Here is a 54,265-nt window from a genome sequence, read left to right on the forward strand (position 1 = left end):
AGCTGTGTATCTAATCCTCTCCTGTGTGATACTGACTGCTGAGCCGTGTATCTAATCCTCTCCTGTGTGATACTGACTGCTGAGCTGTGTATCTAATCCTCTCCTGTGTAATACTGTCTGCTGAGCCGTGTATCTAATCCTATCCTGTGTGATACTGACTGCTGAGCTGTGTATCTAATCCTCTCCTGTGTGATACTGACTGCTGAGCTGTGTATCTAATCCTCTCCTGTGTGATACTGACTGCTGAGCTGTGTATCTAATCCTATCCTGTGTGATACTGACTGCTGAGCCGTGTATCTAATCCTATCCTGTGTGATACTGACTGCTGAGCCGTGTATCTAATCCTATCCTGTGTGATACTGACTGCTGAGCCGTGTATCTAATCCTCTCCTGTGTGATACTGACTGCTGAGCCGTGTATCTAATCCTCTCCTGTGTGATACTGACTGCTGAGCAATGTATCTAATCCTCTCCTGTGTGATACTGACTGCTGAGCTGTGTATCTAATCCTCTCCTGTGTGATACTGACTGCTGAGCCGTTTATCTAATCCTATCCTGTGTGATACTGACTGCTGAGCCGTGTATCTAATCCTCTCCTGTGTGATACTGACTGCTGAGCCGTGTATCTAATCCTCTCCTGTGTGATACTGACTGCTGAGCCGTGTATCTAATCATATCCTGTGTGATACTGACTGCTGAGCTGTGTATCTAATCCTCTCCTGTGTGATACTGACTGCTGAGCAGTGTATCTAATCCTCTCCTGTGTGATACTGACTGCTGAGCTGTGTATCTAATCCTCTCCTGTGTGATACTGACTGCTGAGCCGTTTATCTAATCCTATCCTGTGTGATACTGACTGCTGAGCCGTGTATCTAATCCTCTCCTGTGTGATACTGACTGCTGAGCCGTGTATCTAATCATATCCTGTGTGATACTGACTGCTGAGCCGTGTATCTAATCCTATCCTGTGTGATACTGTCTGCTGAGCCGTGTATCTAATCCTCTCCTGTGTGATACTGACTGCTGAGCTGTGTATCTAATCCTCTCCTGTGTGATACTGTCTGCTGAGCCGTGTATCTAATCCTATCCTGTGTGATACTGACTGCTGAGCCGTGTATCTAATCCTCTCCTGTGTGATACCGTCTGCGGGGCCGTGTATCTGATCCTGTGTGATACTGTCTGTGGGGCCGTGTATCTGATCCTGTGATACCATCTGCGGGGCCGTGTATCTGATCCTGTGTGATACCGTCTGTGGGGCCCTGTATCTGATCCTGTGATACCGTCTGCGGGGCCGTGTATCTGATCCTGTGTGATACCGTCTGCGGGCCGTGTATCTGATCCTGTGTGATACCGTCTGCGGGCCGTGTATCTGATCCTGTGTGATACCGTCTGCGGGCCGTGTATCTGGTCCTGTGTGATACCGTCTGTGGGGCCGTGTATCTGATCCTGTCTGCGGGCCGTGTATCTGATCCTGTGTGATACCGTCTGCGGGCCGTGTATATGATCCTGTGTGATACCGTCTGCAGGGCCGTGTATCTGATCCTGTGTGATACCGTCTGTGGGGCCGTGTATCTGATCCTGTCTGCGGGGCCGTGTATCTGATCCTGTCTGCGGGCCGTGTATCTGATCCTGTGTGATACCGTCTGCAGGCCGTGTATCTGATCCTGTGTGATACCGTCTGCGGGCCGTGTATCTGATCCTGTGTGATACCGTCTGCGGGCCGTGTATCTGACCCTGTGTGATACCGTCTGCGGGCCGTGTATCTGATCCTGTGTGATACCGTCTGTGGGGCCGTGTATCTGATCCTGTCTGCGGGCCGTGTATCTGATCCTGTGTGATACCGTCTGCGGGCCGTGTATCTGATCCTGTGTGATACTGTCTGCGGGCCGTGTATCTGATCCTGTCTGTGGGCCGTGTATCTGATCCTGTGTGATACCGTCTGTGGGGCCGTGTATCTGATCCTGTCTGTGGGCCGTGTATCTGATCCTGTCTGCGGGCCGTGTATCTGATCCTGTGTGATACCGTCTGCGGGCCGTGTATCTGATGCTGTGTGATACCGTCTGCGGGCCGTGTATCTGACCCTGTGTGATACCGTCTGCGGGCCGTGTATCTGATCCTGTGTGATACCGTCTGCGGGCCGTGTATCTGATCCTGTGTGATACCGTCTGCGGGCCGTGTATCTGATCCTGTGTGATACCGTCTGCGGGGCCGTGTATCTGATCCTGTGTGATACCGTCTGCGGGCCGTGTATCTGATCCTGTGTGATACCGTCTGCGGGCCGTGTATCTGATCCTGTCTGTGGGCCGTGTATCTGATCCTGTGTGATACCGTCTGTGGGGCCGTGTATCTGATCCTGTCTGTGGGCCGTGTATCTGATCCTGTCTGCGGGCCGTGTATCTGATCCTGTCTGCGGGCCGTGTATCTGATCCTGTGTGATACCGTCTGCGGGCCGTGTATCTGATCCTGTGTGATACCGTCTGCGGGCCGTGTATCTGATCCTGTGTGACACCGTCTGCGGGCCGTGTATCTGATCCTGTGTGATACCGTCTGCGGGCCGTGTATCTGATCCTGTGTGATACCGTCTGCGGGGCCGTGTATCTGATCCTGTCTGTGGGCCGTGTATCTGATCCTGTGTGATACCGTCTGTGGGGCCGTGTATCTGATCCTGTCTGTGGGCCGTGTATCTGGTCCTGTGTGATACCGTCTGCGGGCCGTGTATCTGATCCTGTGTGATACCGTCTGCGGGCCGTGTATCTGATCCTGTGTGATACCGTCTGCGGGGCCGTGTATCTGATCCTGTGTGATAGTCTGTGGGCCGTGTATCTGATCCTGTGTGATACCGTCTGCGGGCCGTGTATCTGATCCTGTGTGATACCGTCTGCGGGCCGTGTATCTGGTCCTGTGTGATACCGTCTGCGGGCCGTGTATCTGATCCTGTGTGATACCGTCTGCGGGCCGTGTATCTGATCCTGTGTGATACCGTCTGCGGGCCGTGTATCTGGTCCTGTGTGATACCGTCTGCGGGCCGTGTATCTGATCCTGTGTGATACCGTCTGCGGGCAGTGTATCTGATCCTGTGTGATACCGTCTGTGGGCCGTGTATCTGATCCTGTGTGATACCGTCTGCGGGCCGTGTATCTGATCCTGTGTGATACCGTCTGCGGGCCGTGTATCTGATCCTGTGTGATACCGTCTGCGGGCCGTGTATCTGATCCTGTCTGTGGGCCGTGTATCTGATCCTGTGTGATACCGTCTGCGGGCCGTGTATCTGATCCTGTGTGATACCGTCTGCGGGCCGTGTATCTGATCCTGTGTGATACCGTCTGTGGGCCGTGTATCTGATCCTGTGTGATACCGTCTGCGGGCCGTGTATCTGATCCTGTGTGATACCGTCTGCGGGCCGTGTATCTGATCCTGTGTGATACCGTCTGCGGGCCGTGTATCTGATCCTGTGTGATACCGTCTGCGGGCCGTGTATCTGATCCTGTCTGTGGGCCGTGTATCTGATACTGTGTGATACCGTCTGCGGGCCGTGTATCTGATCCTGTGTGATACCGTCTGTGGGGCCGTGTATCTGATCCTGTCTGCGGGCCGTGTATCTGATCCTGTGTGATACCGTCTGCTGGGCCGTGTATCTGGTCCTGTGTGATACCGTCTGCGGGCCGTGTATCTGACCCTGTGTGATACCGTCTGCGGGCCGTGTATCTGATCCTGTGTGATACCGTCTGCGGGCCGTGTATCTGATCCTGTGTGATACCGTCTGCGGGCCGTGTATCTGATCCTGTCTGTGGGCCGTGTATCTGATCCTGTGTTATACTGTCTGCGGGCCGTGTATCTGATCCTGTGTGATACCGTCTGCGGGCCGTGTATCTGATCCTGTGTGATACCGTCTGTGGGGCCGTGTATCTGATCCTGTCTGTGGGCCGTGTATCTGGTCCTGTGTGATACCGTCTGCGGGCCGTGTATCTGATCCTGTGTGATACCGTCTGTGGGGCCGTGTATCTGATCCTGTCTGTGGGCCGTGTATCTGGTCCTGTGTGATACCATCTGCGGGCCGTGTATCTGATCCTGTGTGATACCGTCTGTGGGGCCGTGTATCTGATCCTGTCTGTGGGCCGTGTATCTGGTCCTGTGTGATACCGTCTGCGGGCCGTGTATCTGATCCTGTGTGATACCGTCTGCGGGCCGTGTATCTGATCCTGTCTGTGGGCCGTGTATCTGATACTGTGTGATACCGTCTGCGGGCCGTGTATCTGATCCTGTGTGATACCGTCTGTGGGGCCGTGTATCTGATCCTGTCTGCGGGCCGTGTATCTGATCCTGTGTGATACCGTCTGTGGGGCTGTGTATCTGATCCTGTCTGTGGGCCGTGTATCTGATCCTGTGTGATACCGTCTGCGGGCCGTGTATCTGATCCTGTGTGATACCGTCTGCGGGCCGTGTATCTGATCCTGTCTGTGGGCCGTGTATCTGATCCTGTGTGATACCGTCTGCGGGCCGTGTATCTGATCCTGTGTGATACCGTCTGTGGGGCCGTGTATCTGATCCTGTCTGTGGGCCGTGTACCTGGTCCTGTGTGATACCGTCTGTGGGGCCGTGTATCTGATCCTGTCTGTGGGCCGTGTATCTGATCCTGTCTGCGGGCCGTGTATCTGATCCTGTGTGATACCGTCTGCGGGCCGTGTATCTGATGCTGTGTGATACCGTCTGCGGGCCGTGTATCTGATCCTGTGTGATACCGTCTGTGGGGCCGTGTATCTGATCCTGTCTGTGGGCCGTGTACCTGGTCCTGTGTGATACCGTCTGCGGGCCGTGTATCTGATCCTGTGTGATACCGTCTGCGGGCCGTGTATCTGATCCTGTGTGATACCGTCTGTGGGGCCGTGTATCTGATCCTGTCTGTGGGCCGTGTATCTGATCCTGTCTGCGGGCCGTGTATCTGATCCTGTGTGATACCGTCTGCGGGCCGTGTATCTGATCCTGTGTGATACCGTCTGCGGGCCGTGTATCTGACCCTGTGTGATACCGTCTGTGGGGCCGTGTATCTGATCCTGTCTGTGGGCCGTGTACCTGGTCCTGTGTGATACCGTCTGCGGGCCGTGTATCTGATCCTGTGTGATACCGTCTGCGGGCCGTGTATCTGATCCTGTGTGATACCGTCTGCGGGCCGTGTATCTGATCCTGTGTGATACCGTCTGTGGGGCCGTGTATCTGATCCTGTGTGATACCGTCTGCGGGCCGTGTATCTGATCCTGTGTGATACCGTCTGTGGGGCCGTGTATCTGATCCTGTCTGTGGGCCGTGTATCTGACCCTGTGTGATACCGTCTGTGGGCCGTGTATCTGGTCCTGTGTGATACCGTCTGTGGGCCGTGTATCTGATCCTGTCTGTGGGCCGTGTATCTGATCCTGTGTATCTGACCCTGTGTGATACCGTCTGTGGGCCGTGTATCTGGTCCTGTGTGATACCGTCTGTGGGCCGTGTATCTGATCCTGTCTGTGGGCCGTGTATCTGATCCTGTGTGATACCGTCTGCGGGGCCGTGTATCTGATACCGTCTGCGGGCCGTGTATCTGACCGTGTGATACCGTCTGCGGGCCGTGTATCTGATCCTGTGTGATACCGTCTGCGGGCCGTGTATCTGATCCTGTGTGATACCGTCTGTGGGGCCGTGTATCTGATACCGTCTGCGGGCCGTGTATCTGACCGTGTGATACCGTCTGCGGGCCGTGTATCTGATCCTGTGTGATACCGTCTGTGGGCCGTGTATCTGGTCCTGTGTGATACCGTCTGCGGGCCGTGTATCTGACCGTGTGATACCGTCTGCGGGCCGTGTATCTGATCCTGTGTGATACCGTCTGCGGGCCGTGTATCTGATCCTGTGTGATACCGTCTGTGGGCCGTGTATCTGGTCCTGTGTGATACCGTCTGCGGGCCGTGTATCTGGTCCTGTGTGATACCGTCTGCGGGCCGTGTATCTGATCCTGTCTGTGGGCCGTGTACCTGGTCCTGTGTGATACCGTCTGCGGGCCGTGTATCTGATCCTGTGTGTGGGCCGTGTATCTGATCCTGTGTATGTAATCCTGTGTGATACCGTCTGCGGGCCGTGTATCTGATCCTGTCTGTGGGCCGTGTATCTGGTCCTGTGTGATACCGTCTGTGGGCCGTGTATCTGATCCTGTCTGTGGGCCGTGTATCTGATCCTGTGTGATACCGTCTGTGGGGCCGTGTATCTGATACCGTCTGCGGGCCGTGTATCTGACCGTGTGATACCGTCTGCGGGCCGTGTATCTGATCCTGTGTGATACCGTCTGCGGGCCGTGTATCTGATCCTGTGTGATACCGTCTGTGGGGCCGTGTATCTGATACCGTCTGCGGGCCGTGTATCTGACCGTGTGATACCGTCTGCGGGCCGTGTATCTGATCCTGTGTGATACCGTCTGTGGGCCGTGTATCTGGTCCTGTGTGATACCGTCTGCGGGCCGTGTATCTGGTCCTGTGTGATACCGTCTGCGGGCCGTGTATCTGATCCTGTCTGTGGGCCGTGTATCTGATCCTGTGTATCTAATCCTGTGTGATACCGTGCACCTAGTGGCGGATACTTCGGGCCGTACAGAATACTCGCGGCTCCTCAGTCTCCAGGACGGTTACGAGCCGCCGTGAGGCCTCACAGATGTCTGCGTCGTCCATAGCAACCAGTGCTTCACTCTGTATGCAGAGATCTGATTGGCTGCACATAACAACCAACCAAAGTCAGGCTTCCTTCCTCTAGTGCAGCGGAGATGTCTGCTGATTGGCTGCCGTGGTCACATATAATGTGCGGTGTGAGGCGGCCTCCTCAGTAGTGCGGACGCTGCTCTCGAGGTCGGAGCCGCTCCTCAGCTCATGAATACAATGAGGAAAGTGCAGTAGAGACTGACGACGGCGTGTCCAGCTCACGGGGAGCGATCCCCCGGGGAGAGGCTGTTACACCATGGCGACAGCCACCACACACACGGCACTGTGGGCCAGAAATGTCGGCTCTGCGGCTCATACCATGGCCTGAGGGCAGAAGGCGCCGTGACTGACGGTAACCCTCATCCTCAACATAGCCGATCACAGTTACCGCCTTCACTGTGCTCCAGAGCTGCACTCGCTGTACCTCTGTAGTGGAAACAGTCAGCAGGCATGTCGTCAGAGAGCCATTCATCTTCTACCCAGTTTTAATCCTGACTGGTGTGATCACCGGGGCAAGCAGGGAATGCCGGGCGCTCGGAAGTGGCAGAATCATGATTGCAGCTCTGGGGTATGTCTAATATCACATTATGAGGGGTGGAAGGTACACGTGACTCCGGGGGGCAGCACGGGCAGTGTTCTTGGGTGGGGTCGCCCCTCCCGGGCAGCGGTTGCACAATATTTATTTTTCGCAGAGAATGAACACGACGCCAATCAGGAAACTTCTTTTATTACAATCCAAAGGTTGGCGATGACGGATGTCTGCTCCGAGGGCGGATGGTGAACCCACTGCCGAGGTGACGGAGTGCTGGAGACGCTGGTAACACCCACAGGATGGGCAGAACGTGGCTTTCACCAGGTGCCAGATGGGCAAGCAGTCCTGCCGGCTACCAGTGGGCGCCCCTCTTCTCTGCCACTAGCTGAAGGAACTGGGCATGGTTGGCGTAGAGGCTGCAGCTGCCGCTGACGTCCACCCACCGCACCTTGCCAGCGTCGTCCCCAGCCTGTAAGGCCAACTGGTCCAGGATGTGCCCTGATGGGAGAGGGCAAACACGGGCATCAGAGGATGCAGCTCCGGGGCAGGTAACGAGACCGCCCCGGACACCCACCTGTCTCATCGTGGTAATTCACAGCCTGCGTCTCCATCCAGGCGTTGTCCGTGTTACGAGGGTCGTCCACGTACCCCCTGTACACCTGCAATGGACGGTCACACACGAAATTCAGCTCATCCTGAACATCAGACGATGACAGTAAAGACTGACACGAAGGCAAAAAGAGAAAGGCGGCGTTCACCAGTCGCAGGCAAAGAGCCTGAAGAGTGCAAGAGAACGAGCGCCCCCCGAGAACAATGCCAGGGACCACCAGGGGAACATTACCGGCAAGTGCTCCTGAGAGAAGAGGCTCTGGATCCTCTGCTCTGTGTCCGGCTCTTCTCCACAGCTCTCCAGAGAGTTCAGCGCTTCCTCACAGAACTCCCTGCGCAGCGTCGCCGTCACCAGCTCCCCCGGATCCACCATCCCCTGCAACATACAGACAGTGGGAGATACACACAGAGGGGCAGTATTATAGTAGTTATATATTGTACAGAGGGGCAGTATTATAGCAGTTATATTCCTGTACATAGGGGCAGTATTATAGTAGTTATATTCTTGTACATAGGAGCAGTATTATAGTAGTTATATATTGTACAGAGGGGCAGTATTATAGCAGTTATATTCTTGTACGTAGGGGCAGTATTATAGTAGTTATATACTTGTACATAGGAGCAGTATTATAGTAGTTATATTCTTGTACATAGGGGCAGTATTATAGTAGTTATATTCTTGTACATAGGGGCAGTATTATAGTAGTTATATTCTTGTACATAGGGGCAGTATTATAGTAGTTATATTCTTGTACATAGGGGCAGTATTATAGTAGTTTTATTCTTGTACAAATGGGCAGTATTATAGTAGTTATATTCTTGTACATAGGGAGCAGTATTATAGTAGTTATATTCTTGTACATAGGAGCAGTATTATAGTAGTTATATTCTTGTACATAGGGGCAGTATTATAGTAGTTATATTCTTGTACATAGGGGCAGTATTATAGGAGTTATATTCTTGTACATAGGGGCAGTATTATAGTAGTTATATTCTTGTACATAGGGGCAGCATTATAGGAGTTATATTCTTGTACATAGGAGCAGTATTATAGTAGTTATATTCTTGTACATAGGGGCAGCATTATAGGAGTTATATTCCTGTACATAGGGGCAGCATTATAGGAGTTATGATACTGATCCTTGTTGCACCGTGATCTCGGGATACATTAGAGGATGTACATCTCCAGTTTCTGTCAGTGACATTTCCTATGAACGCCCTGGTGCTCAGGTTCTGTCTTGTCTGTGAAGCAGAAGCACGCGGTGTAGTTCTGTCTATATCTGCTGGTGACTGTCAGCGCTCCCTGTGAGAGGGGTCACATTGTGTAATCCTACCTGCGGTGAGCTGTGTGTCTGATCGGTACCATATTCACACATCCCTCACTCAGGGCCTGTAATGTGCTCTGCACTCACCCCCGGGATCGCCCACTGGCCGCAGTCCTTCCTCTGTATTGATACAAATTGTAATACAGGTTTCCCTGTCTCGGAATGCTGCACCTTCTCCCCTGCAGTCGCTCGTTTCCACCTGGAGGGGGAGCAAAATGTAAAACACATTGTGGCATAATACCTGTGGAGAGTAGTAGCAGTGGTGGTAACATAGTAACATAGGTATTAAGGTTGAAGGAAGACTTTAAAGGGAACCTGTCACCCCCCCAGGCGTTTATGACTAAAGGCCCCGTCTCACATAGCGAGATCGCTAGCGAGATCGCTGCTGAGTCACTAGTTTTGTGACGCAACAGCGACCTCAGTAGCGATCTCGCTATGTGTGACACGTAGCAGCGATCAGGCCCCTGCTGTGAGATCGCTGGTCGTGTCGGAATGGCCTGGACCGTTTTTTGGTCGTTGAGGTCCCGCTGACATCGCTGAATCGGTGTGTGTGACACCGATCCAGCGATGTCTTCACTGGTAACCAGGGTAAACATCGGGTTACTAAGCGCAGGGCCGCACTTAGTAACCTGATGTTTACCCTGGTTACCAAAAAAAAAAAAACCAGTACATACTCACCATCTGATGTCCGTCAGGTCCCTTGCTGTCTGCTTCCCACACTGACTGAGCGCCGCAAAGTGAAAGTGAAAGTACAGCACAGCGGTGACGTCACCGCTGCGCTCTGCTCTCACTGTACGGCGGCACTCAGTCAGAGCAGGAAGCAGACGGCAAGGGACCTGACGGACATCAGATGGTGAGTATGTAGTGTTTGTTTTTTTTGGTAACCAGGGTAAACATCGGGTTACTAAGCGCGGCCCTGCGCTTAGTAACCCGATGTTTACCCTGGTTACCCGGGTGCTGCAGGGGGACTTCGGCATCGTTGAAGACAGTTTCAACGATGCCGAAGTCGTTCCCCTGATCGTTGGTCGCTGGAGAGAGCGGTCTGTGTGACAGCTCCCCAGCGACCACACAGTGACTTACCAACGATCACAGCCAGGTCGTATCGCTGGTCGTGATCGTTGGTAAATCGCTATGTGTGCCGGGGCCTTAAGAGCCACCTTGTGCTGCACTAATGCTGCATTCTGACAAGGCGGCTCTTTTACTTCTTGTTCCTGGCACTGCTGCAGTAATTGCTTTTGAAATTTCTCCCTCATACCTGTGAAATCGCCAGGGGGGCAGATCTTTCCCCCCTAATCCAGACGCCTCCCAGCCGTCACTCATGGCCTCTGCGCGCCGCCTCCTCTTCCTTCATTAGCATCCCCTGCACCTGCGCTGTTATTTATTTATTTTTTCGGGCATGCGCACTTTCGCTGCCCTTCGAACTTACAGTTGCGACTGTTTTGAACAGCTGACATGTGCCCGCAATAGCTGCAGGTGGAATCGCGATCCACCCGCCGCTATTAACTAGTTAAATGCCACTGTCAAACGCTGTCTGATGATCGCTCCTATGTAGCAGAGCCGATCCATTGGTGCCAGGTTCTAGCCTCCCATGAAGGCTATTGAAGCACAGCAAAAGTAAAAAAAAAAATGTTTTAAAAAAATATGAATAAAATAAAAAAAATATAAAATTTTAAATCACCCCCCTTTCGCCCCATTCAAAATAAAACAATAATTAAAAAAAATCAAACCTACTCATATTTGGTATCGCTGCGTTCAAAATCGCCCAATCTATCAATTAAAAAAGGATTAAAATGATCGCTAAAAAAATTCAAAACGCCAGAATAACATTTTTTTGGTCGCCGCGACATTGCATTAAAATGCAATAATGGGCGATCAAAAGAATGTATCTGCACCAAAATGGTATCACTAAAAACGTCAGCTCGGTGCGCAAAAAACAACCCCTCAACCGACCCCAGATCGCGAAAAATGGAGACGCTACGGGTATCGGAAGATGGAGCATTTTTTTTTTTTTTTTTTAGCAAAGTTTGGAATTTTTTTCACTACTTAGATAAAAAAGAACCTAGACATGTTTGGTGTCTATGAACTCGTAATGACCTGGAGAATCATGATGGCAGGTCAGTTTTAGCATTTAGTGAACCTAGCAAATAAGCCAAACAAAAAACAAGTGTGGGATTGCACTTTTTTGCAATTTCACCACACTTGCAATTTTTTTCCCGTTTTCTAGTACATGCCATAGTAAAACCAATGATGTCATTCAAAAGTACAACTCGTCCCGCGAAAAATAAGCCCTCACACGGCCATATTGACGGAAAAATAAAAAAGTTATGGCTCTGGGAAGGAGGGGAGCGAAAAACGAAAACACAAAAAGGCTGCGTCTTGAAGGGGTTAAGGACCTTCCACCTACCTCTAGCTTTGTCATTTGTGCCAATGTGCACCATGACCACTGGGTCCTCACCAGTCCCTCCCAGTAATCTGTCACCCCGATCAGCGATGTGTCGGACTCGAGCGCCAGGTAGGCAGCAGCAGCGGTATCAGCAGCAGCACTCACCTGGTTATGATGGGGTCCGCTGCATGGTTAGGTCCCCATCGCCCCAAAAGTCCTCTCCCTATAATCCCTGTGCGCCCCGTGGGGTTCCTGTGAAAGGAAGCAAATGCTTGAAGTCAGATCTTGCTGTAGAGGCGGTAGGACACCCCACTATATGTCGCCCGCACTCACCCCGGTAGAATGCCCCATTGTATGTCGCCCGCACTCACCTCGGTAGGACGCTCCATTGTATGTCGCCCGCACACACCCCAGTAGGACGCCCTATTGTATGTCGCCCGCACTCACCTCGGTAGGACGCTCCATTGTATGTCGCCCGCACTCACCTCAGTAGGACGCCCTATTGTATGTCGCCCGCACTCACCTCAGTAGGACGCCCCATTGTATGTCGCCCGCACTCACCTCAGTAGGACGCCCTATTGTATGTCGTCCGCACACACCTCAGTAGGACGCTCCATTGTATGTTGCCCGCACTCACCTCAGTAGGACGCCCTATTGTATGTCGCCCGCACTCACCTCAGTAGGACGCCCCATTGTATGTCGCCCGCACTCACCTCAGTAGGACGCCCCATTGTATGTCGCCCGCACTCACCTCAGTAGGACGCCCTATTGTATGTCGTCCGCACACACCTCAGTAGGACGCTCCATTGTATGTTGCCCGCACTCACCTCAGTAGGACGCCCTATTGTATGTCGCCCGCACTCACCTCAGTAGGACGCCCCATTGTATGTCGCCCGCACTCACCTCAGTAGGACGCCCTATTGTATGTCGTCCGCACACACCTCAGTAGGACGCTCCATTGTATGTCGTCCGCACTCACCTCAGTAGGACGCCCCATTGTATGTCGCCCGCAGTCACCTCAGTAGGACGCCCCATTGTATGTCGCCCGCACTCACCTCAGTAGGACGCTCCATTGTATGTCGCCCGCACTCTCCTCGGTAGGACGCCCCATTGTATGTCGCCCGCACTCACCTCGGTAGGACGCCCCAGCGTATGTCGCCCGCACTCTCCTCGGTAGGACGCCCCATTGTATGTCGCCCGCACTCACCTCGGTAGGACGCCCCACTGTATGTCGCCCGCACTCTCCTCGGTAGGACGCCCCATTGTATGTCGCCCGCACTCACCTCGGTAGGACGCCCCACTGTATGTCGCCCGCACTCACCTCGGTAGGACGCCCCATTGTATGTCGCCCGCACTCACCTCGGTAGGACGCCCCACTGTATGTCGCCCGCACTCTCCTCGGTAGGACGCCCCATTGTATGTCGCCCGCACTCACCTCGGTAGGACGCCCCACTGTATGTCGCCCGCACTCACCTCGGTAGGACGCCCCATTGTATGTCGCCCGCACTCTCCTCGGTAGGACGCCCCACTGTATGTCGCCCGCACTCTCCTCGGTAGGACGCCCCAGCGTATGTCGCCCGCACTCTCCTCGGTAGGACGCCCCATTGTATGTCGCCCGCACTCACCTCGGTAGGACGCCCCATTGTATGTCGCCCGCACTCACCTCGGTAGGACGCCCCAGCGTATGTCGCCCGCACTCACCTCGGCCATCCGTCTATTACTTCGTACGTCCCTTCAAAACTGGTTCTCTCTACTTGTCCGTCGAGAGCGTTGTACTTGGGGCAGAAGTCTTCATTGCTGCAAAACACATGAAGATCCATCTTTTACTGTACTCCAGTCACAGCCAAATCTGCAGGCACATTTCTGCTGCATTTCTGTTGGCTCTCAGGACACATGTGGTCTTGTTTAGTGTTAGTACAGAGCATTCAGCAATGGAGACTTGGTCCAAGGGAGCAAGTACAGCAGCCGGAGGAATTGTGATTGCAGCTCTGGGTGTAACTCAGTATTAATAAAAAAAAAAGACTAATTCTGTAAAGTCACATTCATGGTTTAGTCTTTTTCAGCCACCCACAGGATCGGTAATACACTGCTGATAACTGGGACCCCCACCCACCCTGAGGATGGTCCATGGCGTTCCCCAACTGAATAGACGCATGGTCCCACATGCCCCCCACCCTTGCTCCATGTATTAAAGGGGCTGGTTAATTTTGTTAAATGGGTAAAATTGCAATATGCTGGTGAAGAATAAGCAACTTTACAATTTAGCTCTTACTAAAAATCCTCTCCGTTCTCAAAAATCAAGGGGAATTTTTAATTGGAGAGCGTAATGATTAGGAGGCCAACCACCACTGGTAGACTGCAGAGGTGGCCGGTAACCTTGGCAATGAGCAGTTCCTGCCAGTGGTGGTTGGTCCCCTAAGCAAGGAGCCAGCTTCATGCCTTCGAGACCCGTCTGATGCTGCCGAGGCAAAGCGCTCTCTGCATGCGGGATGGGTGAGGGCACAGTACGGTGCAGCGTGGGACGATGCCGCAGGTCTGAACTGTCAATCATCAGGAACACCCCACCCCCAGGCAAGCAGGAAGGAGGTAGAGCAGCACCTGGACTCCGACATTCACATATTTAAAGGGGTTGTCTCATGTTCTTTGTTCAGGAACGCACAGCTCCTCTGCCTTCCAGCTTCTTATCTGCTGGGGGACAAAAAAAACATGAGCCAACCCCCTTAAGTATGAGCGTACTGGAGATAGCCTGACACTGCTCTGTGCCATAGAGAACGAATGGACAGCTGACCTGCATGTGTGACCACCGCACCATTCAAAAAGTCAACACCAAGCCTCATTCTCAGGATCTGTGGGTGGAGAATAATTTGTAATCTTGGTGTGACCCCTTTAAATATTACAGGGGACCCTGCTCCAGTTTTGGATCATTTTTGGTCAGCCTGCTGCAGGAGACGGCCGGCTCGGTGGTGGCAGTTCCACAGTTCTACACTAGAGGTCCCCGTCGCCCAGAACACGGTAGCGGCTTTATACATAAGGGACGCTGTGCTGTATAGTTGGGCGTCATAAGGAGGAATCTACGATGAACGCTCCTGATGAAGACCCCCGACCCGGGTGTGAACACTGAGAACCCAGAGCCAAAATCCCCGCCCAGCCTGGGGGTTACCAGAAAGCGCTACACGAGACTAGCCGGACTGGTCTGGCGGCTTCTATGCACCTCTCACCTTTGTGGAGGGTCGGCCCAGGGAGGTTGGGCGAGAACGGAGGGGGCAGTGTATTCTACGGGCTGATACTCCGGCCACTCTACAGACCAGCTGACCTTCTCCTGGGGAACCGGTCTCCTCTGCACCTTGGAGCCTTGGTACGGGGAGGTCAACGCCTTGACGTGAGTCGCCATCGCTGGCGGGCGGCTGCTGTACCAGTATGACAACAGGACACTGCGGGAAAAAGAACCAACCGAGTCAGGACAAGGACCTGCAGCTGCTCAGCCAGGGCCTCCTGGTGCATGAACACAATCCCAGAAATCCGGGGCAGCCTGACACACAGAGAACACATGGCGGCACTACAACAGTACAGATGAGCGCACCTGACGAGCGCAGCGGTGACGGAGGCCGCGGTCAGGGCGCCACCCGGCATCCACACGTCCGGTCACACACCTCACCCCTAGACGCAGGCGGGAAGATGCGACAGGATCAGTACAGCATCATAAAACATGGCCCCAACACTCTGCTGAAACACTCTGTGCTGCTGTACAACCTCCGATACAAGCGGTCTGTCTCCTGTCTGTGGTTATTTCCCCATAGCGATGACATCACAGATACCCATGTGACTGCTGCAGCCAATCACAAGCCTCTGGTAGAGGCAGAAGACCACGGATTGGCTGATGTGGTCACATGATCTCTGTAAACAATAACTGGAAGGGACCATTCCAGCGGTGGGCGGGGGAGGTTTAAACAGGTGAAAATGATGATATTACCCCATGGCTGTCAGATGTTACCTCCCCAAGGCCTAGGAGTGCAGTGAGTAGTCACCATGGTGACTGGATGACGCCGGCAGGCTGAGGGGCGCGGATGTATACTATGGGGGTGATAGCAGCAGTTCCCAGGGTGATTGGTCGAAATAAACGTCAATCAAGCGGAGCGCGATTTTGATAGGACGCAGGGGCAGCTCAGGAACCACTTACCTGCCAGGAGCGCCGGGATTGGTCGGAAGCAGCAGGCGCTGAGCGCGGAGCCCGAACACAACGCACCCGGCCTGGAGCAGATGACTGGCGCAAGCAGGTAGTTGGGGCGACATACTGCGCAGGCGCAAACCAGACGGCTACGTCTGCTAGCTCCATGGTAACGGCCAGTTGGCGCCGTGGGCGGGGCGTCGTGGCTTCGGACTGAGCGGGCTGTGTGCGGAGGCGTCGTGTTCTTCTGACAGGAACTTGTTGTTCTGAGGTAAATGTGAGAGGAGGCGGCTGCTGAGGAGGCGGGGAGCGGACGTGCCGGCACCGGGAGGCAGAGCTGTAGGGAGGTAACTTATGGAAACCTCACCTTACTAGTTCTACTACTAGTTCTACTACTAGTTCTACTACTAGTTCTACTACTAGTTCTACTACTAGTTCTACTACTAGTTCTACTACTAGTTCTACTACTAGTTCTACTACTAGTTATCAGTCACCTCCTGGCTAAACTACAGTGTGTGGTGGGAAAATGGAGGGAAAATTACTATTCAGTCATTTTACATGTGTGGCAGAAGCGCACATAACAACTAGCGGCTTTGTGTAATGTATGTCAGCTCTGTCATGATGGCGACAGGTGGCGGACAGGTCGGTCACGTGATACACGCAGCAGATACGACGGGGAGGTCACATGACACGCAGCAGATACGGCGGGGCGGTCACATGACACGCAGCAGATACGGTGGGGAGGTCACATGACACGCAGATATGCGTGGAGGTCACATGACACACGCATCAGATACGGCGGGGAGGTCACATGATACACGCAGCAGATACGGCGGGGAGGTCACATGACACGCAGCAGATACGGCGGAGGTCACATGATATACGCAGCAGATACGGTGGGGAGGTCACATGATACACGCAGCAGATACGGTGGGGAGGTCACATGATACACACAGCAGATACGGCGGGGAGGTCACATGACACGCAGCAGATACGGCGGGGAGGTCACATGACACGCAGCAGATACGGTGGGGAGGTCACATGACACGCAGCCGATACAGCGGGGAGGTCACGATACACGCAGCAGATACTTCGGGGAGGTCACATGACATGCAGCAGATACGGCAGGGAGGTCACGATACACGCAGCAGATACAGCGGGGAGGTCACATGATACACGCAGCAGATACGGCGGGGAGGTCACATAATACACGCAGCAGATACGGCAGGGAGGTCACATGATACACGCAGCAGACACGGCGGGGAGGTCACGTGATACACGCAGCAGATACGGCGGGGAGGTCACACGATACATGCAGCAGATACGGCGCGGAGGTGACATGATACACGCAGCAGATACGCGGGGAGGTCACATGATACACGCAGCAGATACGGCGGAGAGGTCACATGATACACGCAGCAAATACGACGGGGAGGCCACACGATACACGCAGCAGATACGGCGGGGAGGTCACATAATACACGCAGCAGATACGGCGGGGAGGTCACATAATACACGCAGCAGATACGGCGGGGAGGTCACATGATACACGCAGCAGATACGGCGGGGAGGTCACATGATACACGCAGCAGATTCGGCGGGGAGGTCACACGATACACGCAGCAGATTCGGCGGGGAGGTCACACGACGTCCTGAAGATGTCCCTGAGGAAAACAAGAACCCTCGAGATCGCTAATGAGCTGGAGAATGTGGAGGAGTAATGGCTGGTGAGACATCGCATGATCGTGTACGGGAACATCTGGATATTCAGTCTTCTGTGTCTGGAATCGCTTACCAAGATGAAATCAAAGATTTCCGGTGTAAAAAGACCTTCAAGGGGTTGTCCAGGGCCCAGAGAGAAAGTCTATACATAGGACGGGTAACCGATATTATATCCATGAGGTCCTACACCCGGCACCCCCGACTATCAGATTCAGTACACGGTACGAGACCTGAAGAGCGCTGTACGGTGGGATCCTAAACCCAGCACCCCCAACAATCAGGTCCCGTACACAGGGTACGAAGCCAGAACAGTGCTGTACAGTGCAGTCTTAAACCCAGCACCTCCAACTGTCAGGTCCCGTACACGGTACGAGGCCAGAACAGCGCTGTACGGTGCGGTCCTACACCCAGCATCCTTAACGATCAGATCCTGTACACAGAGTACGAGGCCAGAACAGCGCTGTACAGTGCGGTCCTAAACCCAGCATCCTCAACGATCAGATCCTGTACACAGGGTACGAGGCCAGAACAGCGCTGTACGGTGGGGTCCTAAACCCAGCATCCTCAACGATCAGATCCTGTACACAGGGTACGAGGCCAGAACAGCGCTGTACGGTGGGGTCCTAAACCCAGCATCCCCAACAATCAGATCCCTTACACAGGGTATGAGGCCAGAACAGCGCTGTACGGTGCGGTCCTAAATCCAGCATCCCAACGATCAGATCCCGTACACAGGGTGTGAAGACCGAACAGCGCTGTATGGTGCGGTCCTAAACCCAGCATCCCCAACAATCATCCCATACACAGGGTATGAGGCCAGAACAGCAGCAGATACCCATGGTATGAAGACAGAACAGTACTGTACGGTGCGGTCCTAAACCCAGCATCCCCAACAATCAGATCCCGTACACAGGGTGTGAAGACCGAACAGCGCTGTATGGTGCGGTCCTAAACCCAGCATCCCCAACAATCATCCCATACACAGGGTATGAGGCCAGAACAGCAGCAGATACCCATGGTATGAAGACAGAACAGTACTGTACGGTGCGGTCCTAAACCCAGCATCCCCAACAATCAGATCCCGTACACAGGGTATGAAGACAGAACAGTGCTGTATGGTGCGGTCCTAAACCCAGCATCCCCAACAATCATCCAATACACGGTATGAGGCCAGAACAGCGCTGTACGGTGCGGTCCTAAACCCAGCATCCCCAACGATCAGATCCCATACACAGGGTATGAAGACAGAACAGTGCTGTACGGTGTGGTCCTAAACCCAGCACCCCCAGCAATCAGATCCCGTACACAGGGTATGAGGCCAGAACAGCGCTGTCCGGTGGAGTCCTAAATTCAGCACCCCCAACAATCAGATCCTGTACACAGGGTACAAAGACAGAACAGCGCTGTTTGGTGCGGTCCTAAATCCAGCACCCCCAATAATCAGATCCCATACACAGGGTACGAAGTCAGAACAGCGCTGTTTGGTGCGGTCCTAAACATAGCATCCCCAACGATCAGATCCAGTAGACCGGGTATGAAGACAGAACAGCGCTGTATGGTGCGGTCCTAAAGCTAGCCTCCCCAACGATCAGATCCCGTACACAGGGTATGAAGACAGAACAGCGCTGTTTGGTGCTGTCTTAAATCCAGCATCCCCAACAATCATCCAATACACAGGGTATGAAGACAGAACAGCGCTGTTTGGTGCTGTCTTAAACCCAGCATCCCCAACGAGCAGATCCCGTACACAGGGTACGAGGCCAGAACAGCGCTGTATGGTGCGGTCCTAAATCCAGCACCCCCAAGAATTAGGTCCCGTAGACATGGTAAGAAGACTGAACAGCGCTGTACGCTGGGGTCCTAAACCCAGCATCCCCAACGATCAGATTCCATACACAGGGTATGAAGACAGAACAGTGCTGTACGGTGCGGTCCTAAACCCAGCATCCCCAACAATCATCCAATACACAGGGTATGAGGCCAGAACAGCGCTGTACGGTGCGGTCCTAAACCCAGCATCCCCAACGATCAGATCCCATACACAGAGTATGAAGACAGAACAGTGCTGTACGGTGGGTTTCTAAATCCAGCACCCCCAACGATCAGGTTCCATACAAAGGGTAAAAAGCCAGAACAGTGCTGTGCACCATGTAGTGGCCGTTCTCCAGTACTGCAGCTCTACTTGCAGTGAAGTAAATGATAGACCCGGCATAGGACATTGACAACCCCTTTAATGGGTACGGTAATTTCTAAACTTCACACCGGCTCTGTTGCAATGGCAAGAAAAGAAGCAGTAGACTGCTCTATGACAACCTAACGCAAACTCTACAGGCCCCATAACAGTCAACGGGCTTCATTTATGGCAGTTATGACTGGTCATAAGGCTATTGTCAATCTATAAAGCCAAAAAGAAGTACTCCAATAAAAAATAGTGAGGTAAGTATAAAATAATGAGTTTTTATTAAACCTATATATAAATAACAAACAACATAAAACAGGAATAAAAAGGGGATCTACTGCAAAGTCAAGTCACTGGCACGAACAGTATTTATTTATGAAATATTCAATAAATAATCCATGAAACATGAAGTTGAATGTGAGTCCATATGGAGGAATTGTGTGTTGTTTTCATATGACACCACAGCCAAAAAGTACAAATGCGGTATATAGGATGTAAAATACAATATCCCCACCTCATGGCGACAAAATAGAATAACAAACCGACTGAAAGCAGATGGAAACTTATGTCTAAATATTTATTAACATTGGCACCTGCTATACCAGATGTATAACAAGGGAAATTATTCCATTAACAAGAGAAAGTATATAGAGATAAAGTGCAATAAATACAGCTTGTCAGGAACAGTTCTTCCCACATAGTAAATACACACCGGGCATCGGTACACTTATCACATCACGAATGCGTATTATATTCACCAGGACTTTAGCCCCCTTAACGCTCGTTTTGTGTAGTTGCTTCTTCAGAAAGGGTTTACTGTCAATCTAGCTCTAGACCCTTATGGCCAATGATGACTTGTGCGGGGTCCCAAATCTGTCTTGTGGCTGAAGTGAACATAGATGAGGATAAAAGTAGGAAAACAAGGCAGTTTACTATTGTAAGAGGATTCATTCCCAAATTTGTGTGGCACGTCCCAGTGCTGGCTGTTTTATTTTTCTGACGGCGTCCTGATCCATAGAGTTTCAGTGATTCATAGAAACGTCTGTTTTAAATACAGGTTCTTGACACATGGATGACACTAGGAAGATGGACTTAATATTTCAGTTTTTCATCAGTTTTTAGCCTTATTGTTAAAAATCAATGGATTAAAAAAAAGTTCAATCTATCTGCTCTAACAATTAAAAAAAAGATGGAAAAAAACCACATAAGAAATGGTAAAACAAATGTGTGAATCCTCCCTATGGAAAGAGTTACACAGCTCATTGTACAGTACACAATACAGATACGTTTTTGCAGATTCTCTGTAATCGTCCTAAAATTGAAATATTCCTTTTTACCAGATCAATTTCACTTGTTAATCAGTAACTATCATCTAAACAATACCCTGATCCTCGTGTTCTCAAGATTTTGAACAGATGAGACAATCGATTTAGACTATTTTCTACCAGACATGTACTTTTTTGCGACACAAGTGAGCCTGATGGATACCGATCCATGTAAAAATAATTGCTCTGTTTTAGAATTTTTTTTTTGTTAGGCGCTGTTGAAAAATCATTTGGTCAAAATGACAGATCTTTATGGCATCAGTGGAAGTCCAGTAGAGAGGTTATGCTTATCACTCCGGACTAGTGAATGGCGGTGCTTAGTGGTAGGATGAATATTCCAACATTAACAATGGAATGACCACAATTCTCCTTAGTTGTGAAGAAAATTATATTTATTAAAATATTCACATGTCATGTTCTTGGGTGAGAAGATGGCCAACCTTTCAGTCTGCCCGAACCTTGGTCATGGCCTGTTAGAAGCAGTGAGCTGGATACCCTGGAGAGGCTGATGGCGGTCTGTCATGGCCTTTATTTTGGTCCACCTGGATCTTGGCCAGTTAGGAGCAGCGTAGTGGTCGTACTGTGGAGGGTCTAACAAGCTATGGATAAAGGCTGTGCGAAACCTAGACCTTAGTATAGAGGAATCGGACACACTCTCGTGGAATTTTGAGTCGTGTGATTTTATTATAATAGCAGGCACAAACAACATGTCAAAATGCATAGAGATACATGTGATGATAAGACGTTTTAACCCGTCCCAGGTCTTAATCACATAGTTGTTATAGAAAATGTGAAAACCTACATAAAAAATTATTGTGCAATATATACAATGAACAATGATACGTACAGTAATATATACAATATTACGATATATACATTAAATGATCCCAGAAATCGGTAAAACGTTCCACAAACTGTTCTTTGCACTGCTTGTAACAGGCTGTGACCGATGTCTGGGTGGATTGAAGCACTGATCATCTTGCAAAGTAACCATGCCCCATGCTGACACCTCAATCAATTCTTCACGTCAACTAAGAACTGTTATGATATTTCCTATATTATCAGTGAAAGTCCCAACCAACTGAATCCCATCAATGGAAATCCAGATCATGGCAGACCCCAATAACTTGTTTTGTTCAGATCATCATTTTAAGTTGCGTATTGCCTTCGAAGATGATAACTATCACAGACAGCAATGAATGACAAGTTTTTAGGAAACAGCCTCTAGAACCCCTCATTTACAATTGGCTTTATCCTCCTGATAAAAACCTGTGACTTTATGCAAATATTGCATAAAGCTACTTGTCCGTAATGACCCTTTGTATTATTTACAGGACATAAATAGAGTTTAGCTCTTTATTGCAATGTCTTACAAGTTTCCCGGGGATTCAGGTAAAACAAGTTTGAGTGTATTTCTAGCAAGAAAACAGAAGATCAGTCTGTGGATCGCCAGTTCTCTTCCAGGATGGCATCTGCTGCAACGGTTGAAGACCAGACCTGTTTCACCTGCCTATACCTTTGTTCCAGTCTTGTGACTCTGAAATGTGGACATGTTGTCTGTGAAGATTGCACGAAGGAGTCCTTTCAGGAACATGAACAATGCTTCGAATGTAAGAAAAAAACAGAGAAAGAGCGTGAGGTTTTGTGCACTTACTGCGTGAATCTTTCTGTCCCTGCTGTGAAGTCGTGCCGTGTATGTGAAGCTTCGTTGTGTGAGACACACCTCACTGTCCACAATAATGCACCAGAACATGTCTTAATAGAGCCCACCTTATCATTACGTTGCCAAAAATGTACCATCCACAACGAGATACTTAAGTATTACTGTCCCGAAGATGACTCGGTTATCTGTGTCTCCTGCTTTTTAATTGGAGACCATAAGGGACACACTGTGCAACTACTACAAAGTGCTTCTGAGAAGAAGAAAGAGAAACTCGTGGGCTTGTTGAGAAGACGAATCCTAAGGAAGGAAAAGACTCAAAATAGAATCAAGGACTTAGAGTCAGAAATGGAAAGCACGAAATGCAAAACAAAAGCCATAAAGGACCAAGTAGACGTTCTCTTTACTGATATGAGGGCACAATTAAATGCCCTAGAAAGACGTGTCTTAAGAGAGGTCTCACGGCAGGAAGAGGAAGTTATGCACGCCTTTTGCGAACAGATCCAAGAACTGGAAATAAAAGTGGACAATATATCAAAGCAGATATCCGATATTGAGAAACTGTGTCAGATGACTGATCCATTAACTATCCTAACAGGCCGGCTACCAGAATCTCTGACTGTATCAGATGGCTACGGCAGAAAGATGAGCGATGAACCTTTCAACCAAGTAAAAAGTCTGGATGAAGTTCTCATTTCTTTGACTTTGCATAGAAATCTGGCTAAAATCGTGTCTAATGTAAGTGTAATGGAAGAACTTCACTTGTTGGAGGCTTCTGAGATATTACTGGATGAAAAGACAGCTGGAGATTACGTTTTGATCTCAGGAGACCTGAAGAACGCCTGCAAATCAAAGCTTAACTTAAGACGGCCAGAAAGACCAGAAAAATTTTATTGCGTTCAGGTCCTTAGCACCAAAAGCTTTTCTTCAGGACGGCATTCATGGGAGGTGGAAGCAAGTGACTGTGGGGACTGGATGATAGGGGTGGCCTATTCTACCATAGAAAGGAAAGGTACTCTCTCCTTCCTCGGCATCAATGATCACTCCTGGGTCCTCAAGAGATCAAGCAATAGGTATTCAGTGAAGCATAACTCAGAAGTAATTCACATAGATGTAGAGTATTCCTGTCAGAGATATTTAATCTATCTGGACCATGAGGCCGGTCAGCTTTCTTTTTATCAACTAAGTGACCCCATATGCCACCTGTACTCCTACAAGACCATCTTCAACTCCCCTCTTCATGCTGCGTTTTGGGTGGAGGATGATGCCTGGGTTAAGATAAGTTAGTTCCCACACTAATGAAAAATTAGTCAGTAATGTCATTTTCAAAGGGAATGGGACATTTTTACTGAGGTTTCTTCAGTGGCGATCAGGAGCAAAGTCATTTATTTATGATTTAACTTTAGTATTTTCTGCCGTATCTCGACATGTGAGCTCGACCTTGTAATAGCTTATTATAATCAGGATTACTGTCTAATTCCTCTACATGATTACTTGCATTGATTTCTGAGACTAAGGTCTTTGACTTACTATTTAATTGTAACCGTTAATGCTGTACCTTAGTTCCAGTAATAAAGTGGCAGTGTGGTGCATCTTAAGCCGTTAGATTTTTGCGTACGAGTGCTAACCGTGATTTTCATGGATAACACTCGTACCTGTGGTAGTTTAAGGGACCAATCAAATATCGGACTTTTTCCTCGAAACCCAAGTGGACAGCAAAAAATCTCAGAGATATGTATAATTTTGATCCAAGGCTCAGATCTAAATCGGCAATGCAAGTCAATGCGTCCGTGAAAAAAATCAGTCCGGTCTGAGTTTCAAAGACTGTCATGGAGAAGGGGGAGAATTTTTAGTTTTTTTTATTTTTCCACATACATGAAAAGCGGATTACCCTTGTACCACTCTGATCAGAGTCTGATTAATCAGTTCTTTTTTCTTGCATGTGGAAAAATCGGATACATGAACAAGCCCTTATTCTGCGTAAGGCCCCATTCACACGTCTAACCTCTGTCTGCATTTTTTCCTGCATAGAACACATACCTTTTTTTTGTTTGGGCTTGTTCACATATCATTTTTTATTTTTTTTGCGTGTGAGAAAATAAACTGATGTGTGAATTCGACCTTTTGTGATGCTGTTTTTACTATGTGATTTGTACAGGTGAAAGCCCTTGCTTTTCTATCGTACATGCAAAACAATTTGTGTATGGTATGTGCAAAACTGCTGTATTTTGTGTACGATCGCGACAAAAAATGGAATTTGACTCCATCAGCATATGATAAGTTTCTTTGACATGTATTATGTTCTTGATTTAACTAACACGGCTTCTCATAGTCAAGGATTTCACAAATGAGCCATTTTTAATCTTTCTTATCAAACTTTGCTGTACAGGGGGGGTACTAGGCAAAATGTGCATGAGATAATTTTGGGGAGAATTATATATATATATATCTTACTAAGTAACATGTACAATTTTATATTGTATTATTTAACCAACATGTTAAAGAAGTGAAAATGGAAATAAAGTTATTGATTGTGGCAACACTTAAAAAAATTGGTTAATAATTTTACTACAAATAATTATTTTCTAAGTAGAATTCACAAGGAAAGAGAGAAGGGAGTTTCCGCCATAAAGGGGTTTCCAGTTCCTCATTCTCTCAGAGACATCGATATATTTAGCTTTGTGTCTGGCTCAGAAGGTTATATAACTGCATTGTTCACCTGTGCTCTGACTGTATCTAGTAGACTGGACTGTGAACTTATCCACTCATTTATAAGCAGGAAGTTTGCCGTTCAAGTATCTTGAAAAATTGGGTTAAAGCTTTGATGATAGTCCAAATAGTGTTCAACTATATATCTAGTTGCAGTGGGATGAAACTCGTTAGCTGGAACAAATCGCTTCTACAACAACGATAAGGTTTTTTTTATTCACAATACATGTCAACGCCGTACCTGCACCTTTATTAAGTGGAAAAAAAACCATCTATGTATTTATTTGTACTTTGTCAGGAAAAAATATCCGTTGTCATAATATCTAGCCATTGCTAGAACTGTCCCTCTTTGGTGGTATCAATCTGCAGCACTTTTTTTCATACCCATTCTTACTCATTTACACCAGATCATCCCTTTCATAATATTGAGTCCAAGGTCAGTTTGCTAACGTCCATAGCGTTTATAGTCCCTATTTGTCAATAAACCTGGTCATACTTTTTTTTTACTGACAACAGGTGTCTGGGAATGTGGTGAATAAAACATCTTTCATTACAACAAAACATGGTTATTCTAACTATCTTCCGAAGAATTCACAAGTAGACAACTTCTTTCCAGATGAGCGGAGTGTGTCAGCCGTCCAATAAAAGGATTGATATAGGTAAATTTCATCCTTATCGTTGATTATGGTTTTTCATCACCTTTAGTCTATGGTAACCTTACGTCTCATACTCAGATGTAGGAGCACCAATTAGTTGTTAGGAGTTTTGGCTTCCCATCACTAGCACATAGCGCCGCGCTCTATTTAGACCGTCCACGGCCAGGCTGAGAGTTTCTTCAAACCAAGAAGCGGAAAGACAGATCGGTACTGGACATTTGTTTCTGATAATACTCATCAAATTTCTCGCTCTGAGACACGGTGAAGTGGTTTTTCCAATCCCCACAGATTCCTGAGGAAAAACAACAACAGTGCTTGTAATTCAGTCCCTTATATACAAGTCAAATATTGTAATTTAGACATAGCTGAAAATATCCACAACAGAGTTTTCCATAAATTTGTCCCCCATGTAGTTTAAATGGATGGTAATTGTATACGCCTGTACAACATGAAAACCCAAAAAGAATGGAGTGCATACAATATATAAAATATGTCCAAAATCTTTATTAATCACTTTTTCGTAAATACTGGTAAAATCACTATTAGAACAGTATAGACAACAGTAGTGGAAAAAGTTTTTGAAAAAGCTTCCACAAAACGTTCGCCGGGATTGTGCCTGGCTCTTTGACCTATCCACTTGCACATCATGGGTAAGCGTATACATGCATGATTTTATAACCATGTCTTATCTGCTATATCACTAGGATATTTAAAGACTATGTTCTGTAGCAGGTTTTATACGGTCTGACCTCTACCATGTGCATCTTGACAGCACAGTCATACTTGACCTGCATGTGCAGTGATGCACATGTGTCTTTTTGATCAGCCTTTTTATTAACTACCATAATGATGTTGGTTACCATGATTACATATGTACCATTAGATATACCTCGGACCCATGCGTTATTCTAGGCTTTTTAGTGGAACTACTTGATACTACTGTTGTCTATACTGTTCTAATGGTGATTTTACCAGTATGCACTAAAAATGATTAATAAAGATTTTTTATATGTTGTAGTGTACTCCATTCTTTAGGGGTTTTCAGGTCCCACAAATGAGCAGCAGAGGCTAGATTTATATGTGCAATTGTGCTTTAGTATTGATGCATAGTCATGTAAGTGTGATATATACCGTATTTTTCTGACCATAAGACACACCCCAATTTTTCAGAAGGAAAATGGTGAAAAAAACTAATGTGTCAGATGGGGGTCCGTATTACAGTCCTGAATTCAGCTTACCCTGGGGGGATGAGCAGCGCTGGTGGAGCCGAGTCACGGGGGGTGTTTGGTGGTCCGGCGATGATATGACCCAGACTGGTGTGGCAGGTTTGGTGGTGCGAGGGTTCAACCGACACAAAACCCCCGCACATCCATTGCTGCGATGCGGTGGTCTCCGGGAAATCCCATCCCAAGGCTGATGCTGCAGGTGCGGGGGGCTGCGGCAACAATTTGTGAAAGCCCGGAGCCCCCGAACTTCCATTGCCTCAATGCAGTGGCCTCTAGGAAAATGGCCGCCAGAGGCTGTGCATGCCCAGATTGAGATGTCATTTCCTGAGATCTCGTTGCAGAGATCTCAATCTGCACATGCGCCGCCTCCGGAGGACTCCGGGAAAATGTTTGCCGGTGGCGGCGCATGCCCAGATGGAGATCTTGGCTCTGAGATCTCATCTCCCGAGATCTTGGTGCCAACATCTCCATTTGCGCATGCCTCCCCTGACAGACATTTTCCCGGAGTCCATCATATAATAAACCATGTAAGTTCAGGGGCGCTCTGGGCTTTCACAAAATGTCGGCTTAGCCCCTGCACCACCGAACACCCGCAGCGGCGCACATCCGAACATCCCCTCATCCCAGCCTGCAGCCACTCTTGCCTCCTCCAGCAGCGACCCTGGGACCCCGCTTCACTGCAGCCACCACCCCCGGTAAGCAATAAGATGCATGGATTGTAAGAAGCACCACCATTTTATTAAAAAAAAAGTTGTTGTTTTTTCCTATTTTTCCCCTCCAAATTTGGGGTGCGTCTTATAAACCGCAAAATACAGAGTAAATACATCTAATATAATCACTACTGCAGTGAATGAAAACACTTGTTCTTGTAGCCTCCAGGTGGCAGTGTTGTACCTTTCCTCATAAACGGAGTGACCGACTGGTCCAAGATGGAAGAAGGTATAGTGGTGTAGTTTGTTGTCGGGTTCTCTTTCATAGCTTTAAAGGAAGTGTGTAGACAAATCCTCTCCAGGACATCATCCGAGAGTTCTGTTCCCAGAAACTTCATTACTTTCCGGATCTCTCGCTTTGGGTCCTGTTTGCAAAAAGAGATGGACAAATATTCCAGTGTATAGGAAAGGAGCACTCCCATGAAAGTTTTCCCTAATCCTGTTGAAATGTGTATGTAATGTAGTGTAAGTGCTTTAATATACTTACTGATTGCCAAATGCCCCGGTTTCTAGCGCCTCTTTCACTTAAATGGTATATCCGGGATTGTCTGAAAATCAAAAAATGTTCCAAAGCACTAACAGCAGATAGTTCCTACTCACCTGCATGTTGTGCACGGCGCTGTTCTTTCCCGGCACAGAGAGGTCACAGACCGCTTCTGCCGGGGATTCAGTTGCTTCTGCTGACGTTGCATCGTTAGTGTGGCTGCTTCTTTTCCGCTCTGCTCTGTCGATGGGGTGGGACTTCCGACTTCATTCTAACTGACAGCCGGCTCCACCAGGTAGGCAGTGGGAATCTGGCTGTCAGTCATAATGATGTCGGACGTCCCGCTCTATCAACTTGACGTCAGCAGAGACAGCTGAATCCCCGGCAGGATCTCTGCCAGGGAAGAACAGTGCCGTGCACAGCATGTAGGTCAGTAGCAACTACCTGCCTATTAGTGCCGGATATCCCCTTTAAATGACTTCAATTACGATTCGCCGGGTCACACTGTCATCTGGAAGTCGCTTTTACAATGGAAACCTATGGAGCCTCTGTAAAAGCGACTTCCGTTTCACGCAGAGCGCAGTGCGATCCAGAGAGTCGGAATTTCAGTCAAGTGAGTGAGAAGAGGACCGGAGCAGTGCTGGAAACGAGGGAAGATGGCAATCAGCACGTATATTTCCCATATATTAAAACCTAGCTTGATTTGTCATGCTCCTCTGACCCTACTCTGGCAAGGACTTGTAACCTGAAGTAATTTTAACATCCCAGCCTATACAGGTCTTGGCCAGCATGGGGGTAAACAAGGGGCAGTTCTAACTGGAGATTGTCAGTAAGCTTGAACTCCAGGTAACGGTCCTCTGACACTAGCCATTCGCTTCTGAGTACCAGGTTGCTTACAAGTTCTGGTGGGCAGTGACATAATCACTGACAACGTAGGTGAGATCCTGGCCACACATATGTATCACAGGGGCGGACACTGACAACTTGTGGCCTCTGTGTAAGAAATGTGTCTTGGCCTCCCCTCCTTTTATGGCGACAAAACGACATACATATTTATGTACATACTCTCCTTAATTATGTATGTTGCTGTCTGTTATTACACAGTGCCCTCTCTCGTTATATACATCTCTACCCCTTACATATTGGATAATATAATGCCCCATGTCTTTATTACATAGCGTCCTCTCTTATTAGATATTTAATGCAATGACGTCCGATGGAGCATGGGAAAGCGTCTTTTCTAATGGAGGAGCTGATGGACTGATCATCCGGTCACCGACTGCTCCATCAGCAGCAGTCATTTTATATCTAACAAGAGAGGGTCTATATAATAAAAGAGGGCTCTGTAAATAGCAAAAATAACAAGAATACACTATGTAGGAGACAGCACTGTACATAACAGAGGAAGCTATATAATAAGGGACAGCATTATTTATAACTAGAGAGGATGGTACGAAATAAGGGACGGTGCTATACATAATAAAAGAGGAAACTATGTAACGAAGGACGATGCTATACATAATTAGTGAGTACACTCTAAACTAAGGGACTGTGCTGTACATAATACGTGAGTACACTCTATACTAAGGGACTGTGTTATACATAATAAGGCTACATTCCTGTATCCGTGTGCAGTGTCGGTGTGCTGCCCGCTTTTACACACACATTGAGCATGTCCTATTCTGATCCTCAAAATCGGATCAGAACAAGACATTCTCAGATCCATGATTTCCACGAATATGTGAATGGACCTATAAAACTCTACGAGTCTGTGTGCCGTCCGATAAAAAGATCTGGCAGCACACAGGCGTATCACACAAATGTGTGAATGTAGAATGAGGAATATTACAGATAACATTATCAGTCCACATCACACAGAACAGATACAGAATAATATCTACATCCCGGCACCGCTGACGTATCGTCTGATTATAGTCGCTTTCTCCTGTTTTTTTCTCCATCTGGTCAGACCTTCATGTTGACATCTCCCAGCCACGACTCGTCTTGTCAGGATGATCATCGCAGCCCTGAAAATAACAAGGTCACATACATTGTATATACCTGTGCCTCCCCCCGAATACAGACATGTACCCCACCATTAATAATATAAAGTGATAAGCAGTATCACTGTTCCCCTCATTAACTATATTCTCTGCTGCCCAATAATATAAATTATTCAGTCACTGACTATGCCCAATTAACAGTAAGGCTATGTGCACACGCTACGTTTGTTACGGAAAGTACGCAATGTTTTACAGGAAAAGTGACTGAGATCCCTGACGTCTCATACACTTGTTGCTTATTGTTTCCTTGCAGATTTGCAGCAGATTAAAATCTGCATAATGTCAGTTCTTGCAGTGTATTTCACCCGTACTAATGGGGGAAAATATGGAACACAAGCATGGCAAAAACATTGCCAAAAAATACATGTATTTAAGCAGCGTCCTTCCTGCCAACACATTAGGATATGCAGCAGAATTTTCTCCTGCAAATCCAGAACGTGTGCACATAGCCTTAGTCCTGTCCTGTGTCCCCATCATTCACTATAAGTCCTTGATAGCGTCATAATGAATTTGGGGGTGGGAGAAAACGCCATCAGGTACTGAGCATCCTCCACCACCTCCCAATTCATTACAAGTCCCTGACAGCATCTCCCAACTTTCAGTTCATTATAAAGAGTCCTATGCACCTTATCACCTCCTCTCCCACTCCCCAATACATTTTAAGTCCCCAATAACATCACAATGAATTGTGAGATGGGGGAGGACGCTGTCAGAGGCTTAGCACCCTCTTCCACCACGCAATTTCACAACCATATCTGTCCTCTAGTTCATAAATCCCTTAGAAGTCCACCTTACTCCCATCCCAATCCCCCACATTCCTCGGTCTTCTCCCCCACATCCATCATTGTCCTCCCCACCACCTCCATCATTGCACTCCACCCCCCATCATTTCCCTTTCCACCACCTCCATCATTGCGCTCTCCACCCCCCATCATTTCCCTTTCCCCCACCTCCATCATTGCACTCTCCACCACCCCTATCATTGCCCTTTCCACCACCTCCACCATTGCCTTCTCCCCACCACCCTCATTGCCCTATCCACCACCTCCATCGTCCTCTCCCCCACCCCATCATTGTTCTCCCCCACCACCCCATCATTGTCCTTTGCACCACCTCCATCATTGCCTTCACCCCCACCTCCATCAATGACTTCTCTCCCACCACCCCATCATTGCCCATTCCACCACCATCTTTGTCCTTTATACCACAACCATCATTGCTTTCTCCCACACCACCCCATCATTGCCCATTTCAACACCTCCATCATTGCCCTCTGTACCTCCATCATTGCCCTTTCCACCTCCATCATTGACTTCTCTCCCACCACCTCATCATTGCCCTTTCCACGACCTCCATTATTGCTTTCTCCCTCACCACCCACATCATTGCCCTCTTCACCACCTTCATACACACACACCACTCACCTCTCTGCACGTTACCCTGCAGCATCACCGTCGCCTGCAGCTTTCTGTCTTGCACAGAAGCGCGCTGAATGATGACGTCATCCAGCCACACTGCTGTGTGAGATAGGAAGCGCTGGCAGGAAGAACGGACAGATCCCTGTATCTCTGCTTTGCTGCCATTTTCTCCTGTAGGCAGCTGAGCTGCAGGGATCACCCCCTGCCTGCCACACATGAGGGCAATCTGGCCATGGGCCCCTCCGAGCCGGAAAAAGGCCAAATTGCCCTCATTATTAGCTGCTGTGCAGTGGCCCCCTCCACCTCTGGGCCCCGGTGCAGCTGCACATGCGCTATGTCTGCCCCTGATCACAGTACACAGTGATTCCAAACCATATCCGCTCCCTTCCTTTTGAGCATTACAGGGAGCGGCGAGAAAGCAAATGTGAGCAGCTGCACCCTCTAGTGTATAATAGAGGAAAATATCACCAATTTTCATTTAATGTTTCAGATTTTCTGCTATTTAAAAACTAAAAAACATAAAAGAAAAAAAAGTTTCATATTTAATAAATATGTATACAGGTCCTTCTCAAAAAATTAGCATATAGTGTTAAATTTCATTATTTACCATAATGTAATGATTACAATTAAACTTTCATATATTATAGATTCATTATCCACCAACTGAAATTTGTCAGGTCTTTTATTGTTTTAATACTGATGATTTTGGCCTACAACTCCTGATAACCCAAAAAACCTGTCTCAATAAATTAGCATATCAAGAAAAGGTTCTCTAAACGACCTATTACCCTAATCTTCTGAATCAACTAATTAACTCTAAACACATGCAAAAGATACCTGAGGCTTTTAAAAACTCCCTGCCTGGTTCATTACTCAAAACCCCCATCATGGGTAAGACTAGCGACCTGACAGATGTCAAGAAGGCCATCATTGACACCCTCAAGCAAGAGGGTAAGACCCAGAAAGAAATTTCTCAACAAATAGGCTGTTCCCAGAGTGCTGTATCAAGGCACCTCAATGGTAAGTCTGTTGGAAGGAAACAATGTGGCAGAAAACGCTGTACAACGAGAAGAGGTGACCGGACCCTGAGGAAGATTGTGGAGAAGGACCGATTCCAGACCTTGGGGAACCTGAGGAAGCAGTGGACTGAGTCTGGTGTGGAAACATCCAGAGCCACCGTGCACAGGCGTGTGCAGGAAATGGGCTACAGGTGCCGCATTCCCCAGGTAAACAGCGGCAGAAGCGCCTGACCTGGGCTACAGAGAAGCAGCACTGGACTGTTGCTAAGTGGTCCCAAGTACTTTTTTCTGATGAAAGCAAATTTTGCATGTCATTCGGAAATCAAGGTGCCAGAGTCTGGAGGAAGACTGGGGAGAAGGAAATGCCAAAATGCCTGAAGTCCAGTGTCAAGTACCCAGTCAGTGATGGTGTGGGGTGCCATGTCAGCTGCTGGTGTTGGTCCACTGTGTTTCATCAAGGGCAGGGTCAATGCAGCTAGCTATCAGGAGATTTTGGAGCACTTCATGCTTCCTGGCACCTGCTCACAGTGCCAAAACCACTGGTAAATGGTTTACTGACCATGGTATTACTGTGCTCAATTGGCCTGCCAACTCTCCTGACCTGAACCCCATAGAGAATCTGTGGGATATTGTGAAGAGAAAGTTGAGAGACGCAAGACCCAACACTCTGGATGAGCTTAAGGCCGCTATTGAAGCATCCTGGGCCTCCATAACATCTCAGCAGTGTCACAGGCTGATTGCCTCCATGCCACGCCGCATTGAAGCAGTCATTTCTGCCAAAGGATTCCCGACCAAGTATTGAGTGCATAACTGAACATTATTATTTGATGGTTTTTTTGTTTGTTATTAAAAAACACTTTTATTTGATTGGACGGTTGAAATATGCTAATTTATTGAGACAGGTTTTTTGGGTTATCAGGAGTTGTAGGCCAAAATCATCAGTATTAAAACAATAAAAGACCTGACAAATTTCAGTTGGTGGATAATGAATCTATAATATATGAAAGTTTAATTGTAATCATTACATTATGGTAAATAATGAAATTTAACACTATATGCTAATTTTTTGAGAAGGACCTGTATGTTTATAACATTACGTTCCCTTTAAGATTCCTCTTGTAAAAACCCAATGCACCAACATGACGAAGTGAGAGTGCGAAAAAACACTATTTATTCCTATTTGAGGCCTTCTAGATGTACCGTACTAAGTACAGAAGACTTACCTCCAACATATCTTCATAGAGAATATAAAGGAGGTTTCTTTCTTGTTTTAGGGCCCAAAACTCTTTGACATGCTCACCCCATTGGCCAGATCCCACTAGGACAAACAGGGAAACTTTACGTCAGTGACCAATACATAAATAATGAGTGACTATTCCACTGTGGGGTCTCACGGTTTCCTTGAATGAACTTCTCGACATATTCCTCCCAGGGTCCCGGCTCCGGATGTAGTTGGTTCATCTTGCTGAAATGATAAAAGGACACGGCCACATCTTTAGGATTCCTCGCCACATAGATAATCTGATAAAAGACACAAAGAAATTAAAATGTAAAAATGGAGCAAGTGGTCAGTGGAGGGATCAGTATGTATGAGGGGATAATGAACAGGTCCAATACCTTACAGTTATTTTCCCACAATGACTTCGGAAAGAGACATACTGGGAGATGGGTCTTAATCACCCTAGGAGAAGGGAGACAATCTAAAAGCTGAGACCCTAAAAAAGAAAAGAACATTTTATATTAAAGGAACTTTGGGCAGAAAGATGAAAAATAACTACTGTCTTCTAAAAAGGTATTAAAGTATACCTATCGTTTCTGGTAACTTTTTAGAAAAGGCCGTTGTGTTTGTACATGAAGAATTACACTATTTCTGGCCATTGTATACCTTGTATCATGCAATTGTCACCATTTTCATCCCTCTGCGGGCCTTGTGTCTGACTACTGGGTGAAGACCACCTGCTATAATGTCTCCCATATACCGCAAACAGAGACTTGAGGGATTCCTGCTCTTCTTTCCTTGTGCAGCATAAAGCTAGAGGCATCAGCAGTTTGGAGGAGATTATACATCAGGTCTAAGCTGAGTCCCTGTGAATCCGGTTCTTGGAGAAACTAGATAATTAGCCAGAAAGCTGCTGCTGCATCCGAGTATGTGCGTCCCTGCTTATGAATCTGCTTCACTCTACTCCCCCAGCTCTATACTCTCAATTCTCAATAAAGAATAATGAGAGCTGTAACCTGACACCTCACTGAGCTAGTGCTTTGATCAAGCTTTTTTTTTCATGAGTCGATGGTTAGGAGGCAGGGTAGTGGGTATAAGGTGGCAATTCACTGGAAAAAGAATCAGATTATTCTCCGATTTGATATATTGCATAGTTTCTTAGATTTGCTTTCACCGTTGGTGCATATAAATTTTGTTGAAACCACAGATACCATCTAACTGATTATCTATTTTTTTTATTAACCCTTCCGGAGAAGCATAGTCAAAATATAGGGGCAATATTATGGCAGTCATATTATTGTACATAGTGTGCAGTATTATAGTAGTTATATTCTTGTACATGGGAGCAGTATTATAGTAGTTATATTCTTGTACATAGGGGCAGTATTATAGTAGTTATATTCTTGTACATAAGAGCAGTATTATAGTAGTTATATTCTTGTACATAGGGGCAGTATTATAGTAGTTATATTCTTGTACATAGGAGCAGTATTATAGTAGTTATATTCTTGTACATAGGGACAGTATTATAGTAGTTGTATTCTTGTACATAGGGGCAGTATTATAGTAGTTATATTCTTGTACATAGGGACAGTATTATAGTAGTTATATTCTTGTACATAGGGGCAGTATTATAGTAGTTATATTATTGTACATAGGGGCAGTATTATAGTAGTTATATTCTTGTACATAGGAGCAGTATTATAGTAGTTATATTCTTGTACATAGGGGCAGTATTATAGTAGTTATATTCTTGTATATAGGGGCAGTATTTTAGTAGTTATATTCCCATACATATGAGCAGTATTATAGTAGTTATATTCCTGTACATAGGGGCAGTATTATAGTAGTTATATTCTTGTACATAGGGGCAGTATTATAGTAGTTATATTCTTGTACATAGGGGCAGTATTATAGCAGTTATATTCTTGTATATAGGAGCAGTATTATAGTAGTTATATTCTTGTACATAGGGGCAGTATTATAGTAGTTACATTCTTGTACATAGGGGCAGTATATAGTAGTTATATTCTTGTACATAGAAGCAGTATTATAGTAGTTATATTCTTGTACATAGGGGGCAGTATTTTAGTAGTTATATTCTTGTACATAGGGGCAGTATTATAGTAGTTATATTCTTGTATATAGGGGCAGTATTTTAGTAGTTATATTCCCATACATATGAGCAGTATTATAGTAGTTATATTCCTGTACATAGGGGCAGTATTATAGTAATATTCTTGTACATAGGGGGCAGTATTATAGTAGTTATATTCTTGTACATAGGGGCAGTATTATAGCAGTTATATTCTTGTATATGAGAGCAGTATTATAGTAGTTATATGCTTGTACATAGGGGCAGTATTATAGTAGTTATATTCTTGTACATAGGGGCAGTATATAGTAGTTATATTCTTGTACATAGAAGCAGTATTATAGTAGTTATATTCTTGTACATAGGAGCAGTATTATAATAGTTATATTCTTGTACATAGGAGCAGTATTATAGTAGTTATATTCTTGTACATAGGGGCAGTATTATTGTAGTTATATTCTTGTACATAGGAGCAGTATTATAGTAGCTATAGTCTTGTACATAGGGGCAGTATTATAGTAGTTATATTCTTGTACATAGGGGCAGTATTATAGTAGTTATATTCTTGTACATAGGAGCAGTATTATAGTAGTTATATTCTTGTACATAGGGGCAGTATTATTGTAGTTATATTCTTGTACACAGGGGCAGTATTATAGTAGTTATATTCCTGTACATAGGAGGCAGTATTATTGTAGTTATATTCCTGTACATAGGGGCAGTATTATAGTAGTTATATTCCTGTACATAGGGGCAGTATTTTAGTAGTTATATTCTTGTACATAGGGGCAGTATTATAGTAGTTATATTCTTGTACATAGAAGCAGTATTATAGTAGTTATATTCTTGTACATAGGAGCAGTATTATAGTAGTTGTATTCTTCTACATAGGAGCAGTATTATAGTAGTTATATTCCTGTACATAGGAGGCAGTATTATTGTAGTTATATTCCTGTACATAGGGGCAATATTATAGTAGTTATATTCCTGTACATAGGGACAGTATTTTAGTAGTTATATTCTTGTACGTAGGGGCAGTATTATAGTAGTTATATTCTTGTACATAGGAGCAGTATTATAGTAGTTATATTCTTGTACATAGGGGCAGTATTATATTAGTTATATTCTTGTACATAGGAGCAGTATTATAGTAGTTATATACTTGTACATGGGAGCAGTATTATAGTAGCTATATTCTTGTACATAGGGGCAGTATTATAGTAGTTATATTCTTGTACATAGGAGCGGAGCAGTATTATAGTAGTTATATACTTGTACATAGGAGCAGTATTATAGTAGCTATATTCTTGTACATAGGAGCAGTATTATAGTAGTTATATTCTTGTACATAGGGGCAGTATTATAGTAGTTATATTCTCATACATATGAGCAGTATTATAGTAGTTATATTCCTGTACATAGGGAGCAGTATTATAGTAGTTATATTCTCATACATATGAGCAGTATTATAGTAGTTATATTCCTTTACATAGGGAGCAGTATTATAGTAGTTATATTCTTGCACATAGGGGCAGTATTATAGTAGTTATATTCTTGTACATAGGAGCAGTATTATAGTAGTTATATTCCTGTACATAGGGAGCAGTATTATAGTAGTTATATTCTTGTACATAGGAGCAGTATTATAGTAGTTATATTCTTGTACATAGGGAGCAGTATTATAGTAGTTATATTCCTGTACATAGGGAGCAGTATTATAGTAGTTATATTCTTGTACATGGGGGCAGTATTATAGTAGTTATATTCTAGTACATAGGGGCAGTATTATAGCAGTTATATTCTTGTACATAGGAGCAGTATTATAGTAGTTATATTCCTGTACATAGGGAGCAGTATTATAGTAGTTATATTCTTGTACATAGGGGGCAGTATTATAGTAGTTATATTCTCATACATATGAGCAGTATTATAGTAGTTATATTCCTGTACATAGGGAGCAGTGTTATAGTAGTTATATTCTTGTACATGGGGGCAGTATTATAGTAGTTATATTCTTGTACATAGGGGCAGTATTATAGCAGTTATATTCTTGTACGTAGGGGCAGTATTATAGTAGTTATATTCTTGTACATAGGAGCAGTATTATAGTAGTTATATTCCTGTACATAGGGAGCAGTATTATAGTAGTTATATTCTTGTACATAGGGGCAGTATTATAGTAGTTATATTCTCATACATATGAGCAGTATTATAGTAGTTATATTCCTGTACATAGGGAGCAGTATTATAGTAGTTATATTCTTGTATATAGGAGCAGTATTATAGTAGTTATATTCTTGTACATAGGAGCAGTATTATAGTAGTTATATTCCTGTACATAGGGAGCAGTATTATAGTAGTTATATTCTTGTACATAGGGACAGTATTATAGTAGTTATATTCTTGTACATAGGGGCAGTATTATAGTAGTGATATTCTTGTACATAGGGAGCAGTATTATAGTAGTTATATTCTTGTACATAGGGGCAGTATTATAGTAGTTATATTCTCATACATATGAGCAGTATTATAGTAGTTATATTCCTGTACATAGGGAGCAGTATTATAGTAGTTATATTCTTGTATATAGGAGCAGTATTATAGTAGTTATATTCTTGTACATAGGAGCAGTATTATAGTAGTTATATTCCTGTACATAGGGAGCAGTATTATAGTAGTTATATTCTTGTACATAGGGGGCAGTATTATAGTAGTTATATTCTCATACATATGAGCAGTATTATAGTAGTTATATTCCTGTACATAGGGAGCAGTATTATAGTAGTTATATTCTTGCACATAGGGGCAGTATTATAGTAGTTATATTCTTGTACATAGGAGCAGTATTATAGTAGTTATATTCCTGTACATAGGGAGCAGTATTATAGTAGTTATATTCTTGTACATAGGAGCAGTATTATAGTAGTTATATTCTTGTACATAGGGAGCAGTATTATAGTAGTTATATTCCTGTACATAGGGAGCAGTATTATAGTAGTTATATTCTTGTACATGGGGGCAGTATTATAGTAGTTATATTCTTGTACATAGGAGCAGTATTATAGTAGTTATATTCTTGTACATAGGAGCAGTATTATAGTAGTTATATTCCTGTACATAGGGAGCAGTATTATAGTAGTTATATTCTTGTACATAGGGGGCAGTATTATAGTAGTTATATTCTCATACATATGAGCAGTATTATAGTAGTTATATTCCTGTACATAGGGAGCAGTGTTATAGTAGTTATATTCTTGTACATGGGGGCAGTATTATAGTAGTTATATTCTTGTACATAGGGGCAGTATTATAGTAGGTATATTCTTGTACATAGAAGCAGTATTATAGTAGTTATATTCTTGTAAATAGGAGCAGTATTATAGTAGTTATATTCTTGTACATAGGAGCAGTATTATAGTAGTTATATTCTTGTACATATGAGCAGTATTATAGTAGTTATATTCCTGTACATATCGAGCAGTATTATAGTAGTTATATTCCTGTACATAGTGGCAGTATTATAGTAGTTATATTCTTGTACATAGGGGCAGTATTATAGCAGTTATATTCTTGTATATAGGAGCAGTATTATAGTAGTTATATTCTTGTACATAGGGGCAGTATTATAGCCGTTATATTCTTGTACATAGGAGCAGTATTATAGTAGTTATATTCTTGTACATAGGGGCAGTATTATAGTAGTTATATTCTTGTACATAGGGGCAGTGTTATAGTAGTTATATTCTTGTACATAGGGGCAGTATTATAGTAGTTATATTCTTGTACATAGGGGCAGTATATAGTAGTTATATTCTTGTACATAGAAGCAGTATTATAGTAGTTATATTATTGTACATAGGAGCAGTATTATAGTAGTTATATTCTTGTACATAGGGCAGTATTATAGTAGTTATATTGTACATATGAGCAGTATTATAGTAGTTATATTCTTGTACATAGGGGCAGTATTATAGTAGTTATATTCTTGTATATAGGGCAGTGTTATAGTAGTTATATTCTTGTACATAGAGGCAGTATTATAGTAGTTATATTCTTGTACATAGGGGCAGTATTATAGTAGTTATATTCTTGTACATAAGGGCAGTATTATAGTAGTTATATTGTACATAGGGGCAGTATTATAGTAGTTATATTCTTGTACATAGGAGCAGTATTATAGTAGTTATATTCTTGTACATAGGGGCAGTATTATAGTAGTTATATTCTTGTACATAGGAGCAGTATTATAGTAGTTATATTCTTGTACATAGAAGCATTATAGTAGGTATAATCTTGTACATAGGGGCAGTATTATAGTAGTTATATTCTTGTACATAGGAGCAGTATTATAGTAGTTATATTCTTGTACATAGGAGCAGTAATATAGTAGTTATATTCTTGTACATAGAGGCAGTATTATAGTAGTTATATTCTTGTACATAGGGGCAGTATTATAGTAGTTATATTCTTGTACATAGGGGGCAGTATTATAGTAGTTATATTCTTGTACATAGGGGCAGTATTATAGTAGTTATATTCTTGTACATAGGGGGCAGTATTATAGTAGTTATATTCTTGTACATAGGGGGCAGTATTATAGCAGTTATATTCTTGTACATAGGGGCAGTATTATAGTAGTTATATTATTGAACATAGGGGCAGTATTATAGTAGTTATATTCTTGTACATAGGGGCAGTATTATAGTAGTTATATTCTTGTACATAGGGGCAGTATTATAGTAGTTATATTCTTGTATATAGGAGCAGTATTATAGTAGTTATATTCTTGTACATATGAGCAGTATTGTAGTAATTATATTCTTGTACATAGAATAGGACAAACTTTGTTGTCCGATTTCTCCTGAGTACGCCGATACCCCATATGTGAGGGGGAACCACTGTTTGGACGCATGGCAGAGGTCGGAAGGGAAGGAGCACTGTTTTGGAATGCAGACTTAGATGGAATAGTCTGCAGGCGTCACTTTGCATCTGCAGAGCCCCTGATATACCTAAACACTAGAAACCCCCCAAAAATTGTTGTCCAATTTGTCCTGAGTACGCTGATACCCCATATGTTGGGGTAAACTCCTGTTTGGGCGCACGGGAGAGCTCGGAAGGGAAGGAGCACTGTTTTACTTTTTCAACGCAGAATTGGCTGGAATTGAGATCGGACGTCATGTTGCGTTTCGAGACCCCCTGTGTGCCTAAACAGTGGAAACCCCCAATTCTAACTCCAACCCTAACCCGAACACACCCCTAACCCTAATCCCAACCCTAACCACACCCCTAACCCTGACACACCCCTAGCCCTAATCCCAACCGTAAATGTAATCCAAGCCCTAACTTAAGCCCCAACCCTAACTTTATCCCTAACCCTAACTAGCCCCAACCCTAATTTTAGCCCTAACCCTAATGGGAAAATAGAAATAAATACGTTTTTTTTAATTTTATTATTTTTCCCCTAACGGGGTGATGAAGGGGGTGTTTGATTTACTAGTTATAGTGGGTTTTTATAGTTGTTTTTTGTTTGGCAGCTGTCACACACTAAAAGATGCTTTTTATTGCAAAAAAAATAGTTTTTGCGTCTCCACATTTTGAGAACTATAATTTTTCCATATTTTGGCCCACAGAGTCATGTGAGGTCTTGTTTTTTGCAGGACGAGTTGACATTTTATTGGTGTCATTTTGGTGACATTTTTGATCGCTTTTTATTACGATTTTTGGGAGACAGAATGAACAAAAAACAGTAATTCCTGAATTTCTTTTGGGGGGGGGGGGGGGGGTTTATACCGTTCCACGATTGGTAAAATGGATAAAGCAGCTTTATTCTTCGGGTCAGCATGATTACAGCGATACCTCATTTATACCATTTTTTTATGTTTTGGCGCTTTTATGCAATAAAGACTATATTCTATAAAAAAATAATTATTTTTGCATCGCTTTATTCTGAGGGCTATAACTTTTTTATTTTTTCGCTGATGACTCTGTACAGCGGCTCGTTTTTTGCGGGACAAGATGACATTTTCAGCGGTACCATGTTTATATTCGGATTTTTGATCGTGCTATTCCACTTTTTGTTCGGCGGTATGATGATAAAGCATTGTTTTTTGCCTAGTTTTTATTTTTTTTTTACAGTTATCACTGAAGGGGTTAACTAATGGGACAGTTTTATAGGTCGGGTCGTTACGGACGCGACAATACTAAATATGTGTACTTTTATTGTTTTTTTTTATTTACATAAAGAAATGTATTTTTTTGAAAAATATTTATTTTTCTTTATTTAGGAATTTTAAAAAAATATTTTTATGCATGTTCATTTTTTTTTTTTTTTTTTTACATTGTCCCAGGGTGGGACATCATTATATATTGTCAGATCGCTGATCTGACACTTTGCAGTGCACTGTGTCAGATCAGCGATCTGACAGGCAGTGCAGGAGGCTTGCCGGCGCCTGCCTTCAGCAGTCACTGGCAAGCCACCTCCCTGCAGGACCCGGAAGGACCCCGCGGCCATCTTGGATCCGGGGGGCCTGCAGGGAGGAGACAGGAAGAGACCCTCGGAAGATCACATCTTCTGAGGGTCTGAGGGAAGCACGCAGGGAGCCCCCTCCCTTTGCGATGCTTCCCTATGCCACCGGAATGCTGCGATCATGTTTGATCGCAGTGTTCCGGGGGTTAAAGTGCCAGGAGCAGTCCTTGACCGCTCTTGGCACATAGTGCCGGATGACAGCTGTGATAATCAGCTGACACCAGGCCGCGATCGGCCACGCTCCCCCCATGAGAGCAGCTGATCGCCTATGACGTACTCTCCCGTCCATGGGAATTAAGTCCCAGGTCACATGGATGGGATAGTACGTCCAATGACAGAAAGGGATTAATATTTTCTATATTTTCTCACTGATTTAATGTATGGGCATTATCTGTTTGGGCTGGGAAATTTTGGTAATACGGTTAGCTTCAGAAATATTTGGACAGTGACACAAGTTTTGGTATTTTAACTGTTTACTAAAACATGTTGAGATACCTTTTATATGATCAATATGGACTTAAAGTGCAGATTCTCAACTTTCATTTGAGATTTGGGATTCACATTCTAATTGGAGTAAGGGTTTAGGAATTACATCTCTTTAACCCCCGGAGCTTTTTTCATTTTTGTTTTTCGCTCCCCTTCTTTCCAGAGCCATAACTTTTTTATTTTTCCGTCAATATGGCCATGTGAGGGCTTATTTTTTGCGGGACGAGATGTACTTTTGAACGACACCATTGGTTTTACCATGTCATGTAACAGGAAACGGGAAAAAAAATTCCAAGTGCCATGAAATTGCAAACAAAAGTGGAATCCCACACTTGTTTTTTGTTTGGCTTTTTTTCTAGGTTCACTAAATGCTAAAACTTACCCGCCATTATGATTCTCCAGGTCATTACGAGTTCATAGACAGCAAACATGTCTAGGTTCTCTTTTATCTAAGTCTAAAGTTTGCTTTAAAAAAAAATGCGCAATTTTCCGATACCCATAGTGTACTCTATTTTTCGTGATCTCGGGTTGCCTGTGGGATTATTTTTTGCGTGCCGAACTGACGTTTTTAATTATACCACTTTTGTACAGATATATTCTTTTCATCGCCCTTTATTGCATTTTAATGCAGTGTCGCGGCAACCCAAAAAATGTAATTTGGGCGTTTTGATTTTTTTTTCTCGCTACTCTGTTTAGCGATCAGGTTAATCCTTTTTTTTATTGATAGATCGGGCGATTCTGAACGCGGCGATACCAGATTTTTGTAGGTTTAATTTTTTTATTTTATTTTGATTGGGGCAAAAGGGGGGTGATTTGAGCTTTTATTTTTTTTTTATTTAGTTTTTTATTTTTAAAGACATTTTGTTTAATTTTGGCATGCTTCAATAGCCTCTATGGGAGGCTAGAAGCTGCCACAACTCGATCGCCTCTGCTACATAGAGATGATGCACAGATTGCTCCTATGCAGCAGAATTACAGCTTTGCTATGAGCGCCGACCACAGGGTGATGCTCATAGCAATCTGCCATCAACAACCATAGAGGTCTTGAGACCTCTTGTGACAGCAACGCATCGATGACCCCCGATCATGCGATGGGGTCAGCCGTGCGCTTACTTCCGGCGCAGCGCTTGTTAAATGCTGCTGTCAGAGTTTGACAGCAGCATTTAACTAGTTAATGGGCGCGGGCAGATCGCAATTCCGCTCGCGCCCATTACGGGCACATGTCAGCGGTTTAAAACAGCTGACATGTCGCAGCTTTGAGGTGGGCTCACTGCCGGAGTCCACTTCAAAGCAGGAATACTGCCAGCTGACATACTATTCCGTCAGCTAGCAGAAAGGGGTTAATGTGTAGCTATCTCTTTTAAGGAGACCAAAAGTAATTGGACACATTTCTCGAAAGCTCTTTAATGAGCCGCATAAGCTATTCCCTCGTTAATCCATCATCATTTAAGCAGGTAAAAGGTCTGGAACTGATTCCAGATGCGGCATTTGCATGTAGAAACTGTTGCTGTGAACTCAAAACCTGCGGTTAAAGGAGCTTTCAATGGAAGAGAAACAAACTATCATTAGGCTGAAGAAAAAGATGAAATCAATCAGAGCAATAGTAGAAATGTTAGGAGAGGCCAAATCAACAGCTGTGGAATAAAAGCGCACTCGTGAGCAGGGCTGTGGAGTTGGAGTCCATTTTGGTGGAGTTGGAATAAAATGGGCAGACTCCTAAAAAATATAGAATAAATTGGGTACAGTGGTTCAGTGCAGTATGTGCTGTTATTTTTTTCGTAAGCGTTTGGGAAAGTTAAGAATTGTCTGTTCTGTTCCTGATCTAAGGACCTTGGCATTTAGTGAGATAAATCTGTGCTGCACTTTAGGTACATGCTCAGTAGTGACCGGTGCTGTGGAGTCATAGTCAGGGAAATAAAGGAGTTAGAGGTTTGGCTTACCAACTCCGCAGCCCTGCTTATGAACTCAAAAATGCCCGGACCTCCACAGAAGACAACAGTGGAACAGTGGTGGATGATCGCAGAATCCTTGCCATGGTGAAGGAAAACCTCTTCTCAACATCCACCCAAGTGAGGAACACTCTACAGGAAGTAGGGGTTTCACTATCTAAGTCTACCATAAAGAAAAAAGTTAAGGAGCACAAATACGGAGGGTTCATCACAAGGTGCAAACCATTAATCAGCCTTAGAAATAGAATACTAGATTAGACTATGCCAAAAAATATCTAAAGTAGCCGCCCAGATGTGGAAAAGCAAAACTAAGATGAAACTGTGCCAGGATGATGGGAAGAAGAAAGTATGGACAAGGCTTGAAATGGCTCATGAGCCAAAGCACAGAACATCATCTGTAACACATGGTGGAGGCAGTATAATGGCGTGGGTATGCATGGCTTCTAATAGCATCGGGTCACTAGTAGTTATAGATGTGGCTGAAGAAAGAAGCAGGGCTAAACTTTTTGCTCCGATTCAATCAAATGCAGCAAGGTTGATTGGATTGCGCGTCACAAGATAGATGGAAAATGACCCAAAACATTCTGCAAAATGGGCAAGTCATCATCAGATCTCACCCCATCGAGATGCTTTCACAGGCTGAAGACAAAACTGAAAGCAGAAAGACCCCAAACAAGCAACAACTGAAGTCAGCCGCAGTAAAGTTCTGCAAAGCCTGACACCAAAGGGAACTCGGCGCTTGGCAACGTCCATGGCTTCAAGACTTAACCCCTTAAGCCCATATGACGTACTATACCGTCGAGGTGGGGTGGGCCTTAATTCCCGGTGACGGGATAGTACGTCATACGCGATCGGCCGCGCTCACGGGGGGAGCGCGGCCGATCGCGGCCGGGTGTTGGCTGCATATCGCAGCTGACATCCGGCACTATGTGCCAGGAGCGGTCACGGACCGCCCCCGGCACATTAACCCCCGGCACACCGCGATCAAACATGATCGCGGTGTACCGGCGGTACAGGGAAGCATCGCGCAGGGAGGGGGCTCCCTGCGTGCTTCCCTGAGACGATCGGTACAAGGTGATGTACTCACCTCGTACCGAACGTCTTCTCCCTGCAGGCCCCGGATCCAAAATGGCCGAGGGGCTGTATCCGGGTCCTGCAGGGAGCACTTCCGGGTCGGAGCAGGCTGCAGATGAAAGCTGCAGCCTGCTCCGATGAAAGTATGATCGCCGATCTGATAGAGTGCTGTGCACACTATCAGATCTGCGATCTGTGATGTCCCCCCCTGGGACAAAGTAAAAAAGTAAATAAAAAAATTTCCACATGTGTAAAAAAAAAAAAAAAAATTCCTAAATAAATAATAATAAAAAAAAAAATATTATTCCCATAAATACATTTCTTTATCTAAAAAAAACAAACAAAAACAATAAAAGTACACATATTTAGTATCGCCGCGTCCATAACGACCCAACCTATAAAACTGGCCCACTAGTTAACCCCTTCAGTAAACACCGTAAGAAAAAAAAAAAAAAACGAGGCAAAAAACAACGCTTTATTACCATACCGCCGAACAAAAAGTGGAATAACACGCGATCAAAAAGACATAAATAACCATGTTACCGCTGAAAACGTCATCTTGTCCCGCAAAAAACGAGCTGCCATACAGCATCATCAGCAAAAAATTAAAAAAGTTATAGTCCTCAGAATAAAGCGATGCCAAAATAATTATTTTTTCTATAAAATAGTTTTTATCGTATAAAAGCGTCAAAACATAAAAAAATGATATAAATGAGGTATCGCTGTAATCGTACTGACCCGACGAATAAAACTGCTTTATCAATTTTACCAAACGTGGAACGGTATAAACGCCTCCCCCAAAAGAAATTCATGAATAGCTGGTTTTTGGTTATTCTGCCTCACAAAAATCGGAATAAAAAGTGATAAAAAATGGTCACGTGTCCGAAAATGTTACCAATAAAAACGTCAACTCGTCCCGCAAAAAACAAGACCTCACATGACTCTGTGGACCAAAATGTGGAAAAATTATAGGTCTCAAAATGTGAAGACGCAAAAACTTTTTTGCTATAAAAAGCGTCTTTTAGTCTGGTTTCACACTTGCGTTTTTATCTGCATGCGTTTTTGAAAAAATGCATGTAAACGCGGTAAAACGCATGCGTTTTTATAGAAAAACACAAGAAAACAAGAAAAAAACAAAAAACCCTAACCCTACCCCTAACCTGAAATACGTGGCACTGAAATATACGTTTATATACGTATATACGTATATAAGTGCCACGATATTTCAGTGGCCACGTATATAAGTGCCACGTATTTAAGTGCCACGTATTTACGTGCCACGTATTTACGTGCCACGTATTTACGTGCCACGTATTTTTCAGTGCCTGAAATACGTGGCACTGAAATACGTGGCACTGAAATATCGTGGCACTGAAGTATTTACGTGCCACGTATTTTTCAGTGCCTGAAATACGTGGCACTGAAATACGTGGCACTGAAATACGTGGCACTGAAATACGTGGCACTGAAATACGTGGCACTGAAATACGTGGCACTGAAATATCGTGGCACTGAAATACGTGGCACTTAAATACGTGGCACTTAAATACGTGGCACTTAAATACGTGGCACTTATGTACGTGGCACTTATATACGTGGCACTTATATACGTGGCACTTATGACTGTCAGAAAATGTTCAGTAAACGGTTAGGGGTAGGGTTTCAGGTAGAATTGGGGAGTTTCCACTGTTCAGGCACATCAGGGGCTCTCCAAACGCGACATGGCGTCCAATCTCAATTCCAGCCAATTCTGCGTTGAAAAAGTAAAACAGTGCTCCTTCCCTTCCGAGCTCTCCCGTGCGTCCAAAAAGGGGTTTACCCCAACATATGGGGTATCAGCGTACTAGGGACAAATTGAACAACAACTTCTGGGGTCCAAGTTCTCTTGTTATCCTTGGGAAAATAAAAATTTGGGGGGCTAAAAATCATTTTTGTGGGAAAAAAAATATGTTTTATTTTCACGGCTCTGCGTTGTAAACTGTAGTGAAACACTTGGGGGTTCAAAGTTCTCACAGCACATCTAGATAAGTTCCTTGGGAGGTCTAGTTTCCAATATGGGGTCACTTGTGGGGGGTTTGTACTATTTGGGTACATCAGGGGCTCTGCAAATGCAACGTGACGCCTGCAGACCAATCCATTTAAGTCTGCATTCCAAATTGCGCTCCTTCCCTTCCGAGCTCTGTCATGCGCCCAAACAGTGGTTCCCCCCCACATAGGGGGTATCAGCGTACTCAGGACAAATTGGACAACAACTTTTAGGGTCCAATTTATCCTGATACCCTTGTGAAAATACAAAACTGGGGGCTAAAAAATCATTTTTGTGAAAAAAAAAAAATAATTTTTATTTTCACGGCTCTGCGTTATAAACTGTAGTGAAACACTTGGGGGTTCAAAGCTCTCAAAACACATCTAGATAAGTTCCTTAAGGGGTCTACTTTCCAAAATGGTGTCACTCGTGGGGGGTTTCAATGTTTAGGCACATTAGGGGCTCTCCAAACGCAACATGGCGTCCCATCTCAATTCCAGTCAATTTTGCATTGAAAAGTCAAATGGCGCTCCTTCCCTTCTGAGCTCTGCCCTGCGCCCAAACAATGGTTTACACCCACATATGGGGTATCAGCGTACTCAGGACAAATTGCACAACATTTTTTGGGGTCCAATTTCTTCTCTTACCCTTGGGAAAATAAAAAATTGGGGGTGAAAAGATCATTTTTGTGAAAAAATATGATTTTTTATTTTTACGGCTCTGCATTATAAACTTCTGTAAAGCACTTGTTGGGTCAAAGTGCTCACCACACATCTAGATAAGTTCCTTAGGGGGTCTACTTTCCAAAATGGTGTCACTTGTTAGGGGTTTCAATGTTTAGGCACATCAGGGGCTCTCCAAATGCAACATGGCGTCCCATCTCAATTCCAGTCAATTTTGCATTGAAAAGTCAAATGGCGCTCCTTCCCTTCCGAGCTCTGCCCTGCGCCCAAACAGTGGTTTATCCCCACATATGGGGTATCAGCGTACTCAGGACAAATTGTACAACAACTTTTGGGGTCTATTTTCTCCTGTTACCCTTGGTAAAATAAAACAAATTGGAGCTGAAATAAATTTTGTGTGAAAAAAAGTTAAATGTTCATTTTTATTTAAACATTCCAAAAATTCCTGTGAAACACCTGAAGGGTTAATAAACTTCTTGAAAGTGGTTTTGAGTACCTTGAGGGGTGCAGTTTTTAGAATGGTGTCACACTTGGGTATTTTCTATCATATAGACCCCTCAAAATGACTTCAAATGAGATGTGGTCCCTAAAAAAAAAATGGTGTTGTAAAAATGAGAAATTGCTGGTCAACTTTTAACCCTTATAACTCCGTCACAAAAAAAATTTTGGTTCCAAAATTGTGCTGATGTAAAGTAGACATGTGGGAAATGTTATTTATTAAGTATTTTGTGTGACATATGTCTGTGATTTAAGGGCATAAAAATTCAAAGTTGGAAAATTGCGACATTTTCAAAATTTTCGCCAAATATTCGTTTTTTTCACAAATAAACGCAAGTTATATCGAAGAAATTTTACCACTAACATGAAGTACAATATGTCACGAGAAAACAATGTCAGAATCGCCGAGATCCGTTGAAGCGTTCCAGAGTTATAACCTCATAAAGGGACAGTGGTCAGAATTGTAAAAATTGGCCTGGTCATTAACGTGCAAACCACCCTCGGGGCTTAAGGGGTTAAGGAAGTATTAAAAATTAACATTTATGGTAAAGTTAATTTGTCTAATTACTTTTGAGAACCTGCAATGAGTAGCCTTTTCAGAAAAATGGTTGCAGTTCCTAAACATTTCACAGGATAGTTTTGTTCAACCCCTTTAATTAAGCCTGAAAGTCTCCAATTGTAACTAAGTTTAAATAAAAAATAGCAGCCTGCAGAGCTGAAATCACGCACATTCCTCACTGGCCAAAGATTTCTAGACCTAACTGTAGTTACTTAAATTACACTTTAACTTTCAGAATGTGATTTATAAGAAAGAAGGGATTGTTTTTATAGATACCTAGGGGCAATATACCAGGCACCCATAACTCCAACATTGGAACCTTGTTGAAAATGACATCTCTCCTGCTCTTCTCCGTGTCCCCGTCATTCAAGATAACATCCACAATCTCACTCATCCATGTTGTACCTTAAAGATACAATCACTTTAATAAAAATGTCCATTTGCTAACTGAATTCTCTGCAGACTAAGAAATTCACAACTGACCTGATTTGGGATATGTGGCAATGACAATGTCATCTTTTCTCGCTTGGAAATTATCAATCCTCTCCCAGTTTTGAGAAAAAGCGCAGACTATTGGGACACCACGGACCTTAACCCAATCTTTCCGGTGCCATTCTGAGTTCATCTTGTCTAATATGAGCCATTTGGAAAAAGAAGTGTTAAGAAGAGAATAAAACACCTTCAACTTTGTCTGTTCCTCCAGTTTATGTCTTTACCTCAATATCCTATGGATAATTCCTTTACGTTTCCCGTCCAGTCAGTTCCACCAGCCTATTATGATATCACTCACCAGTCCGCAGCTCACTCCACACCGTTCCCAGAACTTTGTCCCTGTCAGAGAACTCTTGATTTTGGCCCCAAAAGAAAGAAACGCCACTTCCCCCTCTCTCCTCCTCCATCACTGTCAGGCCATGAACTTGTAGTTAATGCATAAGCTTTTATTGGCTACATGAGGCTTCTAAGCGATATACAAATTAACAAATGGTGACAAAGATTAGTTCAGCACAAAGTGTTTGCTTTGCTATTGAGATTTGAGTCCATTAAAGTCAACAGTGAAGAAATTTCCACAAAAATAAAACATGCTACGTCTATTGAGGAGAGTCGCAGCTTGTGTTCACAAAGTGATCTGGTGATTTTACATGCAGTCTGATGTATTAGCAGCGGGTGTGATGTTACTTGGGATAGTATGGTAGTAAGGAGGAAAGACAATGGGGAAGTGATGTAGGTTGATTAGTGGCCCCATGTAGGGGGGTGATGGTAACATGGATGTGTGACTAGGAGAGGGGGCCACAAGTGAAGGAAGGATCCTGGTGGGAGCAGATTGTAAAAAATCTTCTAGACCTTAACTACTTCACCATCTGCAAAGGTAACGCACCTTGGATGTAAATGGACAGGTTATGTGCCAGCTGAGGTCTGGAGGAAGTGTAACCGAGATGAGGTGTAAGCATGGGGCTTTTCCTAAATCATAGAACAGCAGTTATGGCGCCTGTACATCACAAACGGAGGGGGTCAATCCAACGGTTTCCAATGGGCAAACCCGAACGGTAAAGTTCGCAGTCTGTACTGAACATCTAGTGTCTGTGCATGGACCCCGAACACGGACTGCTTCCCTGAGGTATTGCAGAAAAGAGAAGCCAGCTCACCTGCCATAGTTCGTGCGTGAAGCTCGAGTGCCGTCCTGACCAGAAGTGGAAACTGCGAGAAAGTCCAGCTCCAGGTAAAATTTGAAAAATAGATTTTTTTTAAATACATCTTTGTCGTGAAAAAATACACCTTCACCTTTCTATTTTTTCACAACAAGGATGTATTTTTAACAAATCTATTTTTCAAATAAACACATTCGTTTTATCTGGAGCTGGACTTTACTCTTAGTTTCTGTGGTTCTTCCCTGAAGTCCGTGTTGCTGATAGGGTTCGGCAGCCTGAACATGCGATGCTTCTTACGCTATCATCTGTGCGACAGCGCGATAAACACCAGCTCTGATCAGTAGTAAGGTCGTTACTGCCGGTCAGAGCGTTGCTATTACCACGCTGTCATACAGAACAGAGGTGTCAAACTGCATTCCTCGAGGGCCGCAAACAGGTCATGTTTTCAGGATTTCCTTGTATTGCACAGGTGATAATTTAATCACCTGCACAGAATGATTCCAGCACCTTGTGGAATGCTAAGGAAATCTTGAAAACACTCATGGTTTGAGGCCCTCGAGGAATGCAGTTTGACACCCCTGATACAGATGACAGCGTGTGAGCCACCAACTTTGACTGACGTTAAAAAGGTTACCGCTGGGCACAGGCGTCAGCTGAAAGCAATGAGAGTAGGCATACAATGATAAGAGATTCATCAGCCGGCACCTGTGCAATAAAAAAAAAAATGACATTGTGTCCCCTTTATTTTTGCTATCCAGCACAGATAAAGCAGACAGCTGCGGGCTGCAGCTGTCAATGTTAACTTGGCTGGTTATCAAAAGTAAAGGTGTCATCACTCCGTTTTTTTAAATTAAACAATTTAAATGGTGGCTGGTTTTCAAAAATGGAGGAGAACCTACAAGTTAAAGCAAACAGCTGGTGGGTGGTATTCTCAGACTGGGAAGGGGCTATGGATATTGGCCCTCTGCAGCATAAAAATAGCAGTCTGCAGCCGCCCCAGGAAAGACAGATCTGTATGGCATCAGTGGAAGTCCAGTAAAGAGGTTATGGTTATCACTCTGGACTGGTGGATGGTGGTGCTCAATGGTAGGATGAATATCCCACCATTAACATGGGAAAGACCACAATTCTCCTTAGTTGTAGTGAAGAAAATTACATTTATTGGTATCTTCACATGCCATGTTCTTCGGTGAGAAGATGGCCAACATTTCAGTCTGCCCGAACCTTGGTCATGCCTTGTTTGAAGCAGTGAGCTGGATACCCTGGAGAGACTGATAGCGGTCTGTCATGGCCTTCATTTCCGTCCACCTTGGCTAATTAGGAACAGGGTAATGGATGTTCTGTGGAGGGTGTAACAGGCTAAAAGTACAGGCTGTGCAAAACCTAGACCTTAGAGTGGAAACGGACGCACTCTCGTGGAGTTTAGAATCTGGTATGATTTTATTATAGTAGCAGGCACAAACAACATGTCAAAATGCATAAAGATACATGTGATGCTAAGACGTTTTGACCCGTCCCAGGTCTATATCACGGTGGCTGCAGGTAATGTGACAAAATATATAAATTGTCCAATATATACAGTGAACAATATTATTTACATTAAAGGATCCCAGAAATCGGTAAAACTTTCCACGAAATATATAATATAATGGAACTAGAAAGAGAGTACAAAGGAGGGCAACAAAATTAATAAAGGGGATGGGAGAACTACAATACCCAGATAGATTAGCAAAATTAGGATTATTTAGTCTAGAAAAAAGATGACTGAGAGGCGACCTAATAACCATGAATAAGTCTATAAGGGGACAATACAAATATCTCGCTGAGGATCTGTTTATACCAAGGAAGGTGACGGGCACAAGGGGGCATTCTTTGCGTCTGGAGGAGAGAAGGTTTTTCCACCAAAATAGAAGAGGATTCTTTACTGTTAGGGCAGTGAGAATCTGGAATTGCTGGCCTGAGGAGGTGGTGATGGCGAACTCAGTCGAGGGGTTCAAGAGAGGCCTGGATGTCTTCCTGGAGCAGAACAATATTGTATCATACAATTATTAGGTTCTGTAGAATGATGTAGATCTGGGGATTTATTATGATGGAATATAGGCTGAACTGGATGGACAAATGTCTTTTTTCGGCCTTACTAACTATGTTACTATGAAATGTTCTTTACACTGCTCTTAACAGGCTGTGACCGATGTCTGGGTGGATTGAAGCATTGATCATCTTGCAAAGTAACCATGCCTTGTTGACACCTCAAATACTTCACGTCAACTAAGAACTATTATATTTCCTATATTATCAGTGGAAGTCCCAACCAACTGAATCCCATCAATGGATGTCAAGACAACTGCATCCCATAAATGGAAATCCAGATCATGGCAGACCCCAATAAGTTGTTTTGTTCAGATCATCATTTTAAGGGTCCCTTTCCACTTGCGAGGAAAACGGACGCGTGCAATCCGATAAAAAATCGGATTGCACTCGGACCAATGTTAGTTAATAGGTGTCTTTTGATTTGCGTTTTTTTTCTCAGCCGAAATCGGACTGAGAAAAATCTGGATCGGCTGAGAAAAAAATCGCAGCATGCTGCGTATTGCTGCGATTCTC

The 54,265-nt window shown here is 45.0% G+C and overlaps 2 protein-coding genes and 1 long non-coding RNA gene across 8 annotated transcripts; 1 reads left to right on the forward strand and 2 right to left on the reverse strand.

Moving 5' to 3' along the window:
• Positions 1-7,426: 7,426 nt before the first annotated feature.
• On the reverse strand, positions 7,427-22,668 carry NUDT9 (nudix hydrolase 9). Of its 5 annotated transcripts, none has more exons than XM_077273998.1 (9): positions 15,742-15,836; positions 15,145-15,221; positions 14,783-14,995; positions 13,266-13,361; positions 11,730-11,816; positions 9,269-9,380; positions 8,089-8,232; positions 7,822-7,906; positions 7,427-7,745 (listed from the first exon to the last, which is right to left on the reverse strand). In XM_077273998.1, exons 2-9 carry the CDS (start codon positions 15,192-15,194, stop codon positions 7,600-7,602), a joined length of 933 nt encoding a protein of 310 aa, XP_077130113.1. In that variant the 5' UTR covers positions 15,195-15,221; positions 15,742-15,836; the 3' UTR covers positions 7,427-7,599. The 5 variants fall into 5 exon arrangements, with proteins under 5 accessions (XP_077130113.1, XP_077130114.1, XP_077130116.1 ...); XM_077273999.1 differs by lacking the exon at positions 15,742-15,836 and adding an exon at positions 15,535-15,553; XM_077274001.1 differs by lacking the exons at positions 15,145-15,221; positions 15,742-15,836 and adding an exon at positions 22,610-22,668.
• LOC143785268 (uncharacterized) lies at positions 15,855-30,442 on the forward strand. The gene is made up of 4 exons (XR_013217962.1): positions 15,855-16,000; positions 25,841-25,983; positions 28,079-28,145; positions 30,370-30,442. It is a non-coding gene; the product is annotated as an uncharacterized LOC143785268 (long non-coding RNA).
• Positions 25,168-50,852, reverse strand: LOC143785266 (sulfotransferase 1B1-like). 2 transcript variants are annotated; one of them, XM_077274004.1, is made up of 8 exons: positions 50,732-50,852; positions 50,499-50,645; positions 50,292-50,420; positions 34,518-34,615; positions 34,295-34,421; positions 34,124-34,218; positions 28,101-28,281; positions 25,168-26,272 (listed from the first exon to the last, which is right to left on the reverse strand). In XM_077274004.1, the coding sequence occupies exons 2-8, from the start codon at positions 50,638-50,640 to the stop codon at positions 26,160-26,162; spliced, it is 885 nt and encodes a 294-aa protein (XP_077130119.1). In that variant the 5' UTR covers positions 50,641-50,645; positions 50,732-50,852; the 3' UTR covers positions 25,168-26,159. The 2 variants fall into 2 exon arrangements, with proteins under 2 accessions (XP_077130119.1, XP_077130120.1); XM_077274005.1 differs by lacking the exons at positions 50,292-50,420; positions 50,499-50,645; positions 50,732-50,852 and adding an exon at positions 34,786-35,084.
• Between the last annotated feature and the right edge of the window lie 3,413 nt (positions 50,853-54,265).

Source organism: Ranitomeya variabilis, chromosome 7 (assembly GCF_051348905.1).
Source record: "Ranitomeya variabilis isolate aRanVar5 chromosome 7, aRanVar5.hap1, whole genome shotgun sequence".
NCBI lineage: Eukaryota > Metazoa > Chordata > Amphibia > Anura > Dendrobatidae > Ranitomeya > Ranitomeya variabilis.

Bases quoted from the DNA above. Each gene is read 5' to 3' on its own strand.
- LOC143785266 (XM_077274004.1), bottom strand. From the start codon at position 50,640: ATGAACTCAGAATGGCACCGGAAAGATTGGGTTAAGGTCCGTGGTGTC. The intron at 34,616-50,291 runs GTATCTATAAAA...TTTCTTTTTTAG, and splicing joins GCCTGGTATATTGCCCCTAG to GGTCTCAGCTTTTAGATTGT. The intron at 34,422-34,517 runs GTATTGGACCTG...GTCTTTTATCAG, and splicing joins TGTGGGAAAATAACTGTAAG to ATTATCTATGTGGCGAGGAA.
- NUDT9 (XM_077273997.1), bottom strand. From the start codon at position 15,854: ATGTCGCCCCAACTACCTGCTTGCGCCAGTCATCTGCTCCAGGCCGGG. The intron at 14,996-15,741 runs GTAAGTGGTTCC...TTTTTCCCGCAG, and splicing joins AATCCCGGCGCTCCTGGCAG to TGTCCTGTTGTCATACTGGT. The intron at 7,746-7,821 runs GTGGGTGTCCGG...CTCTCCCATCAG, and splicing joins GAATTACCACGATGAGACAG to GGCACATCCTGGACCAGTTG.